The sequence below is a fragment of the Pseudophryne corroboree genome, chromosome 2 (genome assembly GCF_028390025.1).
Source record: "Pseudophryne corroboree isolate aPseCor3 chromosome 2, aPseCor3.hap2, whole genome shotgun sequence".
Classification (NCBI taxonomy): domain Eukaryota; kingdom Metazoa; phylum Chordata; class Amphibia; order Anura; family Myobatrachidae; genus Pseudophryne; species Pseudophryne corroboree.
This window is the reverse complement of record NC_086445.1, coordinates 810,509,228-810,581,316: the sequence shown is the minus strand read 5'-3', so window position 1 is coordinate 810,581,316 and position 72,089 is coordinate 810,509,228. Positions and strand designations below refer to the sequence as shown.

The 72,089-nt window shown below is 47.1% G+C and overlaps 1 protein-coding gene and 2 pseudogenes across 1 annotated transcript; 2 read left to right on the top strand and 1 right to left on the bottom strand.

Annotated features, from left to right (window-relative positions):
• The first annotated feature begins 18,317 nt into the window (after positions 1-18,317).
• Positions 18,318-65,231, top strand: GPR161 (G protein-coupled receptor 161). The gene is made up of 5 exons (XM_063955661.1): positions 18,318-18,995; positions 24,762-25,483; positions 26,398-26,502; positions 28,974-29,090; positions 62,199-65,231. Exons 1-5 carry the CDS (start codon positions 18,634-18,636, stop codon positions 62,429-62,431), a joined length of 1,539 nt encoding a protein of 512 aa, XP_063811731.1. The 5' UTR covers positions 18,318-18,633; the 3' UTR covers positions 62,432-65,231.
• Positions 35,295-35,413, bottom strand: LOC135052342 (5S ribosomal RNA; annotated as a pseudogene).
• On the top strand, positions 52,938-53,056 carry LOC135052180 (5S ribosomal RNA; annotated as a pseudogene).
• Positions 65,232-72,089: the final 6,858 nt, after the last annotated feature.

Here is a 72,089-nt window from a genome sequence, read left to right as displayed (position 1 = left end):
CACTACCTTTAAAAGGGAGAGCTTCCATATTCTTCTTGGAGTCGTCATCAGCATTCCATTGGTGAATCCACAGCGCCCTCCTGGCCGAAATCGCCATGGCATTGGCTCTTGATCCCAAGAGGCCAACATCCCTCGCCGAATACTTTAGGTAATCTGCAGCGTCCTTGATATAACCAAGAGTCAAAAGAATATTATCTTTATCAAGAGCATTCATATCAGAAGCTAAATATTCAGCCCACTTTGTAACAGCACTACTCACCCATACCCACGCCACAGCAGGTCTGAGCAATGCACCAGATTGACGAAAATGGACTTCAAAGTCGTCTCCAGCTTGCGATCCGCCGGATCCTTGAGGGCAGCCGTGTCAGGAGATGGAAGCGCCAACTTCTTGGACAATCGGGATAGAACCTTGTCCACATTTGGAGACGACTCCCATTTTTCCCTATCGTCAGAGGGAAAAGGATATGCCATCAAAATTCGCTTGGGAATCTGCCACCTTTTTTCAGGCGACTCCCAAGCCTTTTCACAAAGCGCATTCATTTCATGAGATGGAGGAAACTTTACCTCAGGTCTTTTCCCCTTAAATAAACAAACTCTTGTGTCAGGAACGGCAGGTTCCTCAGATATATGTAAAACATCTTTAATGGCTATAATCATGTACTGAATACTTTTGACAACCCGTGGATGCAAAGAAGCCTCATTCAAATCGACATCGGAGTCAGAGTCCGTGTCGGTACCTGTATCTGCCATCTGGTTAAAAGCACGCATCTGTGACCCTGAGACTGTTTGTACCTGAGATAAGGCGTCCTCCACCGACTGTTTCCATGTTAGTGTCTGAGAATCAGATTTATCCAGTCTCTTTGACAATAAAGCCACATTCGCATTCAGTGTACTCAGCATAGTCATCCAATCAGCAGTCGGCTGTGCCGACAGACACATACTTAATTCCTTTTCTGCAGCCCCCACAACTTCCTCTGGGGAGGAACACCCAGGCTCAGACATGTCGACACCTCGTGCCGACACGCCCACACTCACACAGTCCACAAGCCCGGGGACAGACCCACAGAGAAGCCCTTCAGGAGAAACACAGAGAGAGTATGCCAGCTCACACCCCAGCACCCATACACTAACACAAGCCAGTAATATGATCAGTGATGTTAACATAAAATGAAAAAGCACCAAATTTATTTTATAGCGGTTTAATGATAATGATTTACTATGTTATACTACACTACAGTGGCGTATCTATAATGAGTGTAGGCAGGCTGTTTCTAGCCAATTTGGCTCCCAGTGCGAGATTTAAAAATGCCCCCGCCATGACATTAAAAAAAATGTGCCCCCCCCCCCCCCCCCCGATAAAAACAAACAAACAACCTTGTGTGCGCTTCCGGCAAGGGGGCGTGGCCTCATTTTAATGGGTGTGACCTCATTGTAATGGACGTGGCCTCGTCTGAAAAGACTACCTCACATCCCAGTTTTTGATCCTGCACCAACAGATCACGCCCACCGTAGGAAAAAAAAATTCTACCATATTAAGCCCCACACAGTAATGCAGGGGGCACCATATTATGTCACACACAGCAATGCCCTTAATACATTAAATCCCCACATTACGGCAGGCAAGAGTCCCCATTTTCCACATCACGGCAGGCGAGAGTCCCCATTTTCCACATCACGGCAGGCGAGAGTCCCCATTTTCCACATCACGGCAGGCGAGAGTCCCCATTTTCCACATCACAGCAGGCGAGAGTCCCCTTTTTCCACATAACGGCAGGCAAGAGTCCCCATTTCACACATTACGGCAGGCAAGAGTCCCCATTTCACACATTATGGCAGGCATGAGTCCCCATTTCACACATTATGGCAGGCATGAGTCCCCATTTCACACATTACGGCAGGCAAGAGTCCCCATTTCACACATTATGGCAGGAAAGAGTCCCCATTTCACACATTATGGCAGGCAAGAGTCCCCATTTCACACATTATGGCAGGCAAGAGTCCCCATTTCACACATTGCAGCAGGCAAGTGTCCCCTTATTACACATTACGGCAGGTGTCCCCATTTTACAGAGAGAGAGAAAATACTTACAGAGGCGATTCCCACTCTTCAGCCCACCTCACCAGTCGCTCCTCGCGCCTACCGCCTCTCCCTCTTCATAGCTTGGCTCCCCCTCCTCCTCAGTACTTTGTTGGGGGGGGCGGAGTTTCGTGGAATGACGCGGTTACGTTGTGACGTCACAACGCAACCGCGTCATTCCGCGAAACTCCGCCCCCCCCGAGCTGGGTACTCGGGGAGAGCGAGGAGGGGGAAGTAGGGAGCCATAGTCAGTGCCACGGCGGGCGCCCCGTGCGATTGCACGGCTCGCCCCTCCCCAAGAAACGTCCTTGAGTGCAGGTGTGCAGTGCATATAGGTCCAGGGAGGCCCACAATACCCATTTCTTCAATACTTAACTCCTTGTAGTCCAGCGTTGGCAGCAGCAGCTCTGAACAGATCACTAGAAAAATAGCACCGCGGCCATACAACCAGCGATATGCACATGCGCAGTAGTAAAATCACCGGAAAAATGTCACGGTGGGCACAGTACCAGAGTCTATTCACAAATGCACTGCCTGACTGCCAGTGAGAGAGGAGTGATCCATACGGAGACTGCACATGGGCCACATCCTATGTTTTTATGGGTGTGGATCAGAGCATAGACAGTCACTAGGTCGACCACTATTGGTCTACAGGTCGACATGGTCAGTAGGTCGACATGAAAAAGGTCGACATGGTTTTTTATGGTGACGTTTTCTCCGTAAAGTGACCAAGAACCCCAATTAGTGCACCGTGTCGGCACAAGTTACCATTCCCAATTGTAGTCCACGTGGATCATAAAGTATGAAACAATTTGAAAAACTCATGTCGACCTTTTCACATGTCGACCTTGTTTATGTCGACCAATAGTGGTCGACCTAATGACTGTCGACCTAAGGACCGGATACCGGTTTTATTTCCCTGCTACACCACAATGCAATGGGAAGATGAAAACTCATGTTGTAGCACATGGATCTTCAACCTGTGGCCCTCCAGCTGCTGTGGAACTACACATCCCAGCATGCCCTGCCTTAGTTTTAGCATGCTTTAATAGCAAAACTGTGGCAGGGCATGCTGGAATGTGTAGTTCCACAGCAGCTGTAGGGCCGCAGATTGAAGACCCATGATGTAGCATTTTCAAACAAGGAGATTGGTGTGAAAAGTGCTGTATGTGATGTTGTTGTTTTTTAAATTAGAGCAATGTATTGCACATTTATTGAACATTCAAAATGGCAATTTCCAAATGTAAAAAGAGAAAACTAGTCCCACAGCCATTACCACAAATAAATGCCACTTGTCAATTAGCTATGTGTTTTAGTGGCTCATAAACATTACTTTTTAATGTAGGTTAGTGTAGTCAAGGAGGCTCCTGACAAATGAAATCTCAACACGTGATATTCTGTCCCACAACCTCTGCCTCTCTCCCATTTGTATGTGACACCATCATCCCATTACCGCTCCGTGAGTGAAGACATCCACCTCAGCAAGTCAAACGTTTCTGGCATGCGCCACCACTCCACCTGTGCGGACAGAGCCCGACAGAAGTGTATACAGCAGGAAGTGGTACAATGGTTATAATTTAAATTGCTCTTAATAATTTAGGTAAATCACTTTTTTTTCACCACTAATGTGACTTTGAAACCAACAATGTGTGAGTGCAAAGAAGTAGATGAAATGGGTTGAGGTTGGAAAGCTGGCGGTCGGGATCCCGGCATTCAGAATACCAACGCTGGGATCCCAGCTGCCAGAATGCCAGCACCCTGGCAAGCGCAAAGAGGCCCCTTTTGTAATACCAGTGAGTATTCTTAAATAAGTCAATTTTTAGCTTCACACACCTGGGCGTTTATTTACTAAGATTCTGCCGAATTGGTGGGAGTTTGATCTTGAATTTTATCGGTAGTATTTTTCTGCAACTTTTTTAATTCATTTTCGGTTATTTACTAAAGTGCCGAGTTTTCATTTTTCGTATTTTCCGATGTCAATGTTATTCGTATTGTCGAGCAGTGTTTTACGGGAGTGATTAGTAAAACACTGCAGGACATAACACAATGAAGCTCGTCTGGATCAGTGAGATCAGTGAAGGGCTTCATTGTGTACAGTATGAGAAGTATTTTAAACAAAAGTATTAAAAAAAAGACAACCAGCACCGGGCTCTTGGGCTGGCCCTGGTTTCAAAAATATGGGGGACAAAAGACTTAGGGGTCCCCCTTATTTTTAAAACCAGCACCTGGCTCCACTAGCCAGAGAGATAATGCCACAGCCGGAGACACTTTTATATAGGTCCCTGCGGCCGTGGCATTACCCCCCCCCCCCCAACTAGTCACCCCTGGCCAGGGTTCCCTGGAGAAGTGGGGACCCCTTAAATCAAGGGGTCCCCCCCTCCAGGCACCCAAGGGCCAGGGGTGAAGCCCGAGGCTGCCCCCCGATCCCTGGACGGTGGATGGGGGGCTGATAGCCTTTGTGTAAAAAAAAAATATTGTTTTTTTGTTGTAGAACTACAAGTCCCAGCAAGCCTCCCCACAAGCTGGTACTTGGAGAACCACAAGTACCAGCATGCAGGGAAATAACGGGCCCGTTGGTACCTGTAGTTCCACCACATCAAAAAATACACAAATAAAACCAGAACACACACACCGTGGAAGTAAAACTTTCATTAATATACATACACACTTACACATTCACACATACTTACCTAGTGTCCCACGGAGCCCATTGGTCCCCTTGTCAAGTAGAATCCAATTGGAAACCTAAAAAAAGAAGCCCAAAATACTCACCTATTTTCCAGTGATGATCGGTCCTCTTCGTTCCATGTAGAATCCACAGGGTTAAAAAAAAAAAAACGAGAAAATCCCGGTCCAACGCACTAAAGTGGTTCCATGTTTACACAAGAAACCCCTTTTCCCGAATGCCAGGACCCCCCGTGACTGCTGTCACTGGAGATCCCGCCAGCCAATCAGGGAGCGCCACATCATGGCGCTCTCCTGATTGAAAGGCTAGTAGCGCGCAGCCAATCAGGTGGAGCACAGTGGCTAGAATGGAGCTTAGCGCAGCTCCATTCTGGCCTATGATGGGAACTTTGTGGTCTGCGGTTAACCGCAAAGTTAATTGGGGTCACTCTTGCGGGTGAAATTCATTAAATTAGGGGAGGATATCCTGTGCCCCACAGGTTACTTCACAGGTTTTCAATGGGAATGAGTCCTGGTGTATATTTACTAAAGTGTGGTTTTCAGAAGTGGAGATATTGGCCCTCATTCCGAGTTGTTCGGTCGCAAGCTGCTTTTAGCAGCATTGCACACGCTAAGCCGCCGCCTACTGGGAGTGAATCTTAGCTTAGCAAAATTGCGAACGAAAGATTCTCAAAATTGCGAATAGAAATTTCTAAGCAGTTTCTGAGTAGCTCGATATTTACTCTGCCACTGCGATCAGTTCAGTCAGTTTCGTTCCTGGTTTGACGTCACAAACACACCCAGCGTTCGCCCAGACACTCCCCCGTTTCTCCAGACACTCCCATGTTTTTCCCAGAAACGGCAGCGTTTTTTCACACACACCCATAAAACGGCCAGTTTCCGCCCAGAAACACCCACTTCCTGTCAATCACACTCCGATCACTAGAACGAAGAAAAAACCTCGTAATGCCGTGAGTAAAATACCAAACTTCTTAGCACATCTACTTGGCGCAGTCGCAGTGCGAACATTGCGCATGCGCAATTAGCGGAAAATCGCTGCGATGCGAAGAAAATTACAGAGCGAACAACTCGGAATGAGGGCCATTGCCCAAAGCAAACCATCAGCTATTACCTTCTAGAAGATGCTAGATAAATTACAAGTAGAATCTGATTGGTTGCTAAGGGCAACATCTCCACTTCTATAAACCCACATTTTAGTAAATAGCCCAGGCAGATCCCAGGGGGTATATGTCAAGACTTTGATTTTCCTGAATCCATTTCTTAGTTGACTTGGATCGTTATGTGGACAGGTGAAATTCCCCTTCATCTTAAACTAAAAAGGCCAGCGGGCAAAATATCTTGGCATTTGTAGCTACAGATCCTGATTCAGAGGTGGCAACAGAAGCGCCCATGGCTGTATCTTTTGGAGCTCACTGGTCTGCGACTTCATGCAAATGGTGCTATACAGTGCTTCCCTTGAATATGAGTGTGGAAGGACTGAGATGCCCACTGTCAGCATCCATACTGTAATACAACCTTACACCAACCTATGGCAGATACAGATTCCATGTCTGAGTATGACATCCAAAGTGCGCAATTGAGCGTCTGAGTACACAAACACTGTAGTGACTCACCCACACCATTCCCATAACACTCGCAAAAGGTGGACCATCTCTGTTTATCCAACTCCCAGTTACCTCCCAGGAACGCCCAGCATTTTGCCAAGGCATCGCTGGTGTCGTTTGTCTGTCTCAATCACAACAGTGCCTTTGTGCACACACTCACTGTGGTGCATGCGCAGTAACACTTTTTAGGGTATTTCATGCACAGTGGCAAAAATCTCACAACTCCGCCAACATCAGCATAGGGTGTGACTCAGACCCACATTATTCATTAGCACTAAATACTGACTAGAGTCCTTGTCTTAGCTAACAAAAAGCAACTGTCATGCTAACCAAGGAGGGTTTGGTTAGTGCTCATTTCTCTAACGTCCTAGTGGATGCTGGGGACTCCGTAAGGACCATGGGGAATAGACGGGCTCCGCAGGAGATATGGGCACTTTAAGAAAGAATTTAGGTTCTGGTGTGCTCTGGCTCCTCCCTCTATGTCCCTCCTCCAGACCTCAGTTTGAATCTGTGCCCGGACGAGCTGGGTGCTGTTCAGTGAGCTCTCCTGAGCTTGCTGTAAGAAAGTATTTTGTTAGGTTTTTTTTTTTTTTCAGGTAGCTCTGCTGGCAACAGACTCCCTGCATCGTGGGACTGAGGGGAGAGAAGTAGCCCTACTCTCTGCAGATAGGTCCTGCTTCTTAGGCTACTGGACACCATTAAGCTCCAGATCGTACACAGGATCTCACCCTCGTCGTCCGATCCCAGAGCCGCGCCGCCGTCCCCCTCGCAGAGCCGGAAGACAGAAGCCGGGTGAAAGAAGCAAGAAGACTTCGAAATCGGCGGCAGAAGACTCCAGTCTTCACTGAGGTAGCGCACAGCACTACAGCTATGCGCCATTGCTCCCACACACACCCACATACTCCGGTCACTGTAAGGGTGCAGGGCGTGGGGGGGGGGGGGGCGCCCTGGGCAGCAATTTAGGACCTCTTTGGCAAAAGTTTGCATATATACAGTTGGGCACTGTATATATGTATGAGCCCCTGCCAAAAATTGTATATTAAAGCGGGACAGAAGCCCGCCGCTGAGGGGGCGGGGTTTCTTCCTCAGCACTCACCAGCGCCATTTTTTCTCCACAGCTCCGCTGAGAGGAAGCTCCCCAGGCTCTCCCCTGCAGATACACGGTAGAAGAGGGTAAAGAGAGGGTAAAGAGAGAGGGGGGGCACATAATTTGGCGCAAAAATCAATATAACAGCGGCTACTGGGTTAACATTAAGTTACTGTGTTATTCCTGGGTTATATAGCGCTGGGGTGTGTGCTGGCATACTCTCTCTCTCTGTCTCTCCAAAGGGCCTTGTGGGGGAACTGTCTTCAAAAAGAGCATTCCCTGTGTGTGTGGTGTGTCGGTACGCTTGTGTCGACATGTTTGACAAAGAAGGCTATGTGGAAACAGAGTGGGAGCAAATGACTGTGGTGTCTCCGCCGACGGCGCCGACACCTGATTGGATGGATATGTGGAAGGTTTTAAATGATAATGTTAATTCCTTGCATAAAAGGTTGGATAAAGCTGAAACCTTAGGACAGTCAGGGTCTCAGCCCGTGCCTGACCCTATGTCGCAGAGGCCGTCAGGGTCTCAGAAGCGCCCACTATCCCAAATTGTTGACACAGATACCGACATGGATTCTGACTCCAGTGTTGATTACGATGATGCAAAGTTACAGCCTAAATTGGCTAAATCCATCCGTTATATGATTATAGCAATTAAGGATGTATTGCACATCACAGAGGAAACCCCAGTCCCTGACAAGAGGGTTTATATGTATGGGATAAAAAAGGCAAGAGGTGACCTTCCCCCCTTCACACGAGCTAAATGAGTTATGTGAAAAGGCTTGGGAATCTCCAGATAAAAAACTGCAGATTTCCAAACGGATGCTTATGGCGTATCCTTTCCCGCCAACGGACAGGTTACGCTGGGAATCCTCCCCTAGGGTGGACAAAGCTTTAACGCGCTTATCCAAGAGGGTAGCCCTGCCGTCGCAGGATACGGCCACCCTAAAAGATGCTGCGGATAGAAAGAAAGAGGGTACCCTGAAGTCCATTTATACACATTCAGGTACCTTACTAAGGCCGGCAATTGCGTCGGCCTGGGTGTGTAGTGCTGTAGCAGCATGGATGGATACCTTATCTGAGGAACTTGATACCTTAGACAAGGATACTATATTAATGACCCTGGGGCATATAAAAGACGCTGTCCTATATATGAGAGATGCTCAAAGAGACATTAGTCTACTGGGCTCTAGAATAAATGCTATGTCGATTTCTGCCAGAAGGGTCCTGTGGACTCGGCAATGGACAGGTGATGCCGACTCAAAAAGGCACATGGAGGTTTTACCTTACAAGGGTGAGGAATTGTTTGGGGAGGGTCTCTCGGACCTGGTCTCCACAGCTACTGCTGGAAAGTCAAATTTTTTGCCATATGTTTCCTCACAACCTAAGAAAGCACCGTATTACCAAATGCAGTCCTTTCGATCACAAAAAAGGCAAGAAAGTCCGAGGTGCGTCCTTTCTTGCCAGAGGCAGGGGAAGGAAGCTGCACAACGCAGCTAGTTCCCAGGAACAGAAGTCCTCCCCGGCTTCCACTAAATCCACCGCATGACGCTGGGGCTCCACAGGCGGAGCGAGGCCCGGTGGGGGCGCGTCTCCGAAATTTCAGCCACAAGTGGATTCACTCCCAGTTGGATCCCTGGGCAATAGAGATTGTGTCTCAGGGATACAAGCTGGAATTCGAAGAGAGGGAAAATAAGATTTTACTTACCGATAAATCTATTTCTCATAGTCCGTAGTGGATGCTGGGGACTCCGTCAGGACCATGGGGATTAGCGGCTCCGCAGGAGACAGGGCACAAAAGCAAGCTTTTAGGATCACATGGTGTGTACTGGCTCCTCCCCCTATGACCCTCCTCCAAGCCTCAGTTAGGTACTGTGCCCGGACGAGCGTACACAATAAGGAAGGATGTTGAATCCCGGGTAAGACTCATACCAGCCACACCAATCACACCGTACAACTTGTGATTTGAACCCAGTTAACAGTATGATAACAATGAAGTAGCCTCTAAAAAAGATGGCTCACAACAATAATAACCCGATTTTTTTGTAACAATAACTATGTACAAGTAATGCAGACAATCCGCACTTGGGATGGGCGCCCAGCATCCACTACGGACTATGAGAAATAGATTTATCGGTAAGTAAAATCTTATTTTCTCTAACGTCCTAGTGGATGCTGGGGACTCCGTCAGGACCATGGGGATTATACCAAAGCTCCCAAACGGGCGGGAGAGTGCGGATGACTCTGCAGCACCGAATGAGAGAACTCCAGGTCCTCCTCAGCCAGGGTATCAAATTTGTAGAAATTAGCAAACGTGTTTGCCCCTGACCAAGTAGCTGCTCGGCAAAGTTGTAAAGCCGAGACCCCTCGGGCAGCCGCCCAAGATGAGCCCACCTTCCTTGTGGAATGGGCATTTACAGATTTTGGCTGTGGCAGGCCTGCCACAGAATGTGCAAGCTGAATTGTACTACAAATCCAACGAGCAATAGTCTGCTTAGAAGCAGGAGCACCCAGCTTTTTGGGTGCCTACAATATAAACAGCAAGTCAGACTTTCTGACTCCAGCCGTCCTGGAATTATATATATATATATATTTTCAGGGCCCTGACAACGTCTAGCAACTTGGAGTCCTCCAAGTCCCTAGTAGCCGCAGGCACCACAATAGGTTGTTTCAGGTGAAACGCTGACACCACCTTAGGAAGAAACTGGGGACGAGTCCGCAGTTCTGCCCTGTCCGAATGGAAAATCAAATATGGGCTTTTGTAAGACAAAGCCGCCAATTTTGACAATCGCCTGGCCGAGGCCAGGGCCAACAGCATGGTCACTTTCCATGTGAGATATTTCAAATCCACAGATTTGAGTGGTTCAAACCAATATGATTTGAGGAATCCCAACACTACGTTGAGATCCCACGGTGCCACTGGAGGCACACAAGGGCTGTATATGCAATACTCCCTTGACAAACGTCTGGACTTCAGGAACTGAAGCCAATTCTTTCTGGAAGAAAATCTATAGGGCCGAAACTTGAACCTTAATGGACCCCAATTTGAGGCTCATAGACACTCCTGTTTGCAGGAAGTGCAGAAATCGACCTAGTTGAAATTTTTTCGTGGGGCCTTCCTGGCCTCACCCACGCAACATATTTTTACCACATGTGGTGATAACGTTGTGCGGTCACCTCCTTCCTGGCTTTGACCAGGGTAGGTATGACCTCTTCCGGAATGCCTTTTCCCTTAGGATCCGGCGTTCAAACCGCCATGCCGTCAAACGCAGTCGCGGTAAGTCTTGGAACAGACAAGGTCCCTGCTGGAGCAGGTCCTTTCTTACAGGCCGATGCCACGGTTCCTCTTGGAACAGACATGGTACTTGCTGAAAGCAAATCCCTTCTTAGCTCCCGAGGCCATTAGTCCTCTGTGAGCATCTCTTGAAGTTCCGGTTACCAAGTCCCTCTTGGCCAATCCGGAGCCACGAGTATAGTTCTTACTCCTCTATGTCTTATAATTCTCAATACCTTGGTTATGAGAAGCAGAGGAGGGAACACATACACCGACTGTTACACCCACGGTGTTACCAGGACGTCCACAGCTATCGCCTGAAGGTCTCGTGACCTGGCGCAATACCTGTCCCCTTTTTTGTTCGGGCGGGACGCCATCATGTCCACCTTTGGTCTTTCCCAACGGTTCACAATCATGCGGAAAACTTCCCGATGAAGTTCCCACTCTCCCGGGTGGAGGTCGTGCCTGCTGAGGAAGTCTGCTTCCCAGTCGTCCACTCCCGGAATGAACACTGCTGACAGTGCTATCACATGATTTTCCGCCTAGCGAAAAATCCTTGCAGTTTTGCCACTGCCCTCCTGCTTCTTGTGCCGCCCTTTCTGTTTACGTGGGCGACTGCCGTGATGTTATCCCACTGGATCAATACCGGCTGACCTTGAAGCAGAGGTCTTGCTAAGCTTAGAGCATTATAAATTTGCTCTTAGCTCCAGTATATTTATGTGGAGAGAATTCTCCAGACTTGATCACACTCCTTGTGTGACTGCTCCCCAGCCTCTCAGGCTGGCCTCCGTGGTCACGAGCATCCAATCCTGAATGCCGAATCTGCGGCCCTCTAGAAGATGAGCACTCTGTAATCACCACAGGAGAGACACCCTTGTCCTTGCATATAGGGTTATCCGCTGATGCATCTGAAGATGCGATCCGGACCATTTGTCCAGCAGATCCCACTGAAGAGTTCTTGCGTGAAATCTGCCGAATGGAAGCGCTTCGTAATAAGCCACCATTTTTACCAGGACTCTTGTGCAATGATGCACTGACACTTTTCCTGGTTTTAGGAGGATCCCGATTAGCTCGGATAACTCCCTGGCTTTCTCCTCTGGGAGAAACACCTTTTCCTGGACTGTGTCCAGAATCATCCCTAGGACCAGCAGACGTGTCGTCGGAACAACTGCGGTTTTGGAATATTTAGAATCCACCCGTGCTGTCGTAGAACTACTTGAGATAGTGCTACTCCGACCTCCAACTGTTCTCTGGACCTTGTTCTTATCAGGAGGTCGTCCATTTTCTTTGAAGACGAATCCTCCTTTCGGTCATTACCTTGGTAAGGACCCGGGGTGCCTTGGACAATCCAACGGCATCGTCTTGAAACTGATAGTGACAGTTCTGTACCACGAACCTGAGGTACCCTTGGTGAGAAAAGGCATTTTTGGAACATGGAGGTAAGCATCTTTGCTATCACTGCTCTGAGTGACTCCATCTGGATTTAAACCCTTGTAAGTGTTCAAATTTTTCAGATTTAGAATAGGTCTCACCTAGCCTTCAGTACCACCATATAGTGTGGAGTAATACCCCTTTCCTTGTTGTCGGAGGGGTAATTTTATTATCACCTGCTGGGAATACAGCTTGTGAATTGTTTTCAATACTGCCTCCCTGTCGGAGGGAGACATTGGTACAGCAGACTACAGGAACCTGCGAGGGGGGAAACCTCTCGACATTCCAATCTGTACCCCTTGGATACTACTTGTAGGATCCAGGGGTCCTGTACGGTCCCAGCGTCATGCTGAGAGCTTGGTAGAAGCGGTGGAGGGCTTCTGTTCCTGGGAATGGGCTGCCTGCTGCAGTCTTCTTCCCTTTCCTCTATCCCTGGGCAGATATGACTCTTATAGGGACGAAAGGACTGAGGCTGAAAAGACGGTGTCTTTTTCTGCAGAGATGTGACTTAGGGTAAAAAACGGTGGATTTTCCAGCAGTTGCCCTGGCCACCAGGTCCCATGGACCGACCCCAAATAACTCCTCCCCTTTATACGGCAATACATCTTTGTGCCGTTTGGAATCTGCATCACCTGACCACTGTCGTGTCCATAAACATCTTCTTGCAGATATGGACATCGCATTTACTCTTGATGCCAGAGTGCAAATATCCCTCTGCGCATCTCGCATATATAGAAATGCATCCTTTAAATGCTCTATAGTCAATAAAATACTGTCCCTGTCAAAGGTATCAATATTTTTAGTCAGGGAATCCGACCAAGCCACCTCAGCTCTGCACATCCAGGCTGAGGCGATCGCTGGTCGCAGTATAACACCAGCATGTGTGTGTATACTTTTTAGGATATTTTTCAGCCTCCTATCAGCTGGCTCCTTAAGTACGGCCCTATCCGTAGATGGTACCGCTACTTGTTCTGATAAGCGTGTGAGCGCCTTATCCACCCTGAGGGGTGTTTCCCACCGCGCCTTAACTTCTGGCGGGAAAGGGTATACCGCCAATAATTTTCTATCGGGGGAAACCCACGCATCATCACACACTTCATTTAATTTATCTGATTCAGGAAAAACTACAGGTAGTTTTTTCACCTCACACATAATACCCTTTTTTTTGTGGTACTTGGAGTATCAGAAATATGTAACACCTCCTTCATTGCCCTTAACGTGTGGCCCTAAAAGAAAATACGTTTGTTTCTTCACCGTCGACACTGAAATCAGTGTCCGTGTCTGGGTCTGTGTCGACCGACTGAGGTAAATGGGCATTTTACAGCCCCTGACGGTGTTTGAGACGCCTGGACAGATACTAATTTGTTCGCCGGCCCTCTCATGTCGTCAACCGGCTTGCAGCGTGTCGACATTGTCACGTAATTTCCATAAATAAGCCATCCATTCCGGTGTCGACTCCCTAGAGAGTGACATCACCATTACAGGCAATTTGCTCCGCCTCCTCACCAATATTTTCCTCATACATGTCGACACACACGTACCGACATACAGCACACACATAGGGAATGCTCTGATAGAGGACAGGACCCACTAGCCCTTTGGGGAGACAGAGGGAGAGTTTGCCAGCACACACCAAAACGCTATAATTATCCAGGGACAACCTTTATATAAGTGTTCCTCCCTTATAGCATTTTAATATATATACATATCGCCAAATCAGTGCCCCCCCTCTCTGTTTTAACCCTGTTTCTGTAGTGCAGTGCAGGGGAGAGCATGGGAGCCTTCCCACCAGCCTTTCTGTGAGGGAAAATGGCGCTGTGTGCTGAGGAGAATAGGCCCCGCCCCCTTTTCGGCGGGCTTCTTCTCCGGAGTTTTAGATATCTGGCAGGGGTTAAATACATCCATATAGCCTCAAGGGCTATATGTGATGTATTTTTCGCCATACAGGTATTATACATTGCTGCCCAGGGCGCCCCCCTCCAGCGCCCTGCACCCTCCGTGACCGCTGTGTGAAGTGTGCTGACAACAATGGCGCACAGCTGCAGTGCTGTGCGCTACCTGATGAAGACTGAGAGTCTTCTGCCGCCTGGTTCCGGACCTCTTCATCTTCAGCGTCTGCAAGGGGGGTCGGCGGCGCGGCTCCGGGACGAACCCCAGGGCGAGCCCTGTGTTCCGACTCCCTCTGGAGCTATGTCCAGTAGCCTAAGAATCCAATCCATCCTGCACGCAGGTGAGTTGAAAATCTCTCCCCTAAGTCCCTCGATGCAGTGAGCCTGTTGCCAGCAGGACTCACTGAAAATAAAGAACCTAAAAACTTTTTCTAAGTAACTCTTTAAGAGAGCCACCTAGATTGCACCCTTCTCGGCCGGGCACAAAAACCTAACTGAGGCTTGGAGGAGGGTCATAGGGGGAGGAGCCAGTACACACCATGTGATCCTAAAAGCTTGCTTTTGTGCCCTGTCTCCTGCGGAGCCGCTAATCCCCATGGTCCTGACGGAGTCCCCAGCATCCACTAGGACGTTAGAGAAATAGTGTTAGCTGCAATTCACAAATTGTATCTTCAACAGGTGGTGGTCAAGGTTCCCCTCCTTCAATAAGGAAAGGGTTATTATTCGACCATGTTTGTGGTACCGAAACCGGACGGTTCGGTCAGACCCATATTGAATTTAAAATCCCTGAACATATACCTGAAAAGGTTCAAGTTCAAGATGGAATCGCTGAGAGCGGTCATCGCAAGCCTGGAAGGGGGGATTTTATGGTGTCTCTGGACATAAAGGATGCATACCTTCATGTCCCCATTTATCCACCTCATCAGGCGTACCTCAGATTTGTGGTACAGGATTGTCATTACCAATTTCAGACGTTGCCGTTTGGTCTCTCCACGGCACCGAGAATATTTACCAAGGTAATGGCGGAGATGATGGTACTCCTGCGGAAGCAAGGGGTCACAATTAACCCATACTTGGACGATCTCCTCATGAAGGCGAGGTCAAGAGAGCAGTTGCTGATCAGCGTAGCACGCTCTCTGGAAGTGTTACGACAACACGGCTGGATTCTAAATATTCCAAAGTCGCAGTTGATTCCTACGACTCGTCTGCCTTTCCTGGGCATGATTCTGGACACAGACCAGAAGAGGGTTTATCTCCCGATGGAGAAGGCTCAGGAACTCATGACACTGGTCAGAAACCTATTGAAACCAAAACAGGTGTCGGTGCATCACTGCACGCGAGTCCTGGGAAAGATGGTGGCATCATACGAGGCCATTCCCTTCGGCAGGTTCCATGCGAGGACCTTTCAATGGGATCTACTGGACAAATGGTCCGGATCACATCTTCAGATGCATCGGTTAATCACCCTATCCCCCAGGGCCAGGGTGTCTCTCCTGTGGTGGCTGCAGAGTGCTCACCTCCTCGAGGGCCGCAGATTCGGCATTCAGGACTGGGTCCTGGTGACCACGGATGCAAGCCTCCGAGGGTGGGGGGCAGTCACACAGGGAAGAAATTTCCAAGGTTTGTGGTCAAGTCAGGAGACTTGCCTCCACATCAACATCCTGGAACTAAGGGCCATATACAACGCCCTACGCCAAGCGGAGTCCCTACTTCGCGACCAACCGGTTCTGATTCAGTCAGACATCACCGCAGAGGCTCATGTAAACCACCAAGGCGGCACAAGGAGCAGGGTGGCGATGATAGAAGCCACCAGAATTCTTCGCTGGGCGGAGAATCACGTAAGCGCACTGTCAGCAGTGTTCATTCCGGGAGTGGACAACTGGGAAGCAGACTTCCTCAGCAGGCACGACCTCCACCCGGGAGAATGGGGACTTCATCAAGAAGTCTTCACGCAGGTTGCAAGTCGGTGGAAACTGCCACAGGTAGACATGATGGCATCCCGCCTCAACAAAAAGCTACAGAAGTATTGCGCCAGGTCAAGAGACCCTCAGGCGATAGCTGTGGACGCACTGGTGACGCTGTGGGTGTTTCAGTCGGTCTATGCATTTCCTCCTCTTCCTCTCATACCCAAGGTGCTGAGAATCATAAGAAAAAGAGGAGTGAGAACAATAATCATTGTTCCGGATTGGCCAAGAAGGACTTGGTATCCAGATCTGCAAGAAATGCTCACAGAGGACCCGTGGCCTCTGCCTCTAAGACAGGACTTGTTGCAACAGGGGCCCTGTCTGTTCCAAGACTTACCGCGGCTGCGTTTGACGGCATGGCGGTTGAACGCCGGATCCTAGCAGAGAAAGGCATTCCGGATGAGGTCATTCCTACGCTGATAAAGGCTAGGAAGGACGTGACGGCTCAACATTATCACCGTATATGGCGAAAATATGTTGCTTGGTGTGAGGCCAGGAATGCCCCTACGGAGGAATTCCAGCTGGGCCGTTTCCTTCACTTCCTACAGTCGGGAGTGACTTTGGGCCTAAAATTGGGTTCCATTAAGGTCCAGATTTCGGCCCTATCCATTTTCTTTCAAAAAGAACTGGCTTCTCTGCCTGAAGTTCAGACGTTTGTAAAGGGAGTGCTGCATATTCAGCCCCCTTTTGTGCCTCCAGTGGCACCTTGGGATCTTAACGTGGTGTTGAGTTTCCTGAAATCACACTGGTTTGAACCACTCAAGTCGGTGGAATTGAAATATCTCACATGGAAGGTGGTCATGCTACTAGCCTTGGCTTCGGCTAGGCGGGTGTCAGAATTGGCGGCTTTGTCACATAAAAGCCCTTATCTGGTTTTCTATGCGGATAGAGCAGAATTGCGGACCCGCCCACAATTTCTGCTGAAAGTGGTTTCATCCTTTCATATGAACCAACCTATTGTGGTGCCTGTGGCTACTACTGACTTGGAGGATTCCCATTTTTCTGGATGTGGTCAGGGCTTTGAAGGTTTATGTAGCCAGAACGGCTAGGGTCAGGAAAACAGAATCCTTGTTTATCCTGTATGCTTCCAACAAGCTTGGGGCGCCTGCTTCAAAGCAGACTATTGCTCGCTGGATCTGTAACACGATTCAGCAGGCTCATTCTGCGGCTGGACTGCCGCTGCCTAAATCAGTTAAGGCCCATTCCACAAGGAAGGTGGGCTCTTCTTGGGCGGCTGCCCGAGGGGTCTCGGCATTACAACTTTGCCGAGCGGCTACTTGGTCAGGTTCAAACACCTTTGCAAGGTTCTACAAGTTTGATACCCTGGCTGAGGAGGACCTTGTGTTTGGTCAATCGGTGCTGCAGAGTCATCCGCACTCTCCCGCCCGTTTGGGAGCTTTGGTATAATCCCCATGGTCCTTACGGAGTCCCCAGCATCCACTAGGACGTTAGAGAAAATAAGATTTTACTTACCGGTAAATCTATTTCTCGTAGTCCGTAGTGGATGCTGGGCGCCCGTCCCAATTGCGGACTTCTTCTGCAATGCTTGTATATAGTTATTGCTTAAATAAGGGTTATGTTATAGTTGCATCAGGGTTGATCTGATGCTCTGTTGTTGTTCATACTGTTAACTGGGTAAGTTTATCACAAGTTATACGGTGTGATTGGTGTGACTGGTATGAGTCTTGCCCTGGATTTCCAAAATCCTTTCCTTGTACTGTCAGCTCTTCCGGGCACAGTTTCTCTAACTGAGGTCTGGAGGAGGGACATAGAGGGAGGAGCCAGAGCACACCAGAACCTAAATTCTTTCTTAAAGTGCCCATGTCTCCTGCGGAGCCCGTCTATTCCCCATGGTCCTTACGGAGTCCCCAGCATCCACTACGGACTACGAGAAATAGATTTACCGGTAAGTAAAATCTTATTTTAGCAAAGCTTCCCTAGAGGTCCAGAGTCAATGGCTCAGGCCATCACCAAAGATCCTTGCCAAGCGGATTTGGCCTCCACTACCGAAACCCTGCAGACTGCGGCTCTCGGAGGAACCACCAGATGTGACCAGCAGGGAGAACTGAAAGAGGCGTATCAGATGAATTGTAGACATGGAAGCTGGAGAGTAAAAGCACCAGTAGATCCACTGGAGAGATGACAATACTATATTACACTATGCAACACTGAGCGGCACCAGTCGTCCAGCAGTAGTAAAGATCAATTAATTAAAGCACAAAAAAACTTTCCGCGTTGGCTCCGCCCAGCGACTGACGTTGACAAGGTACTTCCGCTCAAGGGGAGCTAGTCGCTACCTCAAGCGCCGGAAAGATCTTGGTGATGTCAGGTGCAGGGCGGAGCTTGGGAAGTTGTATACTACTACACTTGAAGACAGTCAGTGGTGACTGAGCCGGAGACGGAGTATAAGGCGCTGCTGCTGCGGGTGTCCTCCGTGCTGCATGGCTGGCGGGAGGGTGGCAGCGGGAGCTCCGGAGTGCGGCTGTGTCACGCTGCAGTGCCGGGCGGCGGTGGATGTGTGCGTGGCTGAGCGCCCTGCAGATACAGCGTGGGGAGGACACCGCTTTCTTTGTTCCTCCGGGCTGCCAGCATGTCTCCTATAGGATTGCCTTGTGACTTACAATGAGCATCAACACATCTATAGGATACGCTGAGGAAATTGACGCTGCCACGGAGAATGGGGCCACCATTGTAGCCGAGTCCATTGCCATAATTATCATTGACATTCTTATATGCCTTGGCAACCTGGTGATTGTGGTCACGCTGTACAAGAAGTCCTACTTACTGTCCCTCAGCAACAAGTTTGTGTTCAGTCTGACTCTGTCCAATCTCTGCCTGTCTCTCTTTGTCCTCCCATTTGTTGTTGTTAGCTCCATACTGAGAGAATGGATATTTGGGGTTGTGTGGTGCAATTTCTCTGCCCTCCTGTACATGCTGATCAGCTCTGCCAGTATGCTCACACTGGGCATCATAGCAATTGACAGGTAACTATTGTTTTTACTTTGCCAATCTCTGCATGTGTGGGTGCATAGTGTTTTCAGTTGATCAGACCTTCAAGAGAATTTAGGTAAATCAAGGTAGACATGAAGAAGTTGTTTTTTTTTTAGGTGTCGTTTTCTTTGTAATGTGACCGGGAACCCCAATTAGTGCGCTCAACACAGGTTACTATCCCCAATCGTAGCCCACGTGGATCGAAAGGTATAAAAATGAGAAAAACTCATGTCGACTTTTTCATGTGTTGACCTAGTGAGTGTCAACCTAAAGACCGGATACCCTTCCAAGGTAGTGGACACAGTTTGAGTGAATACTGTCACTATGATGAGAGCTTTAGCAATACTCGCACTGCCGTTTCACAACAATGTGTTGTTGTTTTTTTTGGGGGGGAGAGATGGGGTGCTGTACTTCCTAGAAATAAGACATGTTATCACTAGTAACAATTTTTGCCCTTTGCATTTTAGTTACTATTATTGTGACACTGCTATTAAGAAAACAGTGAGCGCTACACATTCACTTAAGCACTGATTTAGCAAATAGTCTGTAATCATAAAGGTGTATACACACTTGCCAAGAAGATGAACAACGTTACTTATATTCACCCTTCCTGAGCGACGTCGTTCACTTTCTTGGCAAGTGTGTATGCCGCCGAGCGATGCACGGCACCGCGGGTCATTAACGACCCTCGCTGTTGGCTGTACATGCAGCTCAATTTGGACTGTCGTCCAAGAGCTGCCTGCCCGACCGCTGTGTGATGTCACTGATCGATATGGTAGTCCTATCGCTCAGTGTGTACCCCCTGCTGCCGACCGGCCTGGGAGGGGCAACACTAGGTGACATCGCTCATATAGCATGTTGGTCTAGTGTTCACCCACCTTTAGTTAATCATGCTACAGTGTACATCTTCTGAAAACATAGATTGTATGTAATGTACCCCATTGCCTAGTACAGGGGTAGGCAACCTGCGGCTCTCCAGCTGCTGTGGAACTACACATCCCAGCATACGCTGCCACAGGTTTGCTGTTAGGCTGTTCTAAAACTGTGGCAGGGTATGCTTGAATGTGTAGTTCCACAGCAGCTGGAGAGCCGCAGGTTGCCTACCCCTGGCCTAGTAGACAGGCTATTAATGTTGCAAAGTGAATTATTTAATTTACAAGTAAAAGGCTGTTGTGACTTGTCAGAAGAAGAGACTGATCTCTTGGTTTTTGGAATGAAGGAGGGCACAGCTATTTGGGATCCTGACCATGAATCGACAGGCATTTGGTCGACAATCATTAGGTCTACTCTATATGGTAGACACTGAGAAAAGGTTGACCTATGAAAGGTCGACAAGTTCATATGGTCCACACATGTTTTTTGGAGGTTTTCATGTTTTTGGGCTTTTCATCCTTGACTATCCATGTCACAAATCATAACCTTTAGTAACCTTGTGGTGTGTGAAGTGGACTGAGACCCCGTGCCTGGAGCGTGGCGAGTGCGTTTCTACAAATAGTGGTCCTAGATGAAAAAACTATCCACACTAGCTGCAGCTAAATGCAAGAATAAATGTCGACCATTTTTGTGTCGTCTTTCCAGCATCTTTTTTTTTTTTTATCCATGTTGAACTTTTGTCTGTCTACCATATGAGATCGACCTAATGACTGTAGACCTAATGCATGTCGATCTTGTATACCACGCCCCAGCTATTTCATCTCTGCATCTGCCTCATGCTGCTAGTGCCATTGGTGTGAGTTTTAGAAGAAGTTTATTTGTTTAGGGTAGGACAGTGGTTCCCAAACTTTTGTGAGTCACGGCACCCTGGAGTGTCAGATTTTTTTTCACGGCACCCCTAGGCCATAAGTTTCTTATTGAGAAATTTAGAAAAAAATATTAGATTAAGTAAATTATGTTTATATGTCATCCTTAGGCTCAGTTGTGTGGTGAGGGACAAGATTTGCTTCTGTTTGGCCACATATTTTATAACTGGAAGCCATCAGCACTGGTTATGCCTATTAAATTGACAAATAGTTTGAATTGGTCCTTGACCACCAACCTGAGGCACCCCTGCAAGTGTCCCGCGGCACCCCAGGGTGCCACGGCACACAGTTTGGGAACCACTGGGGTAGGAGAAGGAGTTCAGCTGTTGGAGGCGTTTGGCCTGGGGAAGTGGAGACCAGACATGTTTATTGATTTGAAATTCTTTAGAAATGGCTCATGGCCCAGAATTTACCAGGACAATGTTACAAGCTACAAATGTGTCTGGGTAGGATGTATCTGCTGACATTCCCTTCTATCCTGGCTCGATATACAGAAAGAAAGTATTCATAATTTTTCAAATGGGATCAGTACGTAATCCCGCTGGACGGGATCCCGGCGGTCGAAATACCGACGCCGGAATCCCGACCACACAATCCCGACAGGGGTGGCGAGCGGAACCCAGCCCCTTGCGGGCTCGCTTCGCTCGCCACGCTGCGGGGCACGGTGCCTCGCTACGCTCGGCACACTATTATATTCTCCCTCTATGGGTGTCGTGGACACCCACGGAGGGAGAATATGTCGGGATTGTGGCGGTCGGGATTCAGGCGTCGGTATTTCGACCGCCGGGATCCCGTCCAGCGGGATGTTGACCGCATCCCTTTCAAATTATAATAAAAATACAAGCCATGACCCAAAAATCTTACATGACCTTATTTTGCGACTTGTGGGATTATGCTGAATGCTGTGAGATAATCATGCAGTAATGGTAACCTCGTAGATTGTAACATGTTTTATTTTTTCCTAATTAGAGTGCAGGTAATAGGATGACTACATTTAGAAATAACCATCCTATTTAAGGTTATATAAGAAAAATAATATTGTATTTGATGATCCATTCTTACAATAACTACTTTCTAATGTGTTTGTGTATATATTGAGTGTATGTATGTATGTATGTATGTATGTGTATGTATATATAGTGTTCACTCTAAGCTTCTTTCGCAGGGCGCTGCGCCCTGCCCCTTTTTTGAGTGACAGAATGCGCCCTGCCCGTTTGCGCCCGCCCTGCTAAGAGCTGTCTTCTCCCCCCGCCGCGCTGTCACTTCTCCCCCCATGTGATCGCAAAATACGCGCTGCTATATCCAATCGCCGCCAGCAGCGCCTCCTCATCCAATCGCCGCTGGCAGCACCTCCTCATCCAATCACCGCCAGTGCCTCCTCATCCAATCACCGCCGGCAGCGCCGCGTCATCCAATCGCCGCCAGCGTCTCATCATCCAATCGGTGCCGGCAGCGTCTCCCCATCCAGTTGCAGTGTCTCGCTATCGAAGCCCGCCTGAGACGTCCCTCCCTCCTCCCTGCCCGCATGCTGCTCCAGGGACTGACTACACTACTTGTTTGCTGGTGCGAGGTCGCTTGGAAAATAGCGGAGACGCTGGAACGGGTTAGGTTCTCTGCTTCCGCCCTCCGGAACCTACTGACAGCGGGTAACATTGCTGTTACTAAAGGTACGGCAGGGCTGGGAGACTGTTCTGGTAGATACTGTATGTCACTTGTGAGCAACGCGCGCCCTCACCCAATGCATCTATTACTGAGCTTCACCATCTTGTAGCCATGTCTCTGTCCCCATGGAGTACAGCCGCCCCCCACCCCGCTCCGTTAGTTGCTTACAAGTTTAACTTTGTCCCCATGGAGTACAGCCGCATGTAGCCAAAGTTAAACTTGTAAGCAACTAACAGAGTGGGGTGGGGGGCGTAATTCGGCTAATGATAGAAATGGTCGGGGCTGGGGCAGTGCCCATTATTTACTTCACCCATGCCACCACACTGCCCAACATAAACACACCCAATACCCCCACAGTGGACAACATACACCCACACGTGCCCAGCATATGCACACCACCACAGTGCCCAGCATACACACCCCACAGTGCCCATAACACCCTCCATACCCACCCAGTGCTCATTATACACCCACAGTGCCCAGCATATGTACACCCCCACGGTGCCTATAACACCCTTCATACCCGTACTGTGCTTATTCTACACCCTTCATGCCCACACAGTGCCCAGCATATGTACACTCCCACATTGCCAGCATACACACCCCACAGTGCCCATTACACCCTCCATACCCACATAATGCTCATTATACACCCCACCTCTCCCATACACAGTGCCAAGCATACATACAATCCTATGTCCACACATAGTGCCCAGCATACACACATCTCAGAGAGGAGCTGATCTTAAAAGGTAATTGGGGAGTGGGTATCCTGGGTACTAATGCCTCCATACCCCTAACACTGACTACAGTACTACCTGCTCCTAATCCCCTTGCCCCCCAGCACTGTCCCAACTGCTATCTCTCCCTTGTGCAGTGTGCCCCAGTGCTCTCTCCAGTATGCGCAATATGTAGAACGTGCTCTACCTGGCGCAGTGTGTATAGGAGATTCTACCTGGTGCAATGTGTATGAGCGGCACTATTGTGTGGTATAATGTTATTTAGTACTATTATGTCGTCATGCCCCTTCCCCACGAAACAACACCCCTAAAAAAATTCCGGTGCGCACTGTCCATGCTTTCACCTATAGGAATGGGCGCACCAAGCGATATAGTATGTACCTATTTTTGCCCTTCTAACTTAAAAATGTGCCCTCACGAATGAAAAATGTGCCCTACCCGTGATCAGCACCCTGCCCTAAAAAATTCCTAGAGTGAACACTATATATATATATATATATATATATATATATATATATATATATATATATATATATATATATATAATATATATATATATATATATATAATATATACACACACACACACACTAGTGTGTGTGAATATATACAGCCTTGACTAAGCAATAGAAAGATTAATGGATTAAATAGATAAACCAATCTTGATTGAATACGGTCTGAATGTCTTGGCCAGTTCCCAATCTAATAAACTGTAAAAGCGGATTCTGACAAATTTACTCAAAACCAAAATTTGCCTTTAGCAGAAGGTCTAGCTAATGCCCTTTTCCATTGTCTTCAAAATCCCAGGTTTTTTCACCTGAACATGCAAAACCCAAGATTTTGGTCAATGTAAATGTAACCTACCCGGGACTTACTCCTGGGTCCCTGACCCTGCTCCCGACCAGAGTCACGAAGCTCTGACCTGGAAAATTGCCTGGTTGATAGACCCGGCAATTTCCTAGGTAACAGTGGTAAAAGGGTGTTGGTTATTTGTTTCTTTAGTTATAGTCCAAAGGCAAGAAACAACTTTACACTTTCTTGTGTCTCTATACCACTTTCAGATTGCAAAAGTGGGTCGCACCCGGGACTTGTACATGGGTCCTTCCCATATGCGATCCACTTAAGACTCCATTTAGACTGGCTGCACCAACCCGGCAAATTATCAGGTTGGTGACGTGTGCGGTGCCTGGAGATCAGATCACCTCCAAGCACCGCCTGTCCCTCTAGCGCCGCATCTCCCTGTAGTGTGAACGGGCTGCGGGATGCATTGACCCGGTAACCCGTACGCACTGCACCTGACCCAGGAAAAACCCTCCTTTATTCCTTGGTTGAAATACTGGGTCAGGTGACCCGGGAATTCGGGATTTACCCCTTTCACACCGTACATCGATCCACGTCAACCCGGCAATATACCAGGTTATTTGTGGGGTGTGAAAGGGGTATAAATTAAGAATTGTCCCATTACACGCAGGGATTGAATTCCAAGAGAATGTAAAAATAAAAAACACATCTGTGATCAGAATCACTATGTTCATGCAAGCTTTTTGTTTCTATTTTAGGTACTATGCTGTTCTTTATCCAATGGTATATCCCATGAAGATCACCGGCAATCGGGCAGTACTGGCTATAGCATATGTGTGGCTGCATTCCCTCATAGGGTGTCTTCCACCTTTGTTTGGATGGTCGTCGCTGGAGTTTGACCACTTCAAATGGATGTGTGTAGCTGCTTGGCACAAGGAGGCAGGCTACACAGCCTTTTGGCAAATATGGTGCGCTTTGTTGCCTTTCATTACTATGATGGTCTGCTATGGCTTCATATTTCGTGTGGCTCGAATAAAGGCTCGAAAGATCCACTGCGGAACTGTTATCATTGTTCAAGATGTTTCCCATAAGAATGGGAGAAAAAACTCCAGTACTTCTACATCCTCTTCAGGAAGCAGAAAGAATACCTTCTCCAGTATTGTTTATTCAGCTAACCAATGTAAAGCCTTCATAACCATACTAGTTGTTATCGGTGCTTTTGTGCTCACCTGGGGACCTTACATGATTGTTATAAGTACTCAGGCCTTATGGGGGAAACACAGTGTTACGCCCGTGATAGAGACTCTAGCTACTTGGCTTTCATTCACAAGTGCAATTTGCCACCCTCTTATTTATGGACTTTGGAACAAAACTGTGCGCAAGGAGCTTCTCGGCATGTGTTTTGGCAATAGGTACCGAGATCCATTCCATCAGCAACATAGGACTTCACGGATGTTCAGCATTTCTAATAGGATAACAGGTAAGGTCAGCAGCACATACATTTCCATAATAGGTGAAGTAAACTTACAATGTTTCTACTATTTGATATTTTATTGATAATTCTTTTCATACAGACATGATTACCAAGGGTAAATTTACTAAGTGGCGGCTGTTGCAAGCCAGAGTTTCTCAGTGTATATATCCCTGAAAATGAAAATGGCAATGATATTGAAAGCACGATTAGTGCACTTACTGCCGCCTTCTTCCTCTTTTCTTGTAAGTTATTTAATAATGTGTTGGACTCCAGGGGCAGCATAAGTAGAGATGAAGATGGGGGGAGGTTAGATTTTGGGAATGGCAAATAAAATAACTTTGGAAAAATAAATTCCCTGGAAAGTACAAATCCTCCCAGATAACAGAACCCATACTTTAAAGTTCCCATTTAATTCATTGTATTGGATGCTTGTCAATCTCCTGAGCTTTATTACCGAAAAATGGGCTTTGAGACTGGAGAGAGCACCGAATTGACGGAATACATACGATTTAGTGATGGCCGGGATCCTGGCCACCAGTATGCTGTCAGCGGGGCGAGTACTAAAAATCCCCTTGCGGAATCGGTGTTGTGGACACCCATAGAGGGAGAAAAGCCTGTGGCATTTCAGCGCCTGTCGGGATTCCGGCGTCGATATTATGACCGCCGGGATCCCAACAGGCGGTCTCGTGATCGCCTCCCTTAATGGGACACAGGAGAAAGCAGAATAGAGCAAGCCTTGCACATTTTAGCTAGTGCAAAGTTTATATATAATGCATGTAATCTGCAACAAAAATGAGGCGGCACTCACCATTTTAAACAAATTTTACTGTATATGTAATATGTATTTGAAATGCCAGGGACACTTATTTGTATTTTTTTTTTTTTTTTTTATTTAATTTTTTTGTTTTTTTGTTTAATAGATCTTGGGTTATCTCCACACTTAACTGCTCTTATGGCAAGTGGGAAAGATTCGGATCACCAAAGCACTACAACAAACACCGGAGTCAGCTATTCAAACGATTCAGGTAACTTATTTCCTTGTGTGGTTTTATAGCATATTGTAGTGAAATCACCATAGGTGAATGGCTTGTATGTTAGTGCAGTATTTACTGGCAGAAAGACCCGGGCATCAAAGCTAGTTATAAGCACAGACATCCTGTTGCTGAGAAATATGATATCCGTTGTATACGGTACATTGCCAGTCTTATACATATCTGGAATGTGAGGAGAACATAATTGGTTGTGCAGAGTAATATGCACGTTGAACCTCATTCAGGTCCGGATGCGGCACTTGCCGCAAAGTGCTGATGATCAGAACTTTGCATTTGCAGGACCCTTTCTGTACTTGCATGAGTGGGTCCTGCAATGTAGCACACAGTCTGGTACCAGACTGACAGTCTGATGCCGTTTCGTGGGCATGGAGAGGGCGGCGACAGCCTGCGTTTGGGATAACGGGGGCTTGTCGTCGCCGTTTAGGGGGAGGGAAGAGGCCTTGGATCTCGGTCATTGGACGGAGATTTCTTGGCCTCTGCAGTTGGCAACTTGCGCGTCACCATGGGTGCAGTAAGCTGGCCGATGGTATTGCAGTGATCTGAGGCTGCGTCCTAGGGTGCATGTCGGATCACTACTGCAGCAGGAGTCTTCTTGTAACAGATGCCTCTTGCTGTATTACCACACAGGGCTATACCCACTCTAACCACATCTGAATCAGGCCCATTGTAAAGAAACGTCAGCCCTATATAATTGTAATTGTGGGACTATTGTTATAGAATGTTTTTATCTTCTTATACAAAACTTGCTATAAATGTGGGACATGAGAAATTTCTGTTTCATTATCACCACTACTTGATTGCTAACAATGATACTGAACATACAAATTGTTCCCTTAGATTCAATCTGCAAGGTCTCTGGGGGTGTAGTATGGTATGCCGGCGGCCGGGCTCCCAGCGACCAGCATACCGGCGCCGGGAGCCTGACCGCCAGCATACCGACAGCGCTGCGGCGCTATTTTATTCTCCCTCCAGGGGGGGGGTTGTGGACCCCCACGAGGAAGAAAGTGTCGGTATGTCGGCTGTCGGGATTCCGGCGCCGGTATACTGTGCGCCGGGATCCCGACAGTCGGCATACTAAAGACCACCCGTCTCTGGTGTATCACTCTATGATGGGAACTTTTTTAGGGCTGCAAGTAATCTGATAGGTTATTTACTGTTATATTCAGATTACACTGGACCTAGTTCTGTTACATGGGGAACCGTAAAGAATCCCTTCTTGACTCATTAGATTCAGTTTTAATAAAGGGGAAAAAAAGAAATGTGAAGAATTGTGCAAAACTTCTAGAAACGCTTGTTCTAGAAGCATATTTTAGGTCTGTTGTATATTATGCTGTGTTCATTTTTTTCCCACTGAGTTTCATTAATGGGATTATAGAAGGGACGGTGTGGCTGTACCTCCTGTGCATTAATAAGAAGGGTTCATAAAGAATTATCAAACCAAATAGTGAGCGTTGTCAGCAGGTGTCTTGTGATGTCACACGATGGTATGATCCTGGGTGCAGTCGCTGAACGCTATAGTGTTTGTGTACGGGGGCGACCAATGTCTCTTTACAGCACTCGTCCCATCGTATGCGATCAAGGTCGTTGTAATGTGTACCCGGTCTAACATTAACATTTGTACGGTTTCAGTTACATATATTCTCGTTTATAGCATTCCATCATTATTAGTCTGGTCCTCATCTTTGTATTATAAAGTGATACTTCATTTTGAAAAATGTTTAAACCATTTTCAGAGAGGGGCTAGTTAGTGTTTAGCTTATTCCAAGAATAATACTATTAAGCCTGAAAATTATTTATCTTGTTGCTGTCAGGGCAAAAATGTACCCTGAACATGTTACATCGTAACTAGGGGGTAAGACTGCCAGGAGCAGAGACAAGTTCAGCAAGTGCTTAGTATGCTTCACACGGCTCTGCAATGTCTTTCCACTGGGACCAGGCAGTGTGCTTGGCGCATCCTAAGGAGCAAGGAGCCCTTGTTTGCCTGCCAGATCTAGGTGCCACAGGGCAGTGACTGCAATGCGTCCTTTGCAACAGACCTGCACACCCACCTCCTAGTTACGGCTCTGGTTACTATGTTAGTGTGAATGCCTGTCACCCATTAATACATCTATTTTTAACGGAATTCTATGGTCATACTTTTATCTGGTGTCAGAAAATGCAGTACAACCAGAGAAGAGATCATTGTAGCTGTCTAAATAAGTAACCTCCCTCCGCCAAGACCGCCATTTTTCTCTGTATGATGCTACATGTACTTGATGCCAGATAAATGAAAGATAGTTTAAATCTCCATGATCCATATATTAATTTCTTTTAAAACTTTAGTTCCATCTTATTTAAAAATACAAAGCAATTAGTCTGTAGAAGGAATATTTTCTATGTTCTTTCATCTTCGTTTAGCACATACAGTGATATGCTAATAATTGCGTACTTCCTCTGTTCTGCAGGTACTGATGTCATGTTACTTGAAGATTGCAGCTCTGATAGCACACAGCATAATCGGCTTCTCTACCCCAGAAGGAAAAGTTCTGTTACATTTGAAGATGAAGTGGAGCAAAAAAGTGGTATTTTACGTTTAGTTTCTTTTCATACTAATAAAGAGCAGTAAATGATCTAACTGTAAATAAGGTGTATATCGTTGCTTTGTGCCATGTGTTGGTAAATATGGGTGCAGCTCTGTAACTATGTTCTTCTAACTTATTTATTAACGTTAATAAATTTGAGTCCATTTTTTGTCCAGTTGCATCTGGGCTCAGACCAGACCCTTTTGTAATAGGGAGGATGGAAAATGTATCTGCACATAATGAAGCTTATGCATCATTAACATCCAGGTTTTGTGGACTGAAAATGACCATCAATATTTGGAACTGAACGTGCTACATCATTATGGACTAGCCAGTCCTTGAGGCATCTACCTCTCTTATAGCACATCAGTGATGTAGCACGTTCAGTTCAAATATTGATTCTCATTTTTTTGTCCAGAAAACATGAAACATGTATGTTATTGATGCATTAGTATATAATCACCATGTATATTCTGTATGCTAGTACAGTATGTGATCATTGCAGCTGATTTAGGAACACATTTAGATTATTTATTGGTTGGGGGGGGGGGGTGTGTGTGAGTTATTACAGGTGAGCAGCCACCTACATGTGTCACACTGGGCTCAGACGGACTGACCTAGTCATTGGCCATTGCTTCAGCATCAGAGCAGGAGGAGGACTGGAGCTGCTGCACTAAATGCACAGCTGGATTATAGTAAAGGCAGACTGGGCTGTCGTCCCGGGGCCCCTACACGCCGGAAAACACTGACCCCGGTCCGGCCCCCCTGTACCCTGGCCGGCTATGAGTCCCAGCAGCACAGGAGGGACTTTGTTTCGGAGATGGAGACTGCCTCCGCCTCTAAGCCCCACCCCCTCGTGGATATAATGCTGCGATTCACGGGTGCATGGGGAAGGGGGCGGAGCCTAACATCATGAAGTGCCTTACACATATCAGTGACATGCTGTTGCTGTAGCCCAACAGGTATTGTTTATCCAGCTTTATTCATCTCTCTCCCCTCACTGACACTCTCCCTTCCCCTCCTCCCTCACTTGGATCCCTGTCTTCCCGACTCTCCCTCTCTCCCCTCTCTATCTTCCTGACTCTCTCTCTCTCTCTCTCTCTCTCTCTCTCTCTCTCTCTCTCTCTCTCTCTCTCTCTCTCTCTCTCTCTCTCTCTCTCTCTCTCTCTCTCTCTCTCTCTCTCTCTCTCTCTCTCTCTCTCTCTCTCTCTCCCCTGCGGGGTCCTGAGCCTATTAGGGCAGGAGCGCTCCTGGGCGGCTCAGTGTACCTTGGTGCGGCGCTGGGGGGGGGGGGGGTTGGGCCTGCTCCAGACCCCACACTGGTCCTCTCCTGACGGGGTCTGCGGATTCGGGTCAGCCACTGTTCCTCCAGGCCAGTATAATCTCTTTACAGAGCGGGAAGCCGACACCATTGAAGGGGGCGGAGCTTCTCCTCAGAGCGGACCCAGCAGCGTTCAGCGCCATTTTTCCTGCCTGCTCTCACTGCCATGTGGATCCAGGTCCCTCCAGAGCAATCTCCAGCTATATGTACGGTACCAAGGGGTTTGTAGAAGGAGGGGGAAGCAGTATACAGACTGTGTCACCTATTAAGGGACACCGTCAGCGCTGGTTAGGGACTCCCTATACACCTTTTAATAGCGATGTGTGTGTGGGTTGGCTCCAATCTGTGTCTCTCTGCCATTCTTTGGGGGGAAACTCTGCCTTCATAATACCCTGTGTGTGTGTGTGTGTGTGTGTGTGTGTGTGTGTGTGTGTGTGTGTGTGTGTGTGTGTTAACATGTCTAGGGACAATGTATCATATATGCTGCAGAGGATTTATCCTCACAGGAGGACTCCATTCCATGTAATCAGGATTGCACCGGAAAAGAAATTTCAGATCCCTAAGAGGGTTTTGGTTGCTTTTCTCTTCCCAGAGGAAGATAGGAAAAAATGGGAGTCCCCGCCGTTGGTAGATGCCTCTGTATCTAGGCTGTCCAAACAGGTGGTGCTGCCGGTACCAGGATCTACCGTGTTGAAAGACCCGGTGGATCGCAAGGTGGATGCTACGTTAAAATCCATGTACACGGCTTCTGGGGCTATATTAAGGCCTACTATAGCCTATGCTTGGATTGCAAAAGCTATTGCCAGGTGGTCTATCACTATGCAGGAAGAATCGGCTACGCTGGATAAAGATGACGTTGATATGTTTTTACGCCATATTCAGGATTCTGCAGGGTCCATGAAGGACCTGGGCTCCATGGCTGCGGTGATCTCCTCCATGTCAGTCTCTGCTCGCAGGGGTCTCTGGCTGCGCCAATGGTCTGCGGATGCGCAATCCAGGAAGAGCGTGGAGGGCCTACCCTACACATGTCAGGCTCTCTTTGGGGAGGCGCTGGATGCGTGGATTGCCATGGCTACCGCGGGTAAGTCTACTTTTTCTCCCCTCAGCTGCACCGGCTACGAAGAAGCCTTTTACACCAGCTGCATCACAGTCCTTTCGGCCCGCGAGGAATAAAACAAAAAACAAGCCTTCGAACACCTTTTTTAGAGGTGGCTTTGCAAAAGGAAAGAAACTTGCTCCTGCAGGTTCCCAGGCCCAGAAGCCCGCTTCTGATGCCACTAAGCCCTCCGCATGATGGTGGACGGTTGGGCCTGGAGGATGGTCAGGTGGGGGCGAGACACCGACAGTTCAGCCACGTCTGGGTGTCGTCTGGTCTGGACCCCTGGGTCCTGGATATAGTGTCTAGGGGGTACAGACTGGAGTTTCAAGATCCCCCGCCTCACCGTTTCTTCAATTCAGGCTAACCAGCTCTGCTGGCGGACAAAGCGATTCTTCTGGAGGCCATCAGAAAATTGGTTGTGTCAGAAGTCGTTCTGGGTCCGCCTCAACAGTGGAACAAGGGTTATTATTCAAACCTTTTCATGGTGCCGAAACCGGATGGTTCGGTACGGCCTATTCTGAACTTAGTCTTTGAACCCTTATCTCAGGGAGTTCAAATTCAAGATGGAATCTCTGAGAGCTGTCATCTCAGGGCTAATGGAGGGGGAGTTCCCGGTGTCTCTGGACATCAAGGATGCTTACCTCCACATCCCCATTTGGTCACCGCATCAGGCATACCTCAGGTTTGCGTTGTTGGACGACCACTATCAGTTCCAGGCGCTGCCGTTTGGCCTCTCCACAGCACCAAAGATTTTCACCAAGGTGATGACAGAGATGATGGTTCTTCTCCGCAAGCAGGGGGTGAACATAATTCCTTATCTGGACGATCTCCTGATCAAGGCGTCGTCCATCGCGCTCACGACACAGCTGCTCAGGAAGTACGGTTGGATCCTGAACCTTCCAAAGTCTCATCTGGAGCAGACGCGGAGGCTGTCTTTCCTGGGAATGATCCTCGACACTGAGGTGCAGAGGGTGTTTCTCCCGGTGGAGAAGGCATTGGTGATTCAAACAATGGTCCGGGATGTCTTACGGCCTACGGGTGTCTGTTCATCAATGCATCCGCCTTCTGGGGAAGATGGTTGCCGCCTACGACTCTCTGCAGTACGGCACGTTTCCCGCTCGTCCATTTGAACTGGACCTCTAGGACCAGTGGTCGGCTCTCACCTACACATGCACAAGAGGATACTGTCTCTGAAAGCCAGGATTTCACTCCTCTGGTGGCTACAACTTCCACACCTTCTGGAAGGTCGAAGGTTCGGAATTCAGAACTGGATTCTCTTAACCACAGATGCAAGTCTAAGAGATTGGGGAGCAGTCGCTCTGGGGGAAACCTTTCAAGGAAAGTGGCCGTTTCAAGAATCCCTTCTCCCAATAAACATCCTGGAGCTAAGGGCCGTGTACAACGCCCTCCTGCAAGCAGCACATCTACTACAAGATCGGGCTGTTCAGGTACAGTCGGACAACGTGATCACTGTGGCCAACATAAACCGACAAGGCGGAAAGAAGAGCAGGGCTGCAATGTCAGAGGTGTCAAAAATCCTTCTCTGGGCAGAAAGGCACGCTGTAGTGATGTCAGCAATCTTCATTCCGGGAGTAGACAACTGGGAAGCAGACTTCCTCAGCAGACACTATCTCTATCCAGGGGAGTGGGGCCTCCATCCGGAGGCGTTCGAGGAAGTAACCGCTTGGTGGGGGGTTCCTCACATAGACATGATAGCCTCCCGCCTCAACAAGAAGCTGGGGAGGTACTGTTCCAGGTCGAGAGACCCTCAGGCAGCTGTGGTGGACGCGCTGGCAACACCGTGGGTGTTCCCATCAGTGTATGTGTTCCCTCCACTTCCTCTGATCCCAAGGGTTCTTCAACTGGTAAGAAGAACAGGGGTTCTGGCAATCCTCATTGCTCTGAACTGACCGTGAAGGGCTTGGTATGCGGATCTGCTGGATCTTCTTCTGGAAGTTCCAAGGCCCTTGCCTCTTCGGGAGGATCTGCTGCTGCAGTGGCCGTTCGCCTATCAAGACTTACCATGGCTACGTTTGACGGCTTGGCGGTTGAACGCCAGATCTTAGCTCGGAAAGGTATCCCGAGCGAGGTTATTCCTGCCCTGATTCAGGCTAGGAAGGGGGTAACGTCTAAACATTACCACCGTATTTGGAAAAAATGTTTCCTGGTGTGAATCCAGAAAATTTCCTGCGGTGGATTTTCAACTCGGACGTTTTCTCCTTTTCCTGCAAGCAGGAGTGGATATGGGCCTGAGATTGGGTGCCATCAATGTCCAAATCTCTGCCTTGTCCATCTTCTTTCAAAAGCAATTGGCTGTCCTTCCTGAGGTTCAGACCTTTTTGAAAGGGGTTCTGCACATCCAACCTCCGTTTGTGGCGCCAACAGCACCTTGGGATCTAGATGTGGTGTTGCAGTTCCTACAATCGGCTTGGTTTGAGCCTCTACTGGAGGCTGACATCAAGTTTCTCACGTGGAAGGCGGTCACTTTGTTGGCCTTGGCTTCTGCTCGACACGTGTTGTAATTGGGGGCTTTATCTTGTAAAAGCCCTTATTTGTTCTTTCATGAAGACAGGGCGGAACTTAGGACTCATCTGCAGTTCCTGCCTAAGGTTGTATCTGCTTTTCATATCAACCAGCCTATTGTGGTGCCAGTGGCTACTGACTCCTTAATTGCTTCAAAGGCCTTGGTTGTTGTGAGGGCTTTGAAGATCTATGTACAGAGGACAGCTCGTCATAGGAAAACTGACTCTGTTTGCCCTCTATGATCCCAAGAAAATTTGGTGTCCTGCTTCGAAGCAGTCGATTTCACGCTGGATCAGGTTCACTGTCCAGCATGCCTATTCTACAGCAGGATTTCCGTGTCCGAAATCGGTTAAGGCCCACTCTACTCGTAAAGAGGATTCTTCCTGGGCGGCTGCCAGGGGTGTCTCGGCACTACAGCTTTGCCGAGCTGCGACTTGGTCTGGTTTGAACACGTGTGCCAGGTTTTAAAAGTTTGACACTTTTTGGCCTCTGATGACCTCAAGTTTGGAAAAGAAAGAGGGGTGTTACGCACTAGTAAAAAAATAGCAGACAAAACCTTATTACAAGGTAAAATGTCCGTAAACGACCTTGGAAATATAACACTAATGTGTAGATGAAACCGTCGGTGGTGCTCCCAGAGTCAGTGGGGTTACATTGAAAAAATCAAGAAGGGAAAAAAAAAGACTATGCTGGGGCACTCTTATTGAGAAAATGACAGTAAAATTTAACCTTTATTATGGGTCATTTAAAATATAGTGTGACAGACAAGATAAGGTATTCCAAACACAAATATAAATACCAAGGTAATTTCAAATTAATAAACAGTAAATACTGCAAAAGATGAAAATGTATTATATAATCGCAGGAGTAGCTTAGCATATGTCCACTATCAACAGGTGGATAGCTGGAGTCTCCTGTGATGATATCCCGTGAGTTAATCTAAGCACCATTGGATTGAAAGGTTTGTTGCCTAGTATGGTGTTGAACCACCTTCTGTATCAATGTCTGACGGTAGTGTCACCATAGGCATTTTAATGCAGCGGATTAGACAGGAGTGTATAATCTGCTGAGTTAACAAAAAATTAATTAATGATAACCAACAGATAGTGGATTGAATCATAAAGAAGTGATTTTAAAGACACAGCAGATTTGTGAAAAGATATGGACATTCATATATGAAGCATATAATAATAAATCTGTTCTTTCTATTGAAAGAGGAGAAAAAGAAGATTAGAGTTATGTTCCTGCTGCTTTCCAACCAAGTTTACTGCACCTGGTATTCCTTGGCAATCTCCCAAACAAGTACTGACCAGGCCTTCCAGAGCTTTGCTTCCAAGATCTGACGAGATTAGGCGTCTCCTGTGGAGTATGGCCGTAAACGGTTGGATGAGTGAGTACTTATTCCTGGTAAACAGAAATGTGCTTCTGCTGTCCAGAATGGGGGCTTCCACAAACATTAATCACCACCACCGTGGTGAAAGGAACTGGATGAGAGAGCACATATGTACAGAGGTGCAAGGAAAGAAAAAATGATGGCAATAAATGCCAATAAGGCATGAATTGGGTATAGGAGAAAAGAAAAGGGAGAAGACAATAACTTGTAAATATATGTACAGCGACCAGGTGCGGCTAATTGAAATCAATCAAATACAATTAATTATGAAGAGGATTGTAGTTAGTTTTTAAGCTGAGTCAGGTTAGTAAATTGGTCCTATTTAATTATAGACATAATTTAGCACCATCAAAAGTGAAAAATAATCTCTTCAAACGGGTGTGGTATGGTATGCCGGCGGTCGGGCTCCCGGCGACCAGCATACCGGCGCCGGGAGACCGACCGCCGGCATACCGACAGTGTGGCGAGCGCAAATGAGCCCCTTTGCTGGCTCGCTGCGCTCGCCACGCTGCGGGCACGGTGGCGCGCTAAGCACGCCACGCTATTTTATTCTCCCTCCAGGGGGGGGTCGTGGACCCCCTCGAGGGAGAATAATTGTTGGTATGCCGGCTGTCGGGATTCCGGCGCCGGTATACTGTGCGCCGGGATCCCGACAGCCGGCATACTGAAGACCACCCCTTCAAACAGAAGGGAAAGACAAATATAGCAAAATAACCCTTTTAGTGTCAGCTGTTTCAATTTGTATTAAATGCTGTTCAAACTACGTAAAGTGTATAAATTTGTCCTGAAAACAAATCAGCTGTGCAATCACAGTATAGGTATAGCTTGCAGAGAAAACATTAGAAGGCAATCTCTTGAACCAAGAGAAAGGAACATATGTGTCAAAACAAACACATTATGAGCCTAATTTGCAGCATGAGCATAGAAAGACAGTCTCTTAAGGTGGGTACACACTAACAGATATATCTGCAGATCAATTGATCTGCAGATATATCTATGGACGGATCGAGCAGTGTGTTCAGCATACACACTGCTCGATCCGTCGGGGGACTGACGTCATGAACTGGGCGGGCGTGTACACACGCCCTCTAGTTCACCTGTCAATCACCGCCGGCCGCCGCAGCATGTGTACGGGCGGTCGGCCGACCGCCCCGTGTACACACACAGCGACGCGCCAATATATCGGTAGATATATTGGCCGTCGGCTGTGCTGCGCGGCCGACGCGATACGTCTGTGAACGACGGAGTTCACAGACGTATCGGCCGAACACACTGGCCGACAGTCCCCGCGATATATCGGCCGTTCAGGAGAACGGCCGATATATCGACCAGTGTGTACGGGCCTTTAGAAGATAGTAACAAGTACTGTATGTCAGAGTAATCTCTCAAAAAGTTTAAAGTGAGTGGTGCACAAAAAGATTGTCAAAGTGAGCAGTTAATACTGCACAGCAACCAGGTGCGGCTGATTGAAATCAATCAAATACAATTGATTATGTAGAGGATTGTAGTTGGTTTTAAAGCTGAATCAGGTTAGTAAATTAGTACTAAAAGCAGATTCTCTATTTCTCTATCGTCCTAAGTGGATGCTGGGGTTCCTGAAAGGACCATGGGGAATAGCGGCTCCGCAGGAGACAGGGCACAAAAGTAAAGCTTTTACAGGTCAGGTGGTGTGTACTGGCTCCTCCCCCTATGACCCTCCTCCAGACTCCTGTTAGATTTTTGTGCCCGGCCGAGAAGGGTGCAATTCTAGGTGGCTCTCATAAAGAGCTGCTTAGAGAGTTTTAGCTTAGGTTTTTTATTTTACAGTGATTCCTGCTGGCAACAGGATCACTGCAACGAGGGACAGAGGGGAGAAGAAGTGAACTCACCTGCGTGCAGGATGGATTGGCTTCTTGGCTACTGGACATGAAGCTCCAGAGAGACGATCACAGGTACAGCCTGGATGGTCACCGGAGCCACGCCGCCGGCCCCCTCACAGATGCTGAAGCAAGAAGAGGTCCAGAATCGGCGGCTGAAGACTCCTGCAGTCTTCTTAAGGTAGCGCACAGCACTGCAGCTGTGCGCCATTTTCCCTCTCAGCACACTTCACACGGCAGTCACTGAGGGTGCAGGGCGCTGGGGGGGGGGCGCCCTGGGAGGCAAATGAAAACCTTTAAAAAGGCTAAAAATACCTCACATATAGCCCCAGAGGCTATATGGAGATATTTACCCCTGCCTAAATGTACTAAATAGCGGGAGACGAGCCCGCCGAAAAAGGGTCGGGGCCTATCTCCTCAGCACACGGCGCCATTTTCTGTCACAGCTCCGCTGGTCAGGAAGGCTCCCAGGTCTCTCCCCTGCACTGCACTACAGAAACAGGGTATAACAGAGAGGGGGGGCAAAATAAATGGCAATATATTAATATAAAAGCAGCTATAAGGGAGCACTTAATCATAAGGCTATCCCTGTCATATATAGCGCTTTTTGGTGTGTGCTGGCAGACTCTCCCTCTGTCTCCCCAAAGGGCTAGTGGGTCCTGTCTTCGTATAGAGCATTCCCTGTGTGTCTGCTGTGTGTCGGTACGTGTGTGTCGACATGTATGAGGACGTTATTGGTGTGGAGCCGGAGCAATTGCCAAATATGAGGATGTCACCTCCTAGGGGGTCGACACCAGAATGGATGCCTTTATTTGTGGAATTACGGGATAGCGTCAACTCGCTTAAGCAGTCGTTTGCCGACATGAGGCGGCCGGACACTCAATTAGTACCTGTCCAGGCGCCTCAAACACCGTCAGGGGCTGTAAAACGCCCCTTGCCTCAGTCGGTCGACACAGACCCAGACACAGGCACTGATTCCGGTGGTGAAGGTGACGAATCAACCGTATTTTCCAGTAGGGCCACACGTTATATGATTTTGGCAATAAAGGAGATGTTACATTTAGCTGATACTACAGGTACCACTAAACAGGGTATTATGTGGGGTGTGAAAAAACTACCAGTAGTTTTTACCGAATCAGAAGAATTAAATGACGTGTGTGATGAAGCGTGGGGTGCCCCGATAAAAAACTGCTAATTTCAAAGAAGTTATTGGCTTTATACCCTTTCCCGCCAGAGGTTAGGGAGCGCTGGGAAACACCTCCTAGGGTGGACAAAGCGCTAACACGCTTATCAAAACAAGTGGCGTTACCCTCTCCTGAGACGGCCGCACTTAAAGATCCATCAGATAGGAGGATGGAAAATATCCAAAAAGGTATATACACACATGCAGGTGTTATACTACGACCAGCTATTGCGACTGCCTGGATGTGCAGTGCTGGGGTAGTTTGGTCAGAGTCCCTGATCGAAAATATTGATACCCTGGACAGGGACAATATTTTACTGTCGTTAGAACAAATAAAGGATGCATTTCTTTATATGCGTGATGCACAGAGAGATATCTGCACACTGGCATCACGAGTAAGTGCTATGTCCATTTCGGCCAGAAGAGCTTTATGGACACGACAGTGGACAGGCGATGCGTAGAGGAGTTATTTGGGGTCGGTCTATCGGATTTGGTGGCCACGGCTACGGCCGGGAAATCCACTTTTCTACCTCAAGTCACTCCCCAACAGAAAAAGGCACCGACCTTTCAACCGCAGCCCTTTCGTTCCTTTAAAAATAAGAGAGCAAAGGGCTCTGCCACGAGGCAGAGGACGAGGGAAGAGACAGCAACAGGCAGCTCCTTCCCAGGAACAGAAGCCCTCCCCGGCTTCTACAAAAGCCTCAGCATGACGCTGGGGCTTCGCAAGCGGACTCGGGGGCGGTAGGCGGTCGTCTCAAGAATTACAGCGCGCAGTGGGCTCACTCGCAGGTAAATCCCTGGATCCTGCAGATAATATCTCAGGGGTACAGGTTGAAATTAGAGACAGAGCCACCTCGCCGTTTCCTGAAGTCTGCTTTACCAACGTCCCCCTCAGAAAGGGAGACGGTTTTGGAAGCCATTCACAAGCTGTATTCTCAGCAGGTGATAGTCAAGGTACCTCTTCTACAACAAGGGAAGGGGTATTATTCCACTCTTTTTGTGGTACCGAAGCCGGATGGCTCGGTAAGGCCTATTCTAAATCTGAAGGCCTTGAACCTGTACATAAAGAAGTTCAAGTTCAAGATGGAGTCACTCAGAGCAGTGATAGCGAACCTGGAAGAAGGGGACTTTATGGTATCCTTGGACATCAAGGATGCGTATCTCCACGTTCCAATTACCCCTCACACCAGGGGTACCTCAGGTTCGTTGTACAAAACTGTCACTATCAGTTTCAGACGCTGCCGTTTGGTTTGTCCACGGCACCTCGGGTCTTTACAAAGGTAATGGCCGAGATAATATTTCTTCTTCGAAGAAAAGGCGTATTAATTATCCCATACTTGGACGATCTCCTAATAAGGGCAAGGTCCAGAGAACAGCTAGAGATGGGTTTAGCACTATCTCAAGAGGTGCTAAAGCAGCACGGATGGATTCTGAATATTCCAAAATCCCAATTAATGCCGACAACTCGTCTGCTGTTCCTGGGGATGATTCTGGACACAGTTCAGAAAAAGGTTTTTCTTCCCGAAGAAAAAGCCAAGGAGTTATCTGACCTGGTCAGGAACCTCCTAAAACCAGGAAAGGTGTCTGTACATCAATGCACAAGAGTCCTGGGAAAAAATGGTAGCTTCTTACGAAGCAATCCCTTTCGGCAGATTCCATGCAAAGGGATCTGTTGGACAAATGGTCAGGGTCGCATCTTCAGATGCACCTGCGGATAACCCTGTCGCCGAGGACAAGGGTATCCCTTCTGTGGTGGTTGCAGGAGGCTCATCTATTGGAGGGCCGCAGATTCGGCATGCAGGATTGGATCCTGGTGACCACGGATGCCAGCCTGAGAGGCTGGGGAGCAGTCACACAGGGAAGAAATTTCCAGGGAGTGTGGTCGAGCCTGAAAAAGTCTCTTCACATAAGCATTCTGGAACTAAGAGCAATCTACAATGCTCTAAGCCAGGCGGAACCTCTGCTTCAAGGAAGACCGGTGTTGATCCAGTCGGACAACATCACGGCAGTCGCCCATGTAAACAGACAGGGCGGCACAAGAAGCAGGAGGGCAATGGCAGAAGCTGCCAGGATCCTTCGCTGGGCGGAGAATCACGTGATAGCACTGTCAGCAGTATTCATCCCGGGCGTGGACAACTGGGAAGCAGACTTCCTCAGCAGACACGACCTTCACCCGGGAGAGTGGGGACTTCATCCAGAAGTTTTCCACATGCTATTAAACCGTTGGGTAAAACCAATGGTGGACATGATGGCGTCTCGCCTCAACAAAACACTGGACAGGTATTGCGCCAGGTCAAGAGATCCGCAGGCAATAGCTGTGGACGCGCTGGTAACACCTTGGGTGTACCAGTCGGTATATGTGTTTCCTCCTCTGCCTCTCATACCAAAGGTATTGAGGATTATACGGCAAAGAGGAGTAAGACTAGTGGCTCCGGATTGGCCAAGAAGGACTTGGTACCCGGAACTTCAAGAGAAGGTCACGGACGATCCGTGGCCTCTACTTCTGAGAAGGGACCTGCTTCAGCAGGGTCCTTGTCTTTTTCAAGACTTACCGCGGCTGCGTTTGACGGCATGGCGTTTGAATGCCAGATCCTAAAAGGAAAAGGCATTCCAGAAGAAGTCATTCCTACCTTGATAAAGGCAAGGAAGGAAGTCACCGCGAAGCATTATCGCCGTATTTGGCGAAAATATGTTGCGTGGTGCGAGCAGCGGAGTGCTCCGATGGAGGAATTTCAACTGGGTCGTTTTCCTACATTTCCTGCAATCAGGATTGTCTATGGGTCTCAAATTGGGATCTATTAAGGTTCAAATTTCGGCCCTATCAATATTCTTCCAAAAAGAATTGGCCTCAGTCCCTGAGGTCCAGATTTTTATCAAAGGAGTACTGCATATACAGCCTCCTGTGGTGCCTAAGGTGGCACCGTGGGATCTAAATGTAGTTTTAGATTTCCTCAAATCCAATTGGTTTGAACCACTAAAGAATGTGGATTTGAAATATCTCACATGGAAAGTGACTATGTTACTGGCCCTGGCTTCGGCCGGGAGAGTATCTGAACTGGCGGCTTTGTTTTATAAAAGCCCTTATTTAATTTTCCATTCGACATAGGGCAGAGCTGCGGACGCGTCCGCATTTTCTCCCTAAGGTGGTATCAGCGTTTCACCTGAACCAGCCTATTGTAGTGCCTGCGGCTACAGACGACTTGAAGGACTCCAAGTTGTTGGACGTTGTCAGAGCCTTAAAAATATACATTTAAAGGACGGCTGGAGTCAGAAAATCTGACTCGCTGTTTATACTGTATGCACCCAACAAGTTGGGTGCACCTGCTTCTAAGCAGTCGATTGCTCGTTGGATTTGTAACAAAATTCAACTTGTACATTCTGTGGCAGGCCTGCCACAGCCTAAATCTGTTAAGGCCCATTCCGCAAGGAAGGTGGGCTCATCTTGGGCGGCTGCCCGAGGGGTCTCGGCATTACAACTCTGCCGAGCAGCTACGTGGTCAGGGGAGAACACGTTTGTAAATTTTTACAAATTTGATACCCTGGCAAAGGAGGACCTGGAGTTCTCTCATTCGGTGCTGCAGAGTCATCCGCACTCTCCCGCCCGTTTGGGAGCTTTGGTATAATCCCCATGGTCCTTTCAGGAACCCCAGCATCCACTTAGGACGATAGAGAAAATAAGAATTTACTTACCGATAATTCTATTTCTCGGAGTCCGTAGTGGATGCTGGGCGCCCATCCCAAGTGCGGATTATCTGCAATACTTGTACATAGTTATTGTTAACTAATTCGGGTTATTGTTTAGGAAGCCATCTTTCAGAGGCTCCTCTGTTATCATACTGTTAACTGGGTTTAGATCACAAGTTGTACGGTGTGATTGGTGTGGCTGGTATGAGTCTTACCCGGGATTCAAAATCCTCCCTTATTGTGTACGCTCGTCCGGGCACAGTACCTAACTGGAGTCTGGAGGAGGGTCATAGGGGGAGGAGCCAGTACACACCACCTGACCTGTAAAAGCTTTACTTTTGTGCCCTGTCTCCTGCGGAGCCGCTATTCCCCATGGTCCTTTCAGGAACCCCAGCATCCACTACGGACTCCGAGAAATAGAATTATCGGTAAGTAAATTCTTATTTTTATTATAGACATAATTTAGCACCATCAGTATTGAAAAATAATCTCTTCAAACAGAAGGGAAAGACAAATATAGCAAAACAACCCTTTTAGTGTCAGCTGTTTCAATTTGTATTAATGCTGTTCAAACTATGTAAAGTGTATAAATTTGTCCTAAAAACAAATCAGCTGTGCAATCACAGTATAGGTATAGCTTGCAGAAAAAAACATTAGAAGGCAATCTCTTGAACCAAGAGAGAGGAACATATGTGGCAAAATAAACACATTATGAACCTAATTTGCAGCATAAGCATAATAAGACAGTCTCTTGAAAAAAAGTAACAAGTATGTCAGAGTAATCTCTTAAAAAGTTTAAAGTGAGTGAACAAGCCTGTAAAAGGTGAAACAATCCGTTTGGTCAGTGGAGATATAGGGGTATATGCAATTAGCGGCGAATCGCGGTAATTTTTCAGCCGTTTTTTTAATTCGACACAATTCGACCGTCAAATTTCGGCAAGTGGGTGCCGAAATTGACCATATTCAATAAAAAACGGATTCGACAGTCCCGCTGACGAAAAACGGCCGATTTGACGGATTTTGTTCCGATTTTTAAAAAACGGGAAAAAACACGAAAAAAATTGAGTGGGGTCCCCCCTCCAAAGCATAAACAGCCTTGGGCTCTTCGAGCTGGTCCTGGTTCTAAAAATCCGGGGGGAAAATGGACAGGGGATCCCCCTTATTTTTAAAACCAGCACCGGGCTCTGCGCCTGGTGCTGGTGCAAAAAATACGGGGGACAAAAAGAGTAGGGGTCCCCCGTATTTTTTACACCAGCATCGGGCTCCACTAGCTGGACAGATAATGCCACAGCCGGGGGTCACTTTTATACAGCGCCCTGCGGCCGTGGCATTAAATATCCAACTAGTCACCCCTGGCCGGGGTACCCTGGGGGAGTGGGGACCCCTTCAATCAAGGGGTCCCCCCCCCCCCCCAGCCACCCAAGGGCCAGGGGTGAAGTCCGAGGCTGTCCACCCCCCCCCCCCCCCCATCCAAGGGCTGAGGATGGGGGGCTGATAGCCTTGAGAAAATGACAATAGTATTGTTTTTTCCTGTAGTACTACAAGTCCCAGCAAGCCTCCCCCGCAAGCTGGTGCTTGGAGAACCACAAGTACCAGCATGCGGGAGAAAAACGGGCCCGCTGGTACCTGTAGTACTACTGGAAAAAAAATACCCAAATAAAAACAGGAGACACACACCTTGAGAGTAAAACTTTTATTTCACACCTGCCGACACACATACTTACCTATGTTGACCCGCCGACTGCCACGTCTCCTGTTCCGACGATCCGGGGTACCTGTGAATAAAATTATACTCCCCTCAATCCAGTGTCCAGATATAAATCCTCGTACTTGGCAAAACAAATAAACGAACACCCAGACCAGCGGACTGAAAGGGGTCCCATGTTTACACATGTTTACCCTTTCCCCGAATGCCGGGACCCCACGTGACAATATTCTTGTCATTTTCTCAAGGCTATCAGCCCCCCATCCGCAGCCCTTGGATGGGGGGGGACAGCCTCGGGCTTCACCCCTGGCCCTTGGGTGGCTGGGGGGGGGACCCCTTGATTGAAGGGGTCCCCACTCCCCCAGGGTACCCCGGCCAGGGGTGACTAGTTGGATATTAATGCCACGGCCGCAGAGCGCTGTATAAAAGTGACCCCCGGCTGTGGCATTATCTGTCCAGCTAGTGGAGCCCGATGCTGGTGTAAAAAATACGGGGGACCCCTACTCTTTTTGTCCCCCGTATTTTTTGCACCAGGCGCAGAGCCCGGTGCTGGTTTTAAAAATACGGGGGATCCCCTGTCCATTTTTCCCCCTGGATTTTTAGAACCAGGACCGGCTCGAAGAGCCCGAGGCTGGTTATACTTTGGAGGGGGGACCCCACGCCATTTTTTCCGGGATTTTACCATTCCATCTAAAAAAAATAAAAAAAATAAAATATATATATATATATATATATATATATATATATATATATATATCTGTATCTATATATGTATCTATATCCCTTCTAATATAAATAGATATGCTATTACCAATAAAAAGAAACACCAAAAAAAACATGTTTTTATTAGATTCACCCACCAAAGTGTGGCGGATTGAAAATGACGAATTTACTGTCTAAAAGCACTGTTGTCGAATTTCCAAACTTCAATTGAATATACTTTTGTCGAATTGCCGCATTTGTACCATTGCAGAAAAGTCGAATTTTGAAAGTCCGTTTTTTCGACGGAAAGTACTGAATTGCATTGTCGCATTTTTTTTGGGGGGCGAAAAAGTCCCGTTTTTCGACAATTTCGGGAATTCGACCGCAATTGCATATACCCCATAGGGCAGCGCGCAGCCCATATCTCTTTGGTGATATCCCGGTCATGTAAGCGCCGACTTGGGCAAAATTACACCAGTACTAACTGCTCACTTTGATAATCTTTTTGTGCACCACTCACTTTAAACTTTTTAAGAGATTACTCTGACATACTTGTTACTTTTTTTCTAGAGACTGTCTTTCTATGCTCATGCTGCAAATTAGGCTCATAATGTGTTTGTTTTGCCACACATGTTCCTTTTTCTTGGTTCAAGAGTTGCCTTCTAATGTTTTCTCTGCAAGCAATACCTATACTGTGATTGCACAGCTGATTTGTTTTCAGGACAAATTTATACGCTTGAGGTAGTTTGAACAGCATTTAATACAAATTGAAACAGCTGGGGCGGGGCGTGTCCTGGCAGGCAAGCTGGACGGATGTGCCTGTGTCTAGCTCCAGCTGCCAGCGTGATAAGTGCCTTATCTGGCCCATTTTTCAGCCCTTCTTAAATCTCTCACTGCCCTCCGAGTGTTGCTCCTGCCCCCCCTGCACTAGGTGAGTCGGGTCCCGGAGCCGGGGGAGGCCTCCTGCCTCCTTACGAGTTGGGGCCTGCGCGCCCTGCAGAAGCCGGGGGCTAGATTTATACAGAGACCCGGACGTGGTGGACCCCGTGTGGCGACGTGATCAGACTGGCTCAAAAGATAAGCCCTCACCTTACACTGCTCTGCTCTCTGCATCGTTGCCTCGCCTGCGGCCTCCGTGTGCGCTGGGAAGTGCCTTGAGTCAGCCCGGCGAGATTGGGGTCCTGGTGCGCTCGGCGGCCTGCTTCCGCCTCAGGAGATGGGGCCTGCGGTTGCTGGGGCGCCCGCCAAGGGTCTCCGGAAGTCCGCGACTGGGTATCTCACCGCGACGGCGGCACTGGATGCAGCTCTCCTCGGCCCAGCCAGACGCCGCCTGCCTCCTGGCCTCTGACGCCCTGCACTCGGAGCCTGTGGATATAGGCTCGGGTCGCCTCAGCTTCTCTAGGCGCCGGCGGCCATATTGGATCCGGGGCCCGGGACACTCCTGCTACTCTTAACAGTTGAAGGTAGGGGTGGGGAGCCCTGGCTACTGGCTGGCCCGTGGCTGGGACCCACCACCTGCTGGATCTTACCTATTGCCCCCAAGTAGTTTTAATATGGATGTGTGGAAGGGGTGTTTGTGTTTATACCTGCATTAGGACTACATCCTACCCTGACACTGTGCCTTATCATTCTATCAAGGTGGGGGACCAGATCACGCGAGGCTGCAATAATAGAGATCAGGGGGGACCCCCTGGGATCATTCTGTTAATACTGGGAGTGCCTCTGTTGTACCTGTTCTTCGCCTCTGCTGTTTTGCTTCACCTATGATATTTGATGTTGGAGCTCCATATGCTGGTGGCTTTATTGTTTGATTTAGGCTGCATGAGAGAATCTACTTTCTTTATAATGTGATTCCATTGGAAGCTGCTCTGAGTCTTGGGACCTCCTATGTCATAAATGATTGCAGTGCCCTATCCCTGCTACCGGGACTTTTCTAGCTCTGTAATGCAGTGATCCTCTCTAGCTGTTCTGCGCATACGTTCCACCATGCCTAGAAGTAACAGAAATCAACACGGCGCAGACCTGAGCCAGAGCCTAAAAAAATTTGCCTACTCAAATACAAAATCTCCGGGACAGGCGGCTCCCTCGCTACCTGATATTTCGGATTTGGAGGACTCGGATCATTCCCCATTGACCCGGCAGGATCTACATCTGCTTTTCCGTAAAATTCAGGAGACTAGGAAATCTGTGTAAGAGGAGGTACATACGGCCATCGCCTCTCTTAAGGCTAACGTTACCGACCTTGGAGACGGAACAGACCACTTAGAGTCTAAAATCAAAGCAGGAAATGCAAATACTCCTAGAATGCCAAGAAGACCAGGACAATAGGGCGCGACGGAATAATCTTCGCATCCGAGGTATCCCCGAAGACGTTGATATGACGTCCTTACACGATTACCTTAAGAAACTGTTTGTGCACCTGTCGCCTTCAACTCCGGAAGACCAACTCTTGTTGGATAGGGCCCATAGAGCTCTCCCCCCTCGCTCTCAGGATTTGGCTCAACCCAGAGATGTTATTCTGCGATGCCATTATTATTCGGCTAAAGAGGACTTGCTTAGGGAGGCTAGGAAGCTCTCCAAGCTGGAGTTCCTGGGACATTCTCTCCAAATATTTCAGGATCTTGCACCTAGTACTCGGCTTAAAAGGAAGGAATTCCGACCTGTTACCTCGGCTCTCCGGGACAATGGCATTCGCTATCGATGGGGTTTCCCCTTTCGCATTCTGGTGTGGCCTCCACTCTGCTAGGGATATAGCCGAAGCTAAAGGACTCTTACGTAACCTGGGTCTTTCCCCGCCTCCGGCCCTGTCTGAGTCTCCACAGCGGACGTGCGAGGCCACTTCCATAGAGTCGACTGCCACCCCGAGACGCTCCCTGAACCGAGACTGGTCGCAAGTGCCTTCAGCCCGGAAATCCGCTTCTGTTGGCCCTCCCACTTGATGCCTTACGTGTTTAATTACTGTTTCATCTCTGTATTTTGTTACTTCAATGCATGCATATATTGTGATGTAATTTCTCTCTTTTTCTGTTCCACCACTGGCCCGACTTCCCCTATACCTGGCGTATACATTTAGCTGCTTAGCTTTTATTACCATAGTCGTGTATGCTGGGAGGTTATAGGGCTGAGGCACCCCTTTGGGGAAATGTATCCCTCTGTACTGGAACTGACACCTTTTTGTTTTATTGTTTGTTAGAGCTATCCTCCACATGTGGCAATATTTGTCTCAGCCTTGGATAGTCAATATTACATTACTAGTTACCCTATATAGTCGTAGGAATTAGGAAATGTTGTCCAATCTCTTATCCCCTTAACACTGGTCCCTAGACTCAGGACACATGTTGGTAAGTGTCCGCTGCTCTCGATGCACCTGGCCCAGCCAAGCCACGTCCCCATAGTTGGGTCTTATACCAGAGTCCGGTTGTTGTCACCTAGGGACCCCTTTCTATTGTTCCCTGACCAGCACGCTAGGCCAGATGTAGTTCCTTCTGGTCTCCAATTCTCCCCACTTCCCTACTTTTCCCGAGTTCTGTGTCCCCTGTTCCTGTGGTTTTTTTTTTCATCTTGTTCAGATGTGTAATGATGTCTGCCGCTTGCCATGTATGTTCACTTTGTTTTGTTTAGCTACAGGGCTGCGGTGTCCGGAGGGAGGCGGTGAGGCGTTCCGAAAACTCGCTGGTCATGGCTCTTAGAATCTATTCGCACAATGTTAAAGGTTTGAACAGCCCTAACAAACGCACCAAGCTTTTTCTCTCCCTTAAACAGGCCAAGGACGATTTAGTTTTCCTACAAGAAACCCACTTTTAGAAATCCCTCCATCCTGATTTAAAGTCTAAAGCCTACCCTCTTACATTTCATGCATGTGATGCTACGCACAAGAAAAGGGGGGTCTCCATCTTGATAGCTGCCCACCTTACGTTTTAACTGGTGGACAGTCATGTAGATCAATCGGGTAGATGGGTCATTCTTATTGGGAAATTAAATAATATCCTATATACCCTTGTTAATGTCTATGCACCAAACCAAAATCAGGCTACATTCTTTAGGAAGTTGAATGCTCATTTGACTAGACTCTGTAGAGGGGAAGTCATACTAGCAGGCGATTTTAATGAGGTGCTCGACGCCTCGCTGGATAGATCTTCCCCTCCCCCTACACGCCCGTCCTTGGCATCTCTGGCACTGCTAGATCTTTTGAAACTCCAGTTGCTATTTGACTCCTTCAGTCTAACTGACCCTCTGACTAGGGACTATACTTTTTTTTTTTTTTTCTTCTGCGCACAAGTCCTATTCTAGGATAGACATGATCTTACTCAGCCGGGACCTGTCCTCTAAACTTAAATCTACTAGTATACTCCCTATGATATGGTCCGACCACTGCCCGATCACTGTTAATCTTCATTCTATTGCCCCCCATCCGCCTCCTGCCTCTTGGCGGTTGAACGATTCCCTATTGCATAGCCAGGAAATTACTAACCAGATTAAAAGCTGCCTCACTGACTATTTTCTACTTAACGACCCCCCGGAGACTTCACCTATTACTCTATGGGAGGCACACGAGGCTGTTTTACGTGGTCATTTGATTAGTCAGGCCTCTAGGTTTAAAAAGACCAGGGAAGCTAACTTCCTTTCCCTTTCCACTAAACTTCAGACCCTTGAGCGTCAACATAAACTCTCCCCTACCCCTTCCATCTTAGAGTCCTTGCTGGAAGCGAAGTCTGCAATGTCGCTCTCCCTGTCGGAACGTACGGCAAAGACTCTCCAGAGGCTTAATCAGATCTTCTGTGAGAAGGGTGACAAAGCCGATAGAATCCTGGCATCCCATCTCAGAGCACAGCGGTCACGGAATAATATTCTGGCGGTGCACACAGAGTCTGGGGAGGTCACATATGCCCCAGAGGGTATAAACAGGGTATTCCAGGACTATTATACTAAGCTCTATAACTTAAACTCAGCTGACTCAGACCCCGGTCCCCCAGATGTCTTAATATCAGAATTCTTGCATCGGGCTAATCTCCCTCGGCTATCTGAATTTGACTCTTCGGAGCTGAATAAGGATATAACCGATGAAGAAATAGCTGCCGTTCTGAGGAATCTCAAATCTTCTAAAGCTCCAGGCCCTGATGGCTTTACAGCCACATACTATAAAATATTTGCCTCCATTTTGGTCCCCCATCTCAGGGTACTGTTTAACGCGGTACTACATGGCACCCCATTCCCAAGTAATATGCTGGAGGCCAGAGTTATAGTTATCCGCAAAGAGGGGAGGGATCCTCGAAATTGCGCTAACTATCGGCCGATATCCCTATTGAATTTGGATAATTAAACTCTATGCAAAAATTTTGGCTACTCGCCTCAATGGTGTGCTCCCGGGTCTGATACATTATGACCAGGTGGGATTCATCCCTGGACGTCAGGCCAGGGACATCACTAGGAGAGCGATTGACCTCATTCAATTGTTGAATTGCAGACAAACCTCATCTATCATCCTTTCTCTCGACGCCGAAAAGGCGTTCGATCGTATTTCATGGCCTTTCTTATTTCAGACACTGCAGGCGTTTGGGATATCAGCGGAATTTTTGACAGGAGTCTCTGCATTATACTCCTCCCCTATAGCTAAGGTCCTCACAAACGGAATATTATCCCCTCCCTTCCTGCTATCCAATGGTACGAGACAGGGTTGTCCTCTCTTCCCCCTGGTGTTTGCCATGGTCATTGAACCCCTGGCCACTATTATAAGAAACTCTGACGGAATTCGGGGAGTGAAGGTGGGCTCGCAGGAGTCTAAGATTTCGCTCTTTGCAGACGATGTATTGTTGTCTCTTACTCAGCCGCAGTCTTCTCTCCCCGCCTTGTATCAGATTATCGAGGAATATGGTTCCCTGTCGGGCTATAAAATAAATTTCACTAAATCCGAAGCTATGTTATTACATGTACCTGGAGATATCAAACGCTCCCTGCAGTCCTCCTATGACCTTCGATGGCAGACCTCTAAGATTAAGTATCTTGGTGTTTTTATCACTTCTCACTATAATTCCCTGTACTCTGAAAATTTCCTGCGACTGTTGACCAAGATTAAATCTGATCTGGCGAGATGGAGATCACATATTATATCCTGGCTGGGTAGGATCATTGCTCTCAAAATGACAGTCATTCCACAACTTCTCTACCTTTTTCAAACTCTACCTGTGAGGGTTCCAGTGAGGGTTCTTAGGGATGCCCAGGCCTCATTCGTGAAGTTTGTCTGGAACGACAAACCCCCACGGATAGCCTTTACTGTGCTCCGGTTTACTCGCTTGGAGGGAGGCAGAGGATTTCCCGATGTTAAATTTTATTACTTGGCTAGCCATTTAAGCCAAATGGTGGCCTCCTTTGTGCCCCGAGGCTCTATTGCCTGGGTAGACTTTGCAGCTCTTTCTTTGGTACTTCGCTCATTGGCTTCGCTGTGGGGTCTGGGCAAACCACATAAGCTCACTCTAACGAACTCCTCTCCCTCTCTTAAATTCCATCATTCTATTTGGCATAAATCTCTCACGAAATATGATCTGTCCTCCTCATGCTCCCCTCTCACACCCCTCTGGGACAACCCTGATTTTCCCGATGGGGTTTCACCCTATCGGTTCACACTCTGGTTTAGTGCTGGGATACATGTGGTACATGATATTTCTCTACAAGGCCATTGGATGTCAATAGACGATATCAAATGTAAGTTTTCCTCGCTATCCCCTCCCTTTTTTGAATATTTTCAGCTCCGTCACTTCCTTCTCTCCCTACCTCAAGCTGACGCTCTGCGGGATCTTACTTCTTTTGAGTCTCTATGCACTACAAAACCCATATGTAGAGGGCTGATCTATGTTGGTTGGAGTTTCCTCGGGGCCGCAGACTCGCCATGAGCGGGAGTGGGAGAGGGACCTGGGTCCCCCCGCCGGATGATGCCTGTTGGGAGGAAGTACGGGAGGGTATTGCTAAAAGCTCTATCTCTACCCGACTCAAGGAGACATCCTATAAACTATATTATCGGTGGTATTAAACCCCGGATAAACTATCTAGGATGTTCCCTTCTGCCACCCCCGTTTGTTGGCGGGGATGCGGTCAACGTGGAACTCTCTTCCATATTTGGTGGACCTGTCCACGTATTGTTCACTTCTGGAATAGGGTACTCGATATATTGAACTCCTTATCTGGATTAGCGCTCGAACTGGACCCGTGGATGTTTTTATTGGCCCGTCCACATCCAGATCTTGATCCTCTTTTGAATAAACTGTTTTCCCATATATTAGTGGCTGCTAAATCATTAATTGCTAAAAATTGGAAGACCTCCGCTGCTCCCACTATACCAGCTCTGAATAATTATATTTGGTTCGTTGCTAATATGGAAAAGATCACTTATTATCTACATGACTGTCCCCACAAATTTGAACTCGTTTGGGGCCCCTGGTTGCTTACGATGTCTCCCCCAATTTGATGTTAAAACCGTGCTTTTGTCCCCACCCTCTGGATTTCTGGCCATGCTGTTCTTGGACCCTCCCTCCGGGTGCCGTCCTGCCCTCGCTGGTCTTTATTTGTTATTGAGCAATGTCTGACCCGAGTGTTTATATTTACAATGTACTGTGTATGCGCTAGTCATAGTTGCATTCGATGTTCTTTCCCTCTCATGGCATAGTCCGGCCCTGTTCTTTTTTTATTTTTCCTGCATCTGCCCTTCTCCTCTTTTTCCCCGCTCCCCCCTCTCTTGACTCTTCTCTGTTCTTTTCTTTTTACATATATGGTTCCTGCTTGAGGGACATCTTTGTTAAATGTGACCAAAATTATTTGAAATTTTTTTTTCCATGGAGACTGATTTTCACCTTTTTATTGTACAACCAAATCTGTATTGTATACCCTTTTTGTCTCTCCTGGTCTAAATAAAGAGTTTAAAAAAAAAATTGAAACAGCTGACACTAAAAGGGTTATTTTGCTATATTTGTCTTTCCCTTCTGTTTGAAGAGATTTATTTTTCAATATTGATGGTGCTAAATTATGTCTATAATTAAATAGAGAATCTGCTTTTAGGACCAATTTCCTAACCTGACTCAGCTTAAAAACGAACTACAATCCTCTTCATAATTAATTGTATTTGATTTCAATTAGCTGCACCTGGTCGCTGTACATATATTTACAAGTTATTGTCTTCTCCCTTTTCTTTTCTCCTATACCCATTCCATGCCTTATTGGCATTTATTGCTATCATTTTTTCTTTCCTTGCACTCTTGCACCTCTGTACAGATGTGCTCTCTCATCCAGTTCCTTTCACCACGGTGGTGGTGATTAATGTTTGTGGAAGCCCCCATTCTGGACAGCAGAAGCACATTTCTGTTTACCAGGAATAAGTACTCACTCATCCAACCGTTTACGGCCATACTCCACAGGAGACGCCTAATCTCATCAGATCTTGGAAGCAAAGCTCTGGAAGGCCTGGTCAGTACTTGTTTGGGAGATTGCCAAGGAATACCAGGTGCAGTAAACTTAGTTGGAAAGCAGCAGGAACATTCCTCTAATCTTCTTTTTCTCCTCTTTCAATAGAAAGAACAGATTTATTAGTATATGCTTCATATATGAATGTCCATATCTTTTCACAAATCTGCTGTGTCTTTAAAATCACTTCTTTATGATTCAATCCACTATCTGTTGGTTATCACTAATTAATTTTTTGTTAACTCAGCAGATTATACACTCCTGTCTAATCCGCTGCATTAAAATGCCTATTGTGACACTACCGTCGGACATTGATACAGAAGGTGGTTCAACACCATACTAGGTAACAAACCTTTCAATCCAGTGGTGCTTTGATTAACTCACGGGATATCATCACAGGAGACTCCAGCTATCCACCTGTTGATAGTGGACATATGTTAAGCTACTCCTGCGATTATATAATACATTTTCATCTTTTGCGGTATTTACTGTTTATTAATTTGAAATTACCTTGGTATTTATATTTGTGTTTGGAATACCTTATCTTGTCTGTCACACTATATTTTAAATGATCCATAATAAAGGTTAAATTTCACTGTCTCATTTTCTCAATAAGAGTGCCCCAGCATAGTCTTTCTTTTCCCTTCTTGATTTTTTTCGACCTCAAGTTTGGTCAAGCGGTCTTGCAGGAGCCTCCGCGATCTCCCTCCCGTTCTGGGAGCTTTGGTACATCCCCATGGTACTAATATGTTTCAGGTAATTAAAATCCTGTTATCTCTTTGGATTTGTCTCCCAAAGAACGTTTTTTTTGGATGTGTTTGGGGCTCTACGTATCTATGTGGAGAGGACTGCCTCTATCAGGAGGTCAGATGCCCTTTTTGTCCTGTTTGGGTCCACAAACATGGCTAGGCTGTGAATAAGCAAACCTTGGCCAGATCGATTAGAATGGTGATTGCACAAACTTATGCGCAGGCTGGACTCCCAGCTCCTGCTGCTATTAATTCCCTTTCTACTAGGTATGTTGGACCTTCTTGGGCGGCTACTTGGTCCTCGGTGAACACGTTTCTTAGGTTCTATGCCTTTGATACATTCTCCTCCCAGGATGCTTGCTTTGAACGCCGGATTCTCATATCCACTAAGGCGCGTCCCCTCCCTTGAGGAACTGCTTTAAGACATCCCCGATGTTTTCCCTGTGGAAACCAATGTAACCTGCTGCAGAAAAGGAGTTATGGCAGACTTACCATTGTTAACTCATTTCTGTGAGGTACATTGGGTTCCACAGGGCGACCACCCTGATTTGGTTGGCTTTAGTATGACATTAGCCGCTGGTACAGTCTCCTGTTGTGAGAATGTGGTTCTATGTGACTAACATCTGCCTTCTCTCTTGCCTGTTACTGCATTGGACTGGTTGACCAATCTGAGCTCTCCGTGCCTGGAGGAGGCCCCAATGCATCCTGGGACAGCCTAAAGCTTTAGCCTGTTGGTGCCTCTGGATCAAGATCCACTCTACACCCCGACGTTTTCCCTGTGGAACCCAATGTACCTCGCAGAAAGCGAGTTAACAATGGTAAGTCTACCATAACTCTCCTTTTACTCACTTAGGATGTGAGCTACCATTATAATAAGACATGACTATAGTATAGAAAATAAAATGTGCTTTTATTAATGGATAAATAGTATTTAAATGCAAATACATTTTCTGTATTGTAGACAATAAAAATGTCTGGCATAAAAATAATATAAGACCCAAAATGTAATAGTAAAAATCAAATCAAAAATCAATCAAAGAAAAGTATGATCAGCAGGGGCAGGTTAAGAAAAGAGGGGGGCCTGTGTGCACACCATGTGGGACCCATCCTCTCTGCGGCACAGTAGGCTCCGCGCATTTCTTCAGACACATGATACCAGCTATGTTACAGGCAACAAATCTCTACTGTGCATGCGTGCATCACCGGGAAAATGGTTACTATGATTTTTTTGCTGCAGCAGTAGCGCTAACACGGGACTCTGGAGAGGTAAGCAATAGAACATGGGTGCAGGGTGTGCGGTGTGGGCCCTTGTGCACCGCACACACTTCTCCCATTATAGTTACGCCTATGGTCACAAGATAAAAATCAGCATATAATTAATAAACCTAAAAATAAAGCATGAAAGTTTTCAAAGTCTTGATGAAATTCTGCTTGTAACTCTTTTCCTGGCACTCAGTTGCCTTGTCAGGCAGTGCAGAGTTACACCTTTTAAAGCTCTGTTGGTGTCAGGAGACAGGCACTTGCTGGCTGTATTTTATCTCCACAATGGTACAAATGTTTGGATGTGGCCATGGCGCCCCTACGCTTTGTACTCGCCATTACAGCCATGGTGGAGCGAGGTGGGGTATTGAGGGAGGGATTAATCCAGACGCAAAGTGTAATGGGCTGCCTGATCCACCAAGTGGGGCAAGCCACCAGAATGCAGACCCCTGGTTAACTGCGGGAAAAAAGGCCCTACTAGAAACTGAGGGATTGTCTCGTGTACAGATATGCATGCGACCTCTATTAGATCATGCTAAAGTTTTTTTTATGTTATTGCGTTCTCTGATGCACATATAGAAAAGCATGTGTATATAAAATGCGCAATCACGTTAGACATTGCTGATATAAACAGTGCTTGGTTTGGACTTGATGCAACTAATGAAGTATGCTGGGTGAACATTAAGGGGTAAATTTATTAAAGCTCCTAAAAATAAAAATTATTGGTGTTGCCCATCGCAACCAATCAGATTCCGTCTATCATTTCTCTATTGCATCCTAGAAAAAGATAGACATAATCTGATTGGTTGCCATTTCAACATCACCTTCATTTTCTCTTTCATCCACTAGGGGACACTGGAGTCCTATACAGTAGGGGTGTGAAGCTTGCAACCGGAGGTGTGGCACAATCTAAAATTAGCGTTGTGTGCACAGCCGGTTCCTCCCCCTTCACATCCCTCCTCCCTCAGTTTAGAAAATTGTGCTAGGAGGTACAAGCACAAGAAAAGGAGCTCCTGCTCCTTGAAGTTTTCTTTGTTTATTTAAAACAATTTTAATTTATTTATTTTTTGTAGTCATTCATGACTGGCCCAATCCCTCCTAACTAAAGGGAGGGTGCAGGTTTTAAAAACACTTTAAGAAGAGCCCAATCCCACCTAGCAAAGGAGGGAACAGGCAGAACCTACGTGGATATAGCCCAATCCTTCCTAACAAAAGAAAGGTGCAGGCGTTACTGAAAGGAGACTAAGATCCCAATAAATGGATCTGCTTCTCTCTTCCTAATACAAAGATCCGGAACACAGAGACAGTGAGTACTGGTTGTATTTCAGGGCCCTTAGTCAGACACATGAGGCTGTGTCACGGCGGGTGCAGCATCCCCCGCCCGTTCCCCTATTATAGTTATTTAATTTTCAAACTTTACCGCCAGCACTGCACGGGAGACAGGAGAAGGAGCTTCACACTCAGCGCTGTCCCAGAGCGCTCGCATGTTTCTCCCGCTGGCCGCGGAAGAAGGTCAAGGGGAGACTGCGGGCTGTATCCCTCACCGCCGCCCGCCCGCTGACGAGCAGCTGATGCACAGCCGCCCGCTCGGATGGTCCCGCCGGCCGCTGAAGCGCGCCTGCCCGGCACTTCCCACCGCCTTGCTGATGCACAGCCGCCCGCACGGATGGTCCCGTCCGGCCGCTGAAGCGTGCCTGCCCGGCACTTCCCACCGCCTCGCTGAGGCACAACCGCTATTCCCGTCAGCTGCACAGAGAGCGGAGGGCTGAGAGAGACGGGGGCACAGTAAGGGCCAATACTCTTCAAAAGAGCTATAGCAGGGTGAGCGGCGGCTATAACAGATATATGAGGGGGGTTTTAATGAAGTACATAAAAAATTTTAGTGGCGGCCATCTTTACATACAGTAAGAGGCGCCAAGTGACTTTTCAGCAAAAGTACAGCCCCCACTAGTGACATTATTTCCCTCAGCCAGTGAAAGGACAGAGGGAGGGGTTTTTTATACCTAGGTTAGACTTAGGAAAGATGTAGAATTGCTCCCTCTGCTGGTAGTTTTTAGTTTAGGTCTCTGCTGCAAAGGATTTGTTTGACATTAAATCAAGCATCTTTATGCTTTATAATTTTCAAGGGACTTCTAATACAAAGATCCTAGGAAAATTTAGGGAATGTCTGGATATCAACCCCGACCTCAGAACTGAATCACAGTTTTAGTATGCGAGGGTTGCAAAGAGGCTGTTGTTTAGTGTACTTAATTTTTATTTATTTTTTCACAGAATCCAGCCAGATAAATCCAGTATACAACTGTTCCCGTCATCTACTGCGGTATTCCGTTACCTTAGATGCAAGTTCCTCAACATATAATTTTGCCATACTATTTATATTTTCAACGGATTTCTATTATAAAGATCCTAACGAAAATACAAGGAAGAAAGCGGATACAAACTCTACCATCGGAGCTGAGTTACGGTTTGAGGTGTAGAGGTTGCATATAGGCTGGCGTTTCTCTTTTTATTTAATTTTTATTTATTTATATAAATATATTTTTGTCCTGTTCTAGTTTTTTGTCCTGTTCTAGTTTCTATATAAAGAAGGGAACAGTAATTCCAGCCGGATCCGATAACTTTGCTTCCGTCATCTCTCATAGCCTTTCTCTTCCTAGTTAAAGGGTGAAAGCGCCACGAAAGATCCTGGTAGGGGGTTTCCATGACCGGTTTCATGCAAAGACCTCCAACGGGACAGAGACCTGTTATGGTGGTACGTAATGTATCACGAACAGCACACTGGTTCGAGCCCGAGGAAGGCGGTCCGGGGGTGTGCGATTCCTGCTTAGACAGGGACGCTCCACCCGGGAGCAGTGCTCCGGCTAGGACAAGGATAACCTTGTAGATAGAATCTCCGATGGGATACCGGAATCCCGCACGCAACAATCAGTGTTGCGGGATTCTCAAAGACGATGGATGACTTGCTCATCAGGTTAACGCCTCTCGCAGTAGCGGTAACGATGTGCAAGGCGGTTAAAAGGGCCTCTTCCTCTCGTACCGGAAACGAGAAGAAAGCGGGTCTTTCTCATTAATGCAATGGGTGAGTTGATTGAATCTAACCTAGACGCCGAATTGCCTTGTCCACTTCTGGAAATCACAACAATCTGTGATCCGAGACTTTAAGATACAATGAGTAAAGGAGCCCGTAGATTCGACTTGTTCGAATTCCAAAAGCGCGTTCAGCAGCGTTTTCCAATTCCTAAATCCCTCCAGTCTCAAATGGAGGAGGTAGGAACCAACCTGACCAACTGTTTCAATTTCCAAAAAAAAAGGGTTTCCAGTAACTTATCCCCTTCCTAAGAGTATAATGGATAAGTGGGAGTTTATGCCGCTTGTGGGTGTTTTCCTAGGAAGGTTGTCTAAGAAGACAATCTTACCGTTACCTCATATAACGACCTTAGGAGGTTGACGCAGTTTTAACGTAAATTTTTGTGGCAGGTGCAGCACAAAGACCTACGGTCGTCTGCGCATGGGTTGACAAGGCCATGGGAGCATGGTCTGGACGCATAGTACAGGCTAGTTAAAAAAAAAAAAAAAAAAATATATAGAAAAAATGGCTTGGAAGCCGTTACCCAACTGGCGTAATACATTCGAGATTCAGCTTCACACTTGTATCAAGCCTCTAGGGATATTCACACCAAGGTGCGATAGAATACCCCCCTTTTGAGGACGAAATGTTTTTCCGTCCAGTGTTGGACAAGTGGATTTCGCAGGCTACAGCGTCCACTTGTCTGCCTACTCCTTATACAAGAACCTTTACACAGGTTAGGAGAGGTTATTCGGGAACAGCGGGGAATTCTTTTAAAGCTCAGTCCTTGCGAGCCCGAGGAATAGTTTTTTGGTACACAAGTACGTGGGGGCAGAGGTAGAGGCCGCTCACAGGCAGCCAGAAAGCGGGATGAATCTGCTGACAAGACCGTGACAAGACGGTCTCGCGGCTCACCTGGGATTCCCCTTGGTGGGCGAAAGTCTGAAGTTGCCTCAGTGCCCTCAGAAAGAATAAGAACTACTGCCGGCAATGGAAAGATTGCTACATTCAGAGGTCTTTCTCCCGGTTGCCGCCTCTCCGTGAGGAATGGCTCTCTCCTCCAATCCTTTTGTCAATGCCAAGTCAGACAGGACAGTCCGGCCGATACTCAATTTAAAAGTTTTTAACCGGTCTCTAAGTGTCTACAAATTCAAACTGGAATCAATCCAGTCGATCCTTGCAAGTTTAGAACATACAGATCTGCATATCCCAATCTGGGCCCCTCACCAGGCTTACTTAAGGTTTGCACTGCTGAGGGATCGCTACCAATTCAGGGCCTGGCCGTTCAGTTTATCACTGGCCCCAAGACTCTTGACAGAAGTTCATGGCATTCATGGTTGCAGACTTGGGACTGTTGAAGTCAAGATTCGTCCTTATCTAGGCGACATGCTTATCAATGCAGCCTCTCGAGACCAATTGATCAGGGATGTTCAGACCTCCCATCCATTCTCGTTCAACATGGGGAGATTGTGAATTTCCAGAGATCCAACCTCTGGCCAACTCAACGGATACTACTGAGAGGATTCCTACCAAAGAACAAGGTCCAGGACCTACAGACTCAGGTACTGAGGTCCGGGACGATTTTCTACACCTCTGTGTGGAATTGTTCGGGAAGTTGGTGGCGAACTTCATTCCCGTCCATTACAGATGAACCTCATTGCTCAGGGAGCACGGTCATACTGGCTTCTATGTCGAAGACTCCGACTTCCAACACGCTTACGCACTTCCTTCCTTTATTTGTCATTGCACAGGAATCTCGCAGCAGGCTACAGATTCGACATTTGGGATTGGTGGTTCCTGCCAGCAGACGCCAGCCTCAAAGGTTGGGGTGCCGTCTTAGAATAGCATTAGTTTCGGAGCAGTTGGACGCTCCTGGAGAATACCTCTTTCTTGGCCAAAGAGGCCAGGTCATTGGTCAACACATAGGGATGCAGTCGGACACCGTCACGACGACGGCATACGTAAACCGTCAAGGAGGAAAAAGGAACGGAATGGTGTTAAAGGAAGCCACGAAGAATGTATCCGGGACAAAGGGTCCAACAGCTGAAGGAGTGGACACATTAACACTTTCTTGGTGTTACAGGAGGGTTTACATTTTTCCACCTTTCCAACTCATTCTCAGGGTTCTGAAAAGGGTTGAAACGAGAGCGAGTGTCTGTGATTCTAATCGCACCAGATTGGCCCGCTGCGTGGGTTACCAACGGAAGATCCTTTAAGGTTATCTCAGAGAGGGGCCCTGCTATCTCGGGGACCGTTCCAACATACAGAAACGGGATACTTTTAACGGGGCGGTTATTGAAACCCGGATCCTATGAAACAGAGGGATAACAGGATCGACTATACTTAGGATGATTGCCGCTAGAAGGCCGGTCACAGCCATACACTACTACAAGCCTTAGTAGAGGTCATAGGGCTAGTGTCATGAGGTGGGTGGAATTCGGCGAACTTCCACTTCTACAGACTTCTACTTTTCCTTTTGGCAGGTCAGGAAGTAGGACTGAGGCTCTGGTTCTCTGAGCGGTCAAGTTTCGGTTCCATCCATCCTATTTCGACAGCGGTTAACAGCCTTGCCTGAGGTTCAAACCTTTTTACAAGGGGTTCGGGGGATCCAACCCCCTTCTTCGTCCTCCTGCGTCTTGGCACTTAAACATGGTGTTTAAACAGACCTGAAATATCTATCTTAGACGGTCACGTTAATGCTGGCCTTGGCTCCGGGCAGGCGGTTTTCTGGGTTGGGAGCTTTTACGGCAGATCTCAGTACGAAACCAGCTCTCTTTCCTATGGTTGTTTCGGTGCTTCGAGTAACCTAACCGATTGTTATATATATATATATATATTTTCCGGGTATCACAGCTAGCGACGTGTCCTGGTTTACCTACGCGTTACATTGTCCTTCAGAAGGTCGGACCATTTCTTGGTTCTTTGTGATGAGCCTCAGAAGCGTTGGCCAGCATCTGAGCAGTCTTGGACTAGACTTGCCATTCGGCAAACTTACATTTCCTGTGGCAAACTGGTTCCGTTTCAGACGGGTGCTCCTACCACCCGACCAGTGGGAGACTCCTGGGCGGCGGCCAGAGGGGTTTCCACTACTTAACTTTGCAGAGCGGCAATGTGGACCTCAGCCCACAGGTTCGCAAGATTTTACGGGTTAATTCTTTTGCGTCCGGGGACTCTAAGTTCGGACGTTTAGTTTTGCAGGACACCGACAGCACCTCCCTCCCTGGGAGATGACTTTGGGACGTCCCCTACTGTATAGGACTCCAGTGTCCCCTAGTGGATGAAAGAGAAAAGAGGATTTTGGTACTTACCGATGAATCCTCTAGGGGACACTGGACGCCCGCCTCGATGCTGTCAGCCTGCTGGGTTCACACTTCCTGTTCAAAGGACTCTTGTGACTCACATGGTTAGTCCCTGGACTTAGACGAACAAGGTCATAGGATCAAATCACATTGGGGCTCTGTGCCTAATATGGATTTTACAAAGTTTGTACAAACAGCGTTAGTTTTTCAGTTAAGAGTTCTTGGGTGCTGTTTGATAGGTTGTACGGTTCGGTTCCTCGCCATGTGCTCAAGTATCATGTCCTATTCTCTCAGTCAAATTTTCTAAACTGAGGGAGGAGGGATGTGAAGGGGGAGGAACCGGCTGTGCACACAATGCTAATTTTAGATTGTGCCACACCTCCGGTTGCAAGCTTCACACCCCTACTGTATAGGACTCCAGTGTCCCCTAGAGGATTCAGAGAAATGGATTTATCGGTAAGTACCAAAATCCTCTTTTTAGACGCTTTAGTAAATTTACCCCTAAGATCATCTTTAAATATTCAAATCTGTTGGACCAAAAGAAGTGTCTGAGCCATGTTCCAGTGTATATGAAGGCCTGACATGTCATTCAGTTTTTGTAAAATATATTGTATATGGGAACTGGTGAATTCTGTACAATGACTTGCAATGTGGATTATTGGGAATGTTAGTTTTGTATTTCTTGTAAACAAAAGATAAATAGTCCACCGTCTAAAAGTAACACTAGAATAGTTTGATTACCTTTTTGTCATCTGTGTTTCAATTACTTTTGCTCAAAGCTTTGCTTCTTACATGAGATCAATGTACTTCTTTCCACAGATTCTAACAAAACATCCGCTGATGAAAAGCCATCCATGTCCTTGGAATCGTATGCATTCAGCTTGGCCAAAGCAATAGAAACCGATGCAAAAATCAGCTTGTTTGGAGAAGAAGTAATGTCATCTGCTGTGCAACCTATGCCAGGGGGTTCTGGTATTAGCCGCGGCAACAGGAATCACGTGATCCAGAAACAGAGGATTGTACTGCAAAGCATTGATGAAGGGACCATGTGATATGTTTTTAGTACTAAAACAATGCTGCCAGTCGAAGAGACTCCCATGATAGGAGATTAATACAAAGTAATTCCATTTATTTCATGCAGAAGGAAATGATACGTTTGTTACAGGTGCCCATTTTTGTAGAAATGTCATTAGTACAAAGTATCGCAGCAATACATTGATACCCAGAGTGGTCGCAAGTGAGTGATGCTTCCTTTTGCCACTCTATAGGGTACATTTACTAAGCAGCGATAAGAGCGGAGAAGTTGCCCATGGCAACCGATCAGCACTGAAGTACACTATAATTTGCATACTATAAAATGATACAGAGCTGCTGATTGGTTGATGGGGAAATTTCTCCACTGGCTCACTTCTCCACTCTTATCACTGCTTAGTAAATGTACCTCTTAGGCCTTTATCCACGGTCATTTACCGTGGGTATCCTAATAGGATAGCCTATAATAAAATATCTGGGAAAAATCGCCAAAGACTTCAGTTTTCCTCAACTGATGATTTTCACCACTAATTGGATACCCCCCCCCCCCCCCCCCTAAGTGTTGTTTACCAGTAGTATTAAGCTGCTCGCGTTTTGAAATTATAATCCTTGTCTTACTTTCACATAGGAAAAGGAATTGATTTGGGTGCTAGGTGTTGCTTTTTAATTTTAAGTGCTAGAGAGCAGCACACATTGGTTTTAAAGTTTGCTGGATTTTATACAACTTGTGTATATTCTTTCATAGCAGTAGATCTTTTGTTACATATATTTATTTTTATACTTAATGGCTACATTGAAAATTACTGTTTAGAAAAAAAGTTTTTTTCGATTTCTTTTTAAAGAGAAGTACATTGACCTAACACTACATTTCAGTTGATAGTTCTTGTCCAAGCTTATATGGTACGGTCAGTATCCTTTAGGTCTTTTTAAGTGTACAGTATAAATTCCCTTGCCGGACATGTCAGCAGTATTTTAGATATGACAGATCTACATGACTGTGTGTACCTATATAAATTATTTGAAAGTAAATACTTTGATGATATAACCACTTTGTTGCAGGCGATGACAGGTACTCCATGACCATTTCATGAGGGCAGGTTTGTCTTTTCTGAATTTTCTTTTTGCTGGGGATTCAAAATGTGAAATGTCCTTTTCGTTGTCTGCGTCATAGCTATGTACAGGTGGAGTCTCCCATAGCCATATTGCTTGGAACCAGAAGTATTTTGGATTTCTGATTTTCTGTATTTTGGAATACTGCATACCATAATGAGATATTTTGGGGATGGGACCAAAGTCTGAACACACAATGCATTTCTGTTTCGTATACACATAGCCTGGAAGTTATTTTTTACAATATTTATAACCATTTTTTGTGCATGCAACAAAGTTTGTGAACAGTGAAACATCAAAAAGAAAAGGTGTCACTATCTCCATCACAATGAAAATTTTGTGGCTATGGAAGAGTCCACCTGTTTGTGCGTTGAAGTGGGAAACCCAGGTTTTGAGGCCTGTAATCCCTGTGTAGCCTTTACGTTTGGCATTTTTGAAACTGCTTATATTCAGTATTGCAATTGATTGTTTTCAGCAAGTATTTTTCTCTAGCATCCATAAGGGATATTGGGGCACATTAATACGATGGGTATAGACTGGGTCCAAAGGAGCCAGTGCACTTTAAATTTCTTCCACTGGGTGTGCTGGCTCCTCCCCTCTATGCCCCCTCCTACAGGCAGTTTAGAAAAAAGTGCCCTCAGGAGAGGATGCACACTCTGCAGCTCCAGTTTTTCTTCAATTTATTTTAAACTTTTTGTTTATTTTGGTATGCTGTTTGGGCAACAGCATACCTGCGCCATGGGAGTTAGGGGAGTGGATGGTCACTGGCCTCCTGAGATGCAGCGTCGCTTCCCCACTTGCGGACCGCTGAGGGGTTGTTTGTTCAGTGGGGCACTGCGCCTTGGCTGTCTCAACCGCAGCATGCCACACACCCCTAACATAGCCTGAAGGTGATCTTTGGTGGTGAGTACACACCAGGGGCCATGCTGCAGTGACTTTCTGCAGGTTCACTGTTAGATGTTATATGTTCAGCCGTTGCTGTTTATGTTGCCAGCTGTTGCTGGCCCAGTTGTGTTATGGTATGCTGGTGTGTAAATCTCACCACACTTATTATTGTTATGTTCCTTCTCTCAAGTATGTAATTTCTCCTTCGGGCACTGTTTTACCTATAACTGCCTGTGGGAGGGGGCATAGAGGGGAGGAGCCAGCACACCCAGTGGAAGAAATGTAAAGTGCAGTTGCTCCTTTGGACCCCGTCTATACCCATCGTACTAATGTGTCCCCAATATCCCTTATGGACTACGAGAAAAGAATTTACCGGTAGGTATTTAAAATCCTATTTTTGAAAAAAAAAAAAATTTTGTGGTGTTTGGTAGGAAATGCCTGCGGTCAGAAGACCGATCACAGCATCCGGTTGTTTAGAATCCTGACATGGGCAAGGTAAGTATACTTACCTTACCCTAATGTACCGCTAACCCTCACTGCATAAACCTAACCCTAACCTTCCCTGGAGGTGCCTAAACCGAACGCCCTTCCGACAGCCTAAACCATATGCCACTTCCGCGGCGGCTTACCTCCCTGGCTGCCCAGTACATGCTCGTTCGGGATCCCAGTGGACAGGATTGTGATCCGTCTCGGGATGGCGGCGCCAGCATTTCGATCAGTGTTGAGAATCAGGCGTTGGTATTTTCGATCGGTGTTGGGAATCGGGCATCTGTATTTTGACTGACCCCATTTTTTTTTTTTTTTTCAGCACAATGTCCATATAAATGACACTGCTCTCTAAAGGGAAAGTGAATGGAGCTTTATGGGTCATACATGTAGAAGCTTCCCTTGACGTTAACATTGAATGTACACAATGCTTGCGTGTGCTCTTGCAGTAATACATATGCTGAAAGCTATAGTATCTTCTGGTCAATGTTACCTCACTTTTGGGTAAATTTACTAAGATGGGAGTTATATTTAAGATGGGATGTTGCCCATAGCAACCAATCAGATTCCAGGTATTCTAGAAGGTGCTAGATAAATGAGAAGTAGAATTTGGTTGCTATGGGCAACATCCCATCTTAAATAGAACTCCCATCTTAGTAAATTTACACCTTTTGTTTACAAGTCTTAACACAGGACTTTCATATCCTATATTTGCAGAATGACAGGGGGTTGGTTTTTTTCCTTGTTTAGGGTGCAGCTGAGTTTTGGAGTACTTAAAAGTTTCAGGAACAGAAACTGAGGGTTTTTTAAGAAGAGACCAAAGACTTTAGAGGACCGAGACAAATGGTTGGTTGGGACTACTTTAGAAATGATGCGTGAACATCATTTGGATGTGATCATGCTGCTTAAAATAATCCATTTGTTTTACAGGCAGAACTCAAGTGTTGTAAGGTTAGATTATTGTTTTACAGTTTGTTGTGGAAAAATATCCTTTTTATAGTGCCTGTAGTCCTAAATGTCCATTTCCTCCACATAGGCAATACCGACTGTTTTCTGCCATCTTGTCAAGCGCTCTTATGTACAGTATTGCCAGTCTTAAAACATTCGTATTTAAGAGTTCATGTACAGTTAGGATTATCTCATCATCGTGTATGAGTAATATTTGCATCATTTAAAGGGATTAAATCCTAACATCATTCAGTATAATTATCGTGGTATTACTATCTTTCATTAGGGGGCATATATTAAGCCTTGTAGAGTCATAAAGTGAAGAGAGAGATAAAGTACCAGCCGGTCAGCTCCTAAATGCCATATTACATGCTGTGTTTAAAACTTGAGAGTTAAGAGCCGATTGGCTGGTACTTTCTCTCTTCACTTTATCACTCTCTAATGCTTAGTATGTCTCCCTCTAGGTGTTTACTGGATACTATAGATTGTAAGCTTGCGAGCAGGGCCTTCCTACCTCTATGACTGTTTGTTATTACCCAGTTTTGTTATATCATTGTTATTTCCAATTGCAAAGCGCAACGGAACTTGCTGCGCTATATAAGAAATGATTAATAAATAAATAATAAATCATTAATAGCTAGACCTTTTGAATGGAAAGAGGAGGCTGCATTTCATCACTTTGTGTAGGAATCTACTTGTTTGGGGAAACTTGTGCACACCTGAAATAACATAACACAGTAGCTTATATAAAATCTGTGTGTGAGGGGGGGGGGGGGGGGGGGGGTGCAGGCCTATGGTGCAGCCTACATACTGTTTTAAGATATCATACACTTCATATTTTGCAGATGCACCCACTTATGGAAAAAGGTGCCCAGATGTTGGGGATCAGGTGGCTGCATCTGTGGGGGGAGCAAAATATTGCATATACTGCCTACACCTTCCACTGCATTCCTAACCAGAGATGGACACAGAAGCACAAAATTTGCCAATGCCACAGTAGGCGTCTTGTGTAAATAGACACGTCTTGCCAGCTAATTTGATCCAGTGCTGCAACGACACAGCATCAGATCACTTCTAGGAAGCACTGGCTGCTTTGCGCCCAGGATACTGGGCAGACATGCCACCATTTTCTGGGACGCTGGCCATCAAAGTACCTTGTCCACCCTGAAAGGCTGCAGCTTAGGGGGCACTGCGACTTCCCTCTCCCTGTACATATTTTTAATTCTGCAGTAAGTGTCTGAGGGATTAACTCAGTGCCACATTTCATGTGAGGGTGAGGAATAAATCGCAGTGTAAGAGGAGGTGCTTTCCCTGTGCCCATGGTAACTGTGCTTGGTAAACTTCATTGAACCCTATGAAGCAGTGCTGACAGAGGGAACGCTGACACTATGGATACATGACAAAGGGACATACTGCATCTATGTGTGTTTAATGTGTATTCTCAGCAGTTTGTTCAATGAACCCTATTTAAAGTGCTAATTTATTTGCTTACCGAGCAGTAAATACAGCTTACGGTAAACATATCCTGTACTGTTACAATACTTTTTTTCTTTAAAGTTAGAATACTGATCTTAGGGAACAGGTTTTAGAGTGTTTTTGTTGACTGATCAACATCAAGTCTTAAAAGTGTACCACTAAATATAAATACCATTTCTTCCGCCTTACCAGTTTATCTGATATTATGTCTGTATTGCCAACGTCTGTACTCTTTGACAGCCAACTTTGAACTGTATTTTCTGTTTTTGTTTGCTTCAAGTATTTTTGCATGTAGTTTGTTTTTTTTCTGATCTGTAAATATCTGCACATTGTGCATGTCATGATTTCACTTGCTAATAAAACACATTTTGTACTTTAAAAAATAGTGTTACATGTTTGATTTGAAAAAAATCTATAAATGCCATACTTGTTATACTTGCTCCCATAAATGCTAATGTGTATCAATAATATGCGCAGTTATGAGAAAATTGGAAATACTTCTATAAATTAGCAACCTTACATAGTTTCCAGACCTTTACCCCCTGCCACTAGGTAATACCTTAAGGAACTTACTTTGTTATGAGGAAATGTTTGCACATTGCTAAACGGTCCAGCAAACATTTTGATATTTCTGACCAGATTCCACATATGTTAGTGAGTGTGCGGTGTCATGTATAAATTATTTTTCTCTAACGTCCTAGTGGATGCTGGGAACTCCGTAAGGACCATGGGGAATAGCGGGCTCCGAAGGAGGCTGGGCACTCTAGAAAGATCTTAGACTACCTGGTGTGCACTGGCTCCTCCCACTATGACCCTCCTCCAAGCCTCAGTTAGATTTCGTGCCCGGCCGAGGTTGGATGCACACTAGGGGCTCTCCTGAGCTCTTAGAAAGTTATAGTCTTAGAATTTTTTTTTTTTCAGTGAGACCTGCTGGCAACAGGCTCACTGCAGCGAGGGACTAAGGGGAGAAGAAGCGAACTCGCCTGCTTGCAGCCGGATTGGGCTTCTTAGGCTACTGGACACCATTAGCTCCAGAGGGATCGACCGCAGGCCCAGCCTTGATGTTCGGTCCCGGAGCCGCGCCGCCGTCCCCCTTACAGAGCCAGAAGCAGGAAGATGGTCCGGAAAATCGGCGGCATGAAGACATCCTGTCTTCACCAAGGTAGCGCACAGCACTGCAGCTGTGCGCCATTGCTCCTCATACACACTTCACACTCCGGTCACTGAGGGTGCAGAGCGCTGGGGGGGGGCGCTCTGAGGCAGCAATAAAAACACCTTGGCTGGCTAAAATACCTCAATATATAGCCCCTGGGGCTATATATGAGGTAAATACCCCTGCCAGAATCCCAAAATAAGCGGGAGAATAGGCCGCGAAAAAGGGGCGGAGCCTATCTCCTCAGCACACTGGCGCCATTTTTCCCTCACAGCTCGGCTGGAAGGAAGCTCCCTGGCTCTTCCCTGCATTTCTACAATACAGTAAGAGGGAAAAAGAGAGGGGGGGCACTAAATTGGCACTGTATACAGTATAAGCAGCTATTAGGGACATAACTCAGTTAGTCCCTGTATATATATAGCGCTCTGGTGTGTGCTGGCATACTCTTACTCTGTCCCCCCAAAGGGCTTTTGTGGGTCCTGTCCTCTATTTGAGCATTCCCTGTGTGTGTGGAGTGTGTCGGTACGGCTGTGTCGACATGTTTGAGGAGGATAATGATGTGGAGGGGGAGCAGATGCCTTTAGCAGAGATGTCACCCCCTGCGGGGCAGACACCGGAGTGGATGGTATTATGGCAAGAAATGAGTGCACGTATAGACTCCTTACATAAAAAATTTGACGACATGCCGACTGTGGGACAGCCGAGTCTTCAGCTCGTGCCGGTCCAAGGGTCTCAAAAGTCATCAGGGGCTCTAAAACGCCCGTTATCTCAGGTGGCACAAGTAGATGTCGACACGGATACTGACGCCAGTGTCGACGACGATGAGTCAAATTTAATGCCCGTTAAGGCCATTCGCTGCATGATTGAGGCAATGAAAGAGGTGTTAAATATTTCTGATTTACATCCAGGTACCACAAAAAAGGGTATTATGTTTGGGGAGAAAAAACTACCTGTAGTTTTTCCCCCGTCAGATGAATTAAATGAAGTGTGTGAAGAAGCGTGGGCTTCCCCTGATAAGAAATTGGTGATTCCTAAGAAATTACTAATGGCGTTCCCTTTCCCGCCAGAGGATAGGTTACGTTGGGAAACACCCCCGAGGGTGGATAAAGCGCTCACACGTTTGTCAAAAAAGGTGGCACTACCGTCCCAGGATACGGCCGCCCTTAAGGAACCTGCTGATAGAAGGCAGGAGGCGATCCTGAAGTCTGTATATACACACTCAGGCATTATACTCAGACCAGCAATTGCGTCAGCTTGGATGTGCAGTGCTGCCGCTGCATGGTCAGATAACCTGTCAGAAAATATTGACACACTAGACAGAGACACGATCCTGTTAACAATTGACCATATCAAAGACTCAGTCTTATACATGAGAGATGCACAGAGGGAAATCTGCCGGCTGGCATCTAAAGTAAGTGCACTATCTATCTCTGCTAGGAGATGCTTATGGACTCGCCAGTGGACTGGAGATGCAGATTCCAAAAGGCACATGGAAGTTTTGCCTTATAAAGGGGAGGAATTATTTGGGGATGGTCTCTCCGACCTAGTTTCCACAGCAACGTCTGGGAAGTCAGCATTTTTACCCCATGTCCCCTCACAGCCTAAGAAGGCGCCATTTTATCAGGTTCAGTCCTTTCGATCCCAGAAAAATAAGCGGGGAAAAGGAGGGTCTTTTCTGTCTAGAGGCAGAGGCAGGGGAAAAAGGCTGCAGCAAACAGCAGGTTCCCAGGAACAAAAGTCCTCCCCCGCTTCCTCTTCCAAGTCCGCCGCATGACGGTGGGGCTTCACAAGCGGAGCCAGGTACGGTGGGGGCCCGCCTCAGGAATTTCAGCGATCAGTGGGTTCGCTCACAGGTAGATCCCTGGATCCTTCAAATAGTATCTCAGGGATACAGGCTGGAATTCGAGGCGATTCCACCCCGCCGTTTCCTAAAATCCGCCTTGCCGATTGCTCCCTCAGACAGGGAGGCAGTGCTAGCGGCAATTCACAAGCTGTATTCCCAGCAGGTGATAATCAAGGTACCCCTACTTCAACAAGGCCGGGGTTACTATTCCACACTATTTGTGGTACCGAAACCGGACGGTTCGGTGAGACCCATTCTAAATTTGAAGTCCTTGAACACATACAAAAATTCAAGTTCAAGATGGAATCGCTCAGGGCGGTTATTGCAAGCCTGGACGAGGGGGATTACATGGTATCCCTGGACATCAAGGATGCTTACCTGCATGTCCCCATTTACAATTCTCACCAGGAGTACCTCAGATTTGTGGTACAGGATTGCCATTACCAATTCCAGACGCTGCCGTTTGGACTCTCCACGGCACCGAGGGTATTTACCAAGGTTATGGCGGAAATGATGATACTCCTTCGAAAAAAGGGAGTTTTAATTATCCCATACTTGGACGATCTCCTAATAAAGGCACGATCCAAGGAACAGTTGTTAGTGGGAGTAGCACTATCTCAGGAAGTGCTGAGCCAGCACGGTTGGATTCTGAATATCCCAAAGTCACAGCTGGTCCCCACGACACGTCTAATGTTCCTGGGAATGATTCTGGACACGGCCCAGAAAAAAGTGTTTCTCCCGGAGGAGAAAGCCAGGGAGTTGTCTTCTCTAGTCAGAGACCTCCTAAAACCAAAACAGGTATCGGTGCATCACTGCACGCGGGTCCTGGGAAAGATGGTAGCTTCTTACGAAGCAATTCCATTCGGCAGGTTCCATGCCAGAATCTTTCAGTGGAACCTGTTGGACAAGTGGTCCGGATCGCATCTTCAGATGCATCGTTTAATAACCCTGTCTCCACGAACCAGGGTGTCTCTTCTGTGGTGGCTGAACAGTGCTCATCTTCTGGAGGGCCGCAGATTCGGCATACAGGACTGGGTCCTGGTGACCACGGATGCCAGCCTAAGGGGCTGGGGGGCAGTCACAAAGGGAAGAAATTTCCAGGGACTATGGTCAAGTCAGGAGACTGCCCTTCACATAAATATTCTGGAACTAAGGGCCATTTACAATGCCCTAAGTCAAGCAAAATCCCTGCTTCTACACCAGCCGGTGCTGATCCAGTCAGACAACATCACGGCAGTCGCCCATGTGAATCGACAAGGCGGCACAAGAAGCAGGACAGCGATGGCAGAAGCCACAAAAATTCTCCGATGGGCGGAGAATCATGTACTAGCACTGTCAGCAGTGTTCATCCCGGGAGTGGACAACTGGGAAGCAGACTTTCTCAGCAGGCACGACCTCCACCCGGGAGAGTGGGGACTTCATCCAGAAGTCTTCAAAATGATTGTAAATCAATGGGGTCGTCCACAGGTGGACATGATGGCGTCCCGCATAAACAAAAAACTAGAGAAGTATTGCGCCAGGTCAAGAGACCCTCAGGCGATAGCGGTGGACGCCCTAGTGACACCGTGGGTGTACCGGTCAGTATATGTGTTCCCTCCTCTACCTCTCATACCAAAGGTACTGAGAATAATAAGAAAGCGAGGAGTAAACACAATTCTCGTGGTTCCGGATTGGCCAAGAAGAGCGTGGTACCCGGAACTTCAAGAGATGATCTCAGAGGACCCTTGGTCCCTGCCGCTCAGACAGGACCTGCTACAGCAGGGCCCCTGCCTGTTCC

Excerpts from the sequence above, each read along its gene's own strand:
- GPR161 (XM_063955661.1), top strand. The coding sequence starts at position 18,634 with ATGAGCATCAACACATCTATAGGATACGCTGAGGAAATTGACGCTGCC. Across the intron at positions 18,996-24,761 it reads GGCATCATAGCAATTGACAG|GTACTATGCTGTTCTTTATC; the intron begins GTAACTATTGTT and ends TTTCTATTTTAG. Across the intron at positions 29,091-62,198 it reads TGAAGTGGAGCAAAAAAGTG|ATTCTAACAAAACATCCGCT; the intron begins GTATTTTACGTT and ends TTCTTTCCACAG.